The following is a 72,089-nucleotide window of genomic DNA, read 5'->3' on the forward strand; positions in this document are numbered from 1 at the left end:
CGAGATAATTTCGTTTGTACGAGGAAACAGCTTGCTATTACAAGAAAAGAGGAGACTGGACATTGAAAACGGGTTTCCGGTCAATAACTTTAGCACTTTTTGACCTAGAACCTTCAAACTCTATTTGCATATTGGTCTTGATCAGTAAATGGTCCCTTAGAGTTTTGACATTGGAACTAATACATCAAACGTCAAGGTCTCTAGGTTTCTGATCAAAACCTTAAGAGCCGTTTAATCTAGAACTTTTAAACTACACATGTATATTGGCCTTTGTCAATGGACAGTGTCGTTTGATACTTGGGTCAATCGATGACACTTCAATGTCATAGGGGCATGCTATTAGAAAATGATTTCAATAACTGAAGAACCATAACCTAAATCGTAACCACTTAATAAAACCATTTGTCTTGCTTTGTTGATAAGCCCTGCTGAGTTTGGGATCGGCAGGGGAAAGCTAGAACTTTAAAACTACATCGTTTGTATAATAGAATTTGGGATAGCTTGATTAAAGGTCAAGTTCACGCGTCTGAACTTGGAAAGTACATTCTAATTAATAACTTGAGAACTACTTGACCTACAACCTTCAAACATCAAACGGTTACCTTTGACCTTTTGATCCAAACATTAAAAGGAATCATCCGCCGACAAAGGCTAAATAGTCAGACGAGTGCAGTTTTAAGGTTTTTTGGCCAAATAGTTCTCAAGTTATTGATCTGAAACTGTTTTCTAAGGTCAGGCAGATGGCAGGTTATTTTCCATTGCACTAAAGATTCTAAAGATTCTTTGTTTACATTATCTACAAAGGTTCACATAGAAGAATGTAGAATACTAGTAAATCTCTTCAGTAAATGAGCCATAATATCATCATATGACAATTTCGGCCTATTAAGTCTGCCATAAAGAGACATACATGCAGTAAGTACATGTTTCGGCTCAGGTAACGTAAAGTGATCTTAATATTTAGGTAGGTAACTTACATAAAAAGGTTAATGTTTACGTGTTATCTCTATTATGGGAATAAAACTTTTCGGGATAAAATAAAATTATTGAGTTCATCTGCACCACAAACCCAACTGAAGACCACAATATTGGATCTACTATATTGGATATTGGATATTAGTCTGGAGCAAATTGGGTGACTTAATTCTGGCGAATATGTAATAGTATAAAATTGAATATAAATATGATAGCAATATTATACAATTATAAATAAGAACGAATTCGAAACAAATCTTACCTGCTACCATTTTATTAATAATACTTCAGTGTACAATGTAAATGGCAGAAATGTCAAAACTCGGGTTCCATGAGTCTAGCCTGAAATATAAATTATCAAACAGTAGACATATATAATACAAATCTTTATACGAATATACCAATATAAAAATTTATTGTCGAATATCAGTAGTGTTCATCTAAAAATCAAACGGAAAATAAACTAAATTATATCTTGCAAATATTATCATCAATTGCATGAATATAATATGAAAAAAATGCTCAAGAATTAAAACATCTGAAAACTCTTATATTAAGATAGTTTGTAATAAAATTGATGTATACTACAATTGAAGACTTAATTTAATTTTGTTAATTTGTATTTGTATGTGTGACGTTCAGTCAAATTACGGAACTACATTTTGACCAAAACGTAAAACTGCAACTGCTATATTCTCTTGTTATTTTATAAATTTAAGCTTGTTTATTCGGGGTGCCATTTTATCATTTTCACAGTGTGAAAACGTAGGGGCACAGTCTGTATTTTTAGCCATTATCAATTTTGGCAAAAACTGTATTCAGCCGCACCCTCAACCACAAACTCCAACGCAGTGATCTCCCTTGCCGCTTCGCTCATTGATCACTGCCAACACAATGTTTTTAGCTAAAACTCAGCTGAGTGGACTTCTTTTAGTTATATGATTATTTAGTTATTTTTTCCCCAATGTTTTCGAAGTTAACACTTCTTTTAGCACAGGCGAATGTTCCATAATGAAGAAAATAATGATTTTGATTGAAAATGGGTATTTATTTACACTACCGGTAAATATCCTGAAACGAAACTGAAAGTAAACAAACGAGTATATCAGCGTTAATCTTTGGCGCTGTTCACTATTATAATGCTGTCATTTGACCCAAGCCGAAACAGATGGAGGCTTTTGAATATTTTCCTGCTGGCCAAAATATGTTATTCTCAAAAGTTTGGTATATCATAATGACATATTAATATATAAGTTAATTTTTAACCGATCTAACATCACGTGATGAATCATGGTCACGTGAATGTTGTGGTGGCAGTGATCAATGAGCGAAGCGGCAAGGGAGATCACTGCGTTGGAGTTTGCCTCAACCAATATGAGGTAATTAAGAAATAAATTTAGCCTTTCGAAATGCTCCAGTTAAATGGCAAAGTAATGTTATAGTAATATATGTAATGTATCTGTATTATGTTGGAATAGAAACAAGTATCACAGTGACTATACACCATGTAGCCACGCAATTTTATGAACATTCTGCAACCCTTTCACTTATGTCGTGTTTGGCGACCTGTGGTTTTCCTTTTTTTATTTTGATGCAATAAGCGATAACTCCTACAGAAATACTGTTTTAAAAGCAAATGATAAGAATGTAATATCGATCAAAAACAAAAACAGCAAATTATTTTCTTAACAACTGAAAGAAAAAGTCATATTTGAAACACAAATTGACCTGTCAGAAATTTTGTCGTATAATATTACACATATGAATGACTGCAGTATGCAGGGTCGTCTGGTTTTTCTCATATAAGTCGTGTATATGAAATTAATATCACATATTTCTTCTTTTGAAAGGACGTAACTGTATTCATCTTCTTCAGTGATAAATTTTAAGTATGGGAATTTATAGAATGTTAAGTAAGGCTGTTGATCATAAGGTATGTATGACTTTTCTTTGCTTTTATTTTGAGTGGTCAAGACACCTGACCACCATCTAGCAAAATAATTCAGTTCCGTAACGTATGTTTGCTTGTTAATCATTGTATTGCCAGATTATCACTACTTAAAAAACTGAACATTTGTTTCCACTTTAGGAAACGGACAGACCAGAAATGTTTAATGCGGTATTACAATCATGTACATACCAACTAAAGCCGGACCAAGATCTACTGAAGTGCAGTTTAGATTGCAGAAGTCTGAGTGGCAACAGTGCGAACAGACAGGGACATTTCGATCAGTGCGATCACCGACAGAGCGCTTGGACGTACACACCTACAATACAGACAACTCTAATATATATAATACAACAAGAAAACATTCAAATAATCAATATGAATATTGAGTTCATGTCCAACAATTGCCTACTATTGGATGTCAGTACTTGCATGGATTTTTACCAGACTTAATTGCATTTGATATTCGCTCTTTTTAGTATAAAACTGTACTCGCAATGAACTAATGTTGTAGTGTTTCTTACTGTCTTTCATAGTAAGTTTACTATGCTTGGCGATTGCTGTCATGATTTCTGGCCGGAACCAACGCTTTGGATATAGGAATAGAACAGAAATGTATTGTACATATTAGATAATTATTCTTACCACGTTTGGCGTCCTTGAAGTATAAAAATTCATGTCATAATTTTGATAATACATACTACTATGATATAAAATTTTGTTACTGACGATCTTTCAAGTTGGTAGAATTGACTAGGTGTATAACTGATTACTAGTATTACACTATTTGAGCCGAAAGAATTGATATGTGTTTACAAGAAAAGGTGGTCAGTCACATTTATGTGTATGTTAAGGATACATTCATTGAATAAAATTCTCATTACATAGAGTAGATACCTATAATAAATGGGAGTCTTTTTATCCTTGATGAAATTTTATAATTACCACCCCACCCCTTTAATATAAAAGTATTAATACAATCAATCAATTGAATATTTGTTTTGATTTCAATATACTTTTTTCATAATTATGTTTATATTTTTATAGATGCAGGAACGTCTTCCTACTATGAATTAAAATAGTTTGTTTCTCCTAAGTTCATTTTTTCCAACCTATCTTGCTTGCGCAAGACAGATTAAGTAATGTAGTAATAGTACATAATTGTCAATATTAATCTTTGACAAACATGATGAAAACATTCTTATATTCATACATGTATCATTCGTTTGGCGATATATGGTTATTAAATATATACACATGCTAAAATAACTCAATCTTGGTTGGCAACTAGGATAGGAGGACAAAAAGAAAAAGGCTAGTGTAATTTGTTAAACTTTCGAACAGATCCATAACTTGATTAAAATATGATCTGCCAACTTTAAAATTGCATTTTATCATTTTATGCAACTCGGTTAATAAATTCAGTATGCAAATGCATTCACATTCGATCCATTTTTGAAAAATTATATACTCAAATACCATATATTATTCAGAATAGGTTGCAACATTTCCATGTTTGTTGGGGAAACTTAATGCCAAATGTATTTGTATAATAAAAGAGGTATAACCTGTGGTTGAGTACATCCCATGTAATACTGAAAGTCATTATCTCCCCATTCGTATTTCTCTATCACACATGCCTGAAAGGAAGATATTTCATTTTGAAAAATGGTTCTTAATAGAAGCGCAAAACAGTATAATATACAAGTTTTTGTTTGTTTTGGGTTTAACGCCGTTTTCAAGTATTCCATGCATTAACGATTACAATATTCTAACATATCCGTATCTGTGGTGCTTAATTACATGGATTTACGGAGCAACCCTTTAAACAATGGGAAAACTAATGAATATTTAAACACAATTTGATACATTTTGTAAGACGGAGCCTGAAGCATCTATACATCGCAATATACGTATTTATTCTATACCTACTTCTCTCTTCAAACAGGTGACCGTACAATTTATTTAATTATGATAACAGTATAATTAGACTTTTCAACTTTTAATCTAAGCGGAGTACAATGTCAATAAACCCTTAGCTCTATTTTCATAGTCGTCTTATGACACGCTGATCTGCTAAGCGGGCATTTATTCCAAGCAAAACAGTCATAGAATAAAGAAATTATTTTACTTTGTTCAGTAATTTACGTGACATATGTCTAAACAGCTATCTAGCTGACAAGTGATATTTAAATTTAGGTTCGTGTGTCAGCTTAATTAATGTTTTAGTTGGATGTTGGGTACCAATAAAATATATCTCCATATTGAACATACCATTGTTAAATAAACTAATAATATTGTCAATTAAATGGGTACAAAACATTCACATATTGTTTTCGCGGCTATCTTCAACAATGTTATTATTTTCTTGTGTAATAAATTTCCTTATTCCATGAAATTTGAAAAATATTTACAATAAGAAACTGTTAACTGTGGAGTTTAGAGGCATTTATTATTGTAACATACCACCAGTAAAGCTTTTTTAATAAATAAAGAATATTTTCATCTCAAGAAAACACAAAATAAAGTTGAGCTGTAGCACGCAGTCCTTAAGTGAGTTTGTAATACTTCTTATCTTGATGAGATTTGTTTTACAATATATATGAATGAGATAACATTGCATTGATAGAATGTGTTATTTCACTTATGAAAAAATTACCTGATCTGAGTGACAGAGTTGTACATTGTTACACAATTCATTTCCCCCGATATGTGAGCAGTCCAAACACAAAGGTCCTCTGTTTCCTAAGCCCTGAAACCCTATTAATGAATGTTTGAAAAATGAATTAATTATTAGTTCATACTAATTTATTTCAACTCGGTTGCTGATAGCTATAAACGTATCGGTAGGTTTCCATTGTCTGTCATAGCAAAAGAAAGATCAATAGAATTTTGGCTTAAGATAATGAAAAATGAGAACTCACAATTATATTATATGTATGCTGATAAATGCAATACTATAAACGATACTTGCCTTGCTAGGCGTATTAAGTCTGTTATTGTACATCTTGGTTTTTTTCAAATATATTATATCATTATGACAATAAAATAAAGTACTTCCATTTAATAAAACAACGGTTATTAAATCAATACGTTCAATATTGGTATAGCTCATTAAATGTCCTAAATTAGACTATTATAGAAACTTTAAAACCTCCTTTTGTTATGATAACTATTCAGATAAGATTAATTGATAACGATGCACTTAGAAAACATTGTACCTGTTTAAGATTATCTTCACATAGACCATTATGTAAAACTATCCTGTTACTTATGATATTTGATATGTTACAATACTGTTTGCGTTTTGCTTTTATACATGTATATATGTTTGTTGTCTTTGCCATTTCTATATGCATTTGTAAATGGGCAAAGGCAAATTATTTTGCTGAATTTGGCAATAACAATGAAATGAAATTGAAATCACTCTAGAGTATCTTTTCTAAAACAGAAAGCAGAATCGTTGTCATATAAGAAGATGTGATGGAAACCACGACATTCAGTTTCACTTGTCGATATTTAACTTCTAGACCAACGCTAAACTTAAATTTTTGACATTGTATTTACATCATTCGAATTATTTCTGAATATAACGTGCTTATATGAAATTGTTTCCCTAGCATCTTTAAAGTAAAACCGGCAATATTCCAATCATATCAGAAAATAGGAAAAATAAGAACACTTTTTAAACATCGCAAGATACTAGTATTACTTCAGTATAAAGTCATTATAGCACCATTTAATACATCTTAATCGTGCAGTATTATTTGCACAACGACGAATGATTGTGATAATAACATGCTCTGTGTCGGCATTTTGGTGCACAATTGAAGTATCTCGTTTTTTCTCTACCTTTGAACTTCGAAGGAAAGCACTAACAAGAGGGCCATGATGACCCTGTTTGACCTGAGTAATATAAGCTATACGCTTCAAATGTCAAACAGATGCTACAATATTAGGAAAGTAGGTCAGTAGGTCATATTTATGGTCACTGAAAGTCTGTTTTTAGATTGGTGTGCAAAACTGTACTTGTCACCCAAATTTCAAGACTGTATCTTAAAACTCAAGAAAGTAGGTCAAAATGTCACAGTCATGATCACTGAAATTCAGTTTTAAGATCAGTCTGCAAAACTTTTTGACCGGGCAGGACCGGATCCAGAATTTTTTTACTTGGGAGCACCAGTCTTGAACGAAGACGTCACCGCCGAAGTGCAAGGTATTGAAGGGGGTGATTTTGCACATGTAAGGGGAATCAGGGGATCTTATGAAATGGTTTCCTCAGGTGCATTTATTTGTGGGTGTACTCCCCTTATATTAAGGAGTCAGGGCTCTCCCTCTGGAAAGTTTTGAAATACAGGCATGAAATGGTGGCCTCTGGTGCATTTTAGGTCTTAATTATGAGGTATTGTAGGGGTACGTTACTCCTCTCTTGACTGGGTGGTCAGGGTGCTCTCCCCCCTAGAAAACATTTTAAATACAGGTATGAAAAAGTGGCCTCTGGTGCGTTTCTGGGTCTAAATTTGAGAAAAAAATATTCCTTTGCCAAACTAGTAGGGTGCATTTTTGATGAGTATTGATCTCTTCTCAGCCAACTGGGAGGGGGGGGGGGGTGGTACAGGGGTCTGCCGGGTGACCTAGTTTTTGATCCCATATGACCCATTCTTAGACTTGGCCAATAAATCATCAAGAGTAACAGTCTGGCTAAGTTTTACGAATATAGAGTCATAAATGTTGCCTCTTGGTTGTTAACAAGCCTTTCCTTTGATTTGACCTGATGACCTTGTTTTAACCCGACCAGACCCAGTTTCAATCAAGGCCTAGAGATCATCAAGCTCTTTCAATGGTCAGGTGCCGTAACTCAAGACCATATGATTGGATCTGACAGATTCATCATGGAATCCAAGATTCATTGATGTTGAAGATATTTTACAAGTCTGTATATGGCTGCAAAAGTCAAAATAGCAAATTTTGGTCCTTTTAGAGGACATAACTCTAGAACCAATGGTGGGATCTAGCCAGTTTTCTAAAGGAACAGAGATGTTATACCAATACAAATTTTGTGCATGTTTGATGAAAGTTGATTGTCAAATGAGGTCTCTATTGTGTTCACAAGCCAAGAGTAGCAATGTTTTACCCTTTAAGGGGGCATAACTCTGAAACCAATGATAGGATCTGGCCACTTTTCGGAAGACCAATACAAGTTGTGTGCAATTTTAACTAAAGTTGATTGCAAAATGCGGTCTTTATCGTGTTCACAAGCCCCAGACAGAAAATTTTAGCCCTTTTAGGGTCCGTAACTCTGGCACCCATGATGGAATCTGGCCAGTTTTCGAAAGGAACCGAGATATTATGCCATTATGCCAACAAAAGTTGTGTGCAAGTTTGATTAAAACTGATTGCAAAATGTGGCCTCTATCGTGTTCACAAGAAATTGTGAATGCACGGACGACGGACGGACAAAATGCGATCACAAAACTCTCCCAGTGAGCTAAAAAGGTCAAAAGGTTACCGTAACCTCCACATCCGGCACTGTTACAGAAGTTCTCATTGCAGCATTCCAAGCATCCGCCATTTGTATCGGTGTTGTGGCACTGCTGCAATTTAATAGGGGAATCATTTCATTGGAAAAGAAACATTTTCAACATGAAATCTATAATTAAAATTATAACAATGAATGCGACTACGGAAAATAATTTATAATGCGTATCGTTTCTATTATTTGATATTACATCTTTATTAAGAGTGTATTAACTCAATACGAATTTGCTTAAATCTAATCAAAATATCACAAAACAATACTATAAGCAGTCATTTCTTTAAGTTTAAATACAATAGTAGCAACTGTATCATAGCTCGGTGTTTTTTCTTAACAAATTTGGTGCAGGTAATTCGTATACTCTGAGTACAGAGTGCGGTAACTAAAAGTGTGCAGGTATTTAATACCCGCACGCTAGTTACCGCACTGTTGGAAAGAAAAGTATGCCTGCGTGTCTGAAACAGAAGACTGCGAAGTGCATTTTATTGATTTTCTGCTCTAGCATTGGTTTATTTTACCTGGGCTTTACACATTTCTAAAGCAAGGATTTTAAGTACTCACTGAACTGCTGTAAATGGTAATGTGGAACGCCTACAACTACCATATATGGATGGCTATGATACAAAACAGAAAGAACATTAAAACTCTCGGGTAAACGATTTATACTCGGGGCTACGCCCCCTCGTACAAATCGTTTACCCTCGTGTTTCAATGCTCTTTCTATTACATACTAACACACTGTACATTATTTCACACAAAAATCTCCAGAAGTGTTCTTGTTTCATAAATGTCATGGGTTTCTCACATTCTTTTATATCGTTTGAGATGACATGGTTATCAAATATATCGTGCTAACCGCCCTTGTTATACAAGCATATAATCAACAGACAGTTGTTGAAATGAACTCGTATAAGAACTGTAGACAACGAATGGGTTTGTTTGTCAGCAATGTGTTGTTCTCCTAAAGATTTATATTTTGACTGAAGTGTTTATTGCTTAGACTGACTCCCTTTCAAGACAAAGCAAGGCTAGGGATACATCACTACCTGGTACCAATTTAACTAAATTATTACATACCTCAATATTCATGCATCCAGATTTAAAAAGATTTACTCCAAGCTTTCTGGTATAACTTTGAACGTAACACACCTAATTATATACAAATAATGTAACAAATACGTCATTTTGATATATAGCTTAAATGCGAATTTTTCTATCTTAGTTCGGTTGCTATTATTTAAACTTTTAATTCTAATGCTACTATGCAATAGTAAACGAAACACAGTATCAGCTATTTTCTACTCTTTTTAAACACACATGAAAATTCATTTATTGATGTCATGAATTAAAGCACTTGTTGAATGGCTTGCCTGTGAGTGTCAATAGTCAAAACAATTGCCAGAGGTCAAAAGGGCAATTTTTTATTGTTCACCGGCAAGACATTCAGTACGCGCATAGCATTAAACAATAAGTAACGTATTCACAGGTTGGTGCAACATGTAAATGATATTGATGGCTTACCTCGTTCTCGTTCTGACATCTCTGAACTGTATCACAATATTTTAAATGGGTAATATCCTCACAGTGAAAGCACCATTTTCCATATCCTAAAGTAATAAAAAGAACATCCTTATTTTAATGTTACAAATGCTACGGAAAGTCATAGCAGGCTTTCAAGTTAAAATTAAGTATTATTTTAAATACATAAAACGTTGGATTAACGTAGACTCAATGTCTCAGGAGTCTGAAGCAGTTTGAACATTTCAACGTTAATTCATTTACAAAGGAGCAGGCAGCACTGGTAGACGAACGGAAAAATGTACATTCCAAGAAACTAATTCCATGTTCGGGGCAAAACGGTCAATATTAAACTACTAAAATTAAAAAAAAGAAATAACGTTGCCCCTATAAATACTGCAGTTCTAACTAAACTTTGCAACAGGTTTTGGAATGATATTACAATAGTACACGTATTGCAGCAATCAATCTTTTTAAAATTGTCTTTAATGTATATGAATATTACGATATCGCACGTTTAAACATCTATAACACCTGGGGCCGTATTCATAAAGCATGTTAAGTATAAGTATAAGAAATTGACTATTTACTTAAGTATTACTTAGGTAAGAAATTTATTTTACTTAAGTATATTTGTTATTCATAAAACAACTTATTATAATAATAAGTAATTCTTGGCTTTTATTGTGGACGAAAACATAAAAAAACACATTAATTTCAGACAGATACAACATGCGCAATTATGCACAAAATGCACAATTATGTTTGAAGTGCTTTTATCTGAAAAACAACACTTTAATCGTACTCACTACGCTATTTTGTTTTCTGACTTAAGTCATTTCTTACGTATCTTAAGTTTAAGCTGTTTTATTAATAGGAGTTTTTACTTAGACTTAAGCTGAAATCACCACAAACTTAAGTAAAATCATGAACTTAAGTCAAAACTTATACTTAAAATACTTTATGAATACGGACCCTGAACTACAGCGAAGGAATAATAGGTAACCGTGGCAATGTATCACGATTTTATTCATTATAGGCATGAATCAAAAATGCTTTAACGCTATTAAACATCGTATAGTACTGTTCAAAGTATTATCATTAACAAAAGGCTCGTTAAGAAGAAGAGTAAATTGTCTAATATAAATACATACAACAATCGAATACAGCATGCACGTCCGTACCTGTGACACATAAAAGTGGTATCGTAGCATAAAAATATCATACCTGTGCCATTAGTTGTCTGGAGCGGCTTTGCTGTATATCCGGTGTTTGTAGGTCCCGGTGTAGGGACAGTACTTTGTGAAGTATTTGACAATGTGCAGTTTTCTGAAAAGACATGTATGTGAATAAAGTATAAAATTCATTACATAGCCAATAGGGACGAGACGGGTATATCTAATTATAATTGCCTGCAAAATGTACATGGCAGATCTATGTTGTCTTTAATACTTAGTATATTAACTATGGTAGTACCAGCTGTTATAAAACATTAAAAACTCTTCATTTCAAATAATTGCAGAATAAGGGAAGTGGAATGAAAATTATCCAAACTACAACAGACAGTTTCATATCAAATAAGACGCAAGTAAATAAGTCATAACTACTCGCATTGTCTTCATATATACAGGTACTCAAGATGCATAACTATAAGAAACATCATGAACAATATATTTACGTTTTCTGTGAAACAGACAGTAATATTCCTTGTGTTCAATTATAGTTAGGATGGCATAGAATTAAACATTGTGTAAACTAACCTGAGTTAGACAGAGACAGTTGTAGAGGATACCCGTATGCAGAAACCCAGTCAGGTCTCCCATAAAGAACAGCTCCAAACTTCATTCCCTCACTGTGAGATAAATGGTAAGACATGTTGGATGACACATTCACAAACAATGTCAAATACTGCCCCATCGGATAGGCTACTGATACGTTCTTACTAACTGATACGTTCTTACTATTCCAGTAAGAAATAGAACGTCCATTTAACAGTATTTCACTAGCATTCTCTCTAACAATAGTAACAGCTAATGTATTACTTCCGGTACTGTAGTATGACTGAGTTACAAATCTGTACGAGTCCACAAACTGTGATACACCTTGTGCAGTCATCATGAACGGATCTCCATACACCTGACCGTTATTATTTCCATACACTTTATTACCATCATGACCATACTGCATCACACCTATCGGGTAGTTTGCCATTACTGTCACTGGTTCTGTACCAAACAGCGTCTCTACTACAGCTCCCTTGTCCATGTATACTGCGTAGTGATCAGTACTGTTGTAATAATGGACTTCCGTATTATCATGGTCTGCAAAGATCTTCAGGACAAAATGTTTTCGGGGATAAATAGGGGGGACTATGTATTTCGTAGTCCAGAATTTGGTTGGTATCATTTGCTCAACGATATACTGATAGTCTCCAAGTCCAATAGGGATTTTAGCACCAGCAGAGCCAGAAAAAACAGCTACGGGTTTGCTAGATGTTAAAATACTACCCGTTACATCATTGCTAGTCTTGAATTGAAATGTTTCAAACTTCTGTAATCTGATGGTCCTATTAATGCTCATTCGACCATTAATAGATATGTTCATTATGACATCAGTGTCGCTGTCTATACCGGCTATAAGAATTTCACTGTTGAAATTATTGTAAGGGACATATGACGCAGTTATATATCTTGTACCAAGTGCATTAGTTGGTAAGACCAAAAATCCTTCTAAGGTATCTACATGTGTTAAACCAGTAAGAGCAGTCACGGAAATATTGACATCAGAATTGATTTCTATACCTTTAAACTGTATTCCGTTTTCGTACTGAATTAAAGTGCCATTTAAAGTTATTACACTGAAGTTAGATATTGTGTATGTTCTGTCCACAACCAGGAATGGAGCCGTTACTCGGACATGTGCTGTTAGTTGCAATATCGGTGTGATATGAAGGTGAATGTCTTCTTGATTTAGTGGTTGTTTGTTTCCGATAAAACCAAATACGAAATTTGTTCCAAATGTATCTGAAAAATTTCAAGATATCACCCGAGGCAAGATGTGGTTTAATGTGTAGGAGACCTATCTTCTAACGCAATAACACTACAGAATAAAAGGAACACATTTTAATTAACAACTGCATCAAACAAAAAACTAAGATAGAAAAATCAAGAAGAGTTAGCATGGCATTGTGTATATTTTCATAATATTGATTTAATTATTGTGGATCGGTTCATTCTTTGAGAAATACTTACCTGTCTCACATTCCCGAACAACTGCTGAGCACTTCTTGACCGTGAAAAATACCTTAAATTAAAAAGCGAACAAATTAAAAGGATTAAACGGAGAGTAAAAAGGGACACCATCTAAAGTATTTTAAACCTATTACTGTCATAATACACAAGAATAGTTATATTTAAAAAGAAAAATGTGAACCAAAACTGCACAAACTAAAACTTATAAGCAAAAACTACTAATGCTCAGTTCTTAAAGATACAGCATGAATGGTAATTAATAAAAAAGTCTTCATACGATAAATAGCAAACCTGTATGTCAGTGTTGCTTTTACGCGAGTAATAAGATGAATGTTTCTCCAATGAGGTTAATACTAATCAGCCAACGCTGAAAACTCACTTCACGTTTTAACATCAAGAATATAATAAACTTACTAAGATTACCACATTATTCTGACTTCGAGTACTGACGGTATGTACTTTTAAAGTTTAAAATTGTTTGATGGAACTCCAAGTCGAATTATACAGGTGGCAATATAATATAAACTAGTATTATATTAACACTCCGTGCGTCTTTTAGTCAGCATTTAAGGGGACGCATATTGCTACTTTCACAGATCATGCAGAAATAAGGAAGGGGTGCATATTTAAAAAAATGATGGTGGGAAGATAAAAAAAACATATTCCTAATTGATATAATACATGTGGACATCTGTAATATTCAGTACTTTGTGGATAAGGATGTGGTACTATGAATCACTGGCACCAGATCAGAAAGACAATTCCTCCGTACGTGTTATACCCTACCCCTAGGTATTCTATAAGAACCATGGTCATGAACGGGAAAATATACTAACCCGTTTCAATCGCGCATTTCATATCTAAAACTCGCAGTGCGGTAAATGTTTACTATGGATATCAAGCAAGTGGTAATTTATCTTGCATTGTGTACCGGTCACATGTTTTCAATACATCTTATCTTAGAAAAACAACGCGTAGTTTATAGTTATTTCAACGTTACACAAAAAACTTGCTTGAACTTCCCTGGTGAAGTTCCGTTCTAGATTACAAAACCATTCTGATTGGCTGTTGTGAAAATGTATGTCAGTCGTCATTTTACTACATGTGTTCGCTAAAATGTGAAAATGCAGCATAAATGTGCAAAATGAATAAAACAAACAGAACAGATGCAGACCAATGTACGATTTCAAATTAAAGATCATATACAAGATGAATTTCATTTATCATTTCGAGTTTTAGTGTAAAATTGTGATTTTATTTAATTCTGTTTTTGTTTGTTTACGTTTCGCCAAACATGTGCACACTGCCGTGACCTCTAGACCGGATGTTCATTAGGGAAGGTCAAGCAAGTTTTTTCAGTAACGTTGACGAAAGCATAAAATATGTTGATAATCTCAGCAATATGGAATATTGAGACAATGTGACTGGTGCAAGATGGAAGATAAATTATCGCTTGTTCAATATACTAGGTACCCATTCACCGAACTGCGCGTTTAAGTTGAGAAATGTACGATTGAAACGGGTTAGTGCACTTTCCCGTTCATGACCATGGTTCTTATAGAATACCTAGGGGTAGGGTATAACACGTACGGAGGCATTTTCTTTCTGATCTGGTGCCAGTGCTATGAATGTAATAAGAAACAGAGGTCACTGTGAAAGTACATTCAACACAAAATATCAAGCTTTTTCAAGGCAAAAACAGGTTGTTTACAATACCAGTGTAACAAATAATGTTGTACTTGTTCTTTCTAACAAACCAGGTTAAAAAACTTTGCTTAAACAGGTAACAATTTAACGCCCCGTCATCTCAACTCGGGATCGACGACATCTTTCTCATTGTTAAAAAAGTAAACAAAAAAATCAGAGTGGAATTAGCATTGTAAGAGCGTAACATGACATTCTACAAAATAAATACCTTAGTACAGGTAACTAAGATGCTACACAGGTCTGGTGGGTTAAATGCATAACGTCGATCACATGAAATAGATCTTTAAAAAAGTGGATAATTTTTGTTTATTTACATGGTTTTTAATTTTTCCACGATTCACTGCAAAAAAGTATTACTGTGCTGGACGAACGGTAACTCTAATGATTAACGGGAGACAGGTGTCAGCACGTGTACGAATTAAAAAAAATCTGTCGATGTTTATAACTTCTTATAGTGGACGTAAGTTGACCCTGATGGTTGACCTTTGTATTATGATACATAATGAGGCACAACCTACTATTGAAAAGGAGTATACGTAAAAGGCTGTATACAAAGTAATTCCATATAAATATACACGGCTACGCTGAGCACCCTTATTTCTACAATGAAATAATCGATATGAATAATCAGCCTAAGGTCAACCTTCGCGGTCAAGTTGCGACTACTATATCCAATAACGAATCCTATTAGGAATATGCGTCTTCAATACCTGAAAATGATCAATTTCTATGGACCTTTATCAAAAAAATATTACTTAAAGTGGACTATTTTCCGAATCAAAGTCATTTTCGCTTTCATTTGTGAGGCATTTCCGTTATACTTTTTGATGACAATAACAAAGTACAAAATGAATTAATCAAATCACATATAAACCGATTGCTAATAATAAACTTTGATAATGTGGCAGCTGACCTCAATACAATCGACAATGTTTATTTTCGAATACATGTAATCCAGTATTTGCTTTACAATAGATCTATGACGGATTATCTTTTAACACCCCTAGACTTATTGGACTCAACTGCTACATTATCAAAGTTTATTAGTACTCAGATCAGTGTAAGTGTAGTTGTTATTACAATATTATACTTGTTAATTACGTTCTGAGCTAAAGATTTTCTTAAACTGCATTATAAATTAATTATGTTTAGATGGTATTGTCTGGACCCGATTTTTACGTGAATGACAGCAGTCTCGTGCAACTCGTGGAAATCGAGTTATGAAAAGTATAGTGGAGAATTCAAGGACATATTATAAATGGCATAAAAGTGAGGATAATTGTATTTTTATCGAGTTTTGATGATTGACATTCCTGCTGTGTATAAGTCAGTTTTGTGAATGAGATTTAAAAATTATTTTGCACGTATTAACATTGATTCGACCTCTCAACCAAATTTCATACCTTATTTTAAAGATTTGAAAGACAATACATTTTCAAAAACTTGTTGTAGGGGCCTCCGTGGCCGAGTGGTTAAGGTCGCTGACTTCAAATCACTTGCCCCTCATCGATATGGGTTCGAGCCTCACACGGGGCGTTGAATTCTTCATGTGCGGAAGCAATCCAGCTGGCTTACGGAAGGTCGGTGGTTCTACCTAGGTGCGCGCTTGTGATGAAATTATGCACGGAGGGGCACCTGAGGTCTTCATCCACCATTAAAGCTGGAAAGTCGCCATATGACCTATCATGAGCTGGTGCGACGTTAAATCTAACAAAAAAAAAAAAAAAAAAAAAAAAGCTTGTTGAATGTGTTAGATATATTATAACTGCATTGTATTTCATGAATTCCATAATGGAATCATTTCTAGGCCCTAATTGCACGCAACTCGACTTCTGTAACAATAAATATTTAATGTATTAAGAGAAATACAATCTTTTAGTTTTGAAATGTGGCCTTCCTTGACCACCATATTTTTTCATATGCACTGCTTTGTTAACAAACTAAATACTGTGTTTTAGCTTACATATGCAAAATGAAAATAAAGATAGTGAACTTATTTCACTTCTTTTCTTTAAACTAGAATCTGGAGGGTATTCATAAATGTTTGAACAGGTATAGTGCTATTATTTTCATACACTGACAAAAAGTTGACTTTGAATGTACACAATAAGTCGTATGTAATTCAACAATAACTGTCTTATTTGAGTTTTTTTTTCATCTTTTTTAGTGTGCATTCCTTTGTGTTCTAATAACAGTTGAAACAGTATCCAAGTCATGTACCAAAATTTTGTATTTTTGCAGAATTTTTTTTATCACACCCCGCACACTTTATTTCTAATTTCAAAGTCTGTGTCCCCTTAACAAGTAATCTGTCAATATGATTTCGAGCATCCCAACTTCGGCGCAATATTTCCTTAGCTGGGGGCAAATCATATACCCTTTATTTATTGTTTCAGTTCTGTTTTCTTTAAATTTATTTTCCGTTTAAAATTTGTTTGTAGTATATTCAAAAAGAGGTGTGATATTGAAAAAGTGGTCTTGCTATAAATTTTCATGGGCCATGACTTTGACTCTGGCCAACTTAAAATATTACACTGCATCATTTTCAAATTTATTTTTTAATGAAAATATGTGTTGTTGAGAAAGAAGGAAGTCATACATGAATTAATGCAAAGTGACCAAACTGTTCCTGTCCTGGTTACCTTTTTTATAGTTGGGGTAACATTTGATTTCAACTTTTGTAGGGTACTTGAATAAAGTACTGTAGTTACTTAACAGAACAAAGTGAATGGTATTTGATGCAAGAGATACATTACATAAAATAACATCACTGAAATTCATGGATAATAGCTGAATTTGTAGTCTAAAGTGATAGATTTGTTCCCTAGCTAAATAACGGTGAGATTTTGTATTATAAAATAATTTAAAGCTGTGACCAAAATGTATGAGTCCAATCAATACAACTTAATTTTACATGCAATGTGTACGTGTACATTTTAGCTTAACACCAGCATAAATGTTATTTAAACTGGAATTTTGGTTATCTCGAAATGAATAATCGTCACACTGAAATCGAGATATCAATTTTTGGCTATATTTGACATAGATTTACATTTACGATAATTTTAACAACGTTTACAAAGTATGGCAGAGTTATCAAGTAACACGATAGGCGATAACTCTGCTTGTATCATGTGCCTTTTAAAGAAAAGCAGATATACGACCTGAATACACTCACACCACGTGTCAGCCTAATGTGACTTGCCATTACAAATATAGCAAAAAAAATTCAATCTTATCTCATAATATTTCAAATCATACATTATGTCCAATGTTTAAAACAGATATAACAATTAAATAAATATTTTTTTTCTTCCAAGCGTAAACGATACAGAGTAAGAAATCATTTCTTAATAAATGAATTCTGGAAAATTCTGCATAACCTTAACGTTCCATATTTCAGTAAATTTTAAAGCCTAGTCTGCAGCCCGTTTATTATGCAACTATTCAACGTATCCGCATTAACATCAAACACAATTAAATTTACACAGCTGTGCTGCAGTAAAGAATTTCATTTGTAAACTACAGACCTAATGTAACAACCGTCTCCTTTGTGGAATTGTTGTTTTTAAGGAGAAGTTCATTTTTGGCACAAGAATGGCCTAAAACTGAAAATATCTACATTCATTAAATGTCGAGGATTTATTAATCATAAAGTATTGTTTTATCAAACGACATGCATTTTTTTTTTCAATTTATTCATAATCGAACCAAATATTTGACATTTACGAAAATGCTTTTAACATTATGGGAATAGGAAACCTTCAGTTTTTACCCATTTTGTGATAACAAATCTAAAATTTTCAATATGAGCACAGCTGTCGACTACAACCAAAATTACCATATATTCTGTGAGCTGCACTTATGGTCAAAATATTTTTCTTGATTGTGCTCACTACTGAATTTTGTTTTAATTTCGATAATTTTCTTCAATACGCATCTTTCAAATATTTCAAATTTTACAGATATTCAATTCTTACTTTAAATGACTTGTAACTGTACTCCGAGACACGTGGCAGTACACTTATTACGCTTTACCATTGATAGCAAATAACTTTCATTCTGAAAGAGAATCTGTGTTCTAACTGCGATAAGTTAGCTCTTACATTGCGATTTACTTATTATGTTATCCGGGCGCTATTCTCAAAAAGTTATTAATGGTACGGTGGTCTATTGGTACAAGTTTCAGCCACTCAACTCAGAAGTCGGGGTTCAAGCACTACTTGCGTCACAGTCGCATCATCACGTATGACACGAGTACCAGCTTTTCAAGGAAGCGAACCAAAGTGCGATGCAAAAAAAAAATTAAACCTTAAAGCTTTCATCATGATATAGCTTAGATATTCGTATAAAACAAACGAAGGTTAATAAGTTAAATTCTGAGTTTCCTCTTTACTGTAGCTACAATGTAGTTAGCTATCGCGCTTTGACAGACAAGACCCATTTCCCCTCTCGTTGGGAATCGCAATATAAAGCTGGTTATATTGTTCAGATAGATATTAACGATGTAAGGAATTTGCATTTCGCTCTGTTTTCGTTTATAGATGAAATTATAACTTGCGCTAATGTGTTATTAAACTAATTATCAGTATACATTAAATAAAGTATATTCTGTAATCTATATGAATTTTCTTAAACCTGCATTTGTACTGGCATCTATTTTAAACAAGTATGCTATGACGAGTCGAATTTAATATATTGACTTAACATTTGAAACCTGAGAACCAAGTTTCAAATCTGACAATGCGTTTATAAATACAGAGATTCTGACTAAGTTTCATAGACTGCAGATTAAAAAGAACATGCGGCACACAGACTGCTTACAATCCCTACGGTATGACGTTATTGCTTACTTTGTACTCAAGATATAGAGGCTAATTGTTTGTTTGCAGTGTGATATCGAAATATATCTTCAACGATAAGGGAGACAATTGAATATTTTCACGAAGGCTGATATCTCACTGAAAACAAACAAATTTTCTGCTAATTTGAGAAGATCAACGAATTTGCTTCCATGGTCAAATAAGACCGATACTTCATGACGAAAACTGTCTGGGAAAGTACTTCGACGAAAATGCTGACATATTACGTAAGGTTGAGTCGATGTCTTGTGATAAATAACTAAGACAACAACAAACTAAATGTGCTGTCGCCAGTAAAATCTACCATACGATAGTGAACCGATGAAAAGTGGAGGAAGCGCACGCATATCTATAGCTACATGAATGGCAAGGCTAAGAAACCAAGCCAAGGTAACATTTCTAGAGCATTACTATAATATTTTTTGCAAACTTTATTATAACTAGCAGATTATCTAGCTGTACATTACTCGTGTATGGCTTGAATATTAGTATAATCATAGGGTACCAGTAATTCTAAAGGCAACAAATGGATGTTATTAAAGAATATATTTCAGTGGAGATTATTTCATCTAGGGCAAAAAGAAGTTTGGCACTGTGAGTGATATAGAGAAATATCGCAGTGATATTTTTCAGTATTTCACAAGTTAGTATAAAATAAAACCTAGTTTTTAACATTACCATGAATTCATAATGAGGAATATATTTTCCACGAGTGGTACGTGGAGCGTTTATGATACAGATTTGTGGTTTAACCTAGTGACCTAGTTATTGACTGCAAGGAAACGAGTTTTATATTTGACATAGTTACTAGCGTTTGTGGCTTAAGGCTTATGCAGGTATCTGTTATTGTTAAAACAATACTTATAAAATACATTTATTGAAGCAGAAACAGACATTTGAAAAGTTTATCCGACTATATTTAAAGCAGTGAAAACTTGTAAAAAATAACCCAACAAAGAATCTGACCATCAAGCCCGTTTCTTTATTTGTCAGTGGTAAAGTTTTATACTAATTTCAGGTTAATTGCTATCCTCGCATACGTAGGTCAAATTGCCAAAATAATGTATATCTATGTCGTAAAAGTACGAAATAATCTATCTGGTAAGTTATATAACATCAACTATCCACAACTGGTTTTAACTTTAGACCTGTCATATGATTTCTGCACGGATGCTCAGTTAAAATCTTTGCTTTGAAAACATCTGACATTTAATTTAAAAACATTTATTGAACGTGCTAAACGTGCGTTTCAACGAATCTGACTCTAAAATCGGGTCCGAGGAATAAAATTTAATGGAAGTCGTACTTTGGTATTGGACTATTTTCTTCCATCAGAAGCTCGCCAGATTTCTCGACAAGAACCTCCGGTTATCTGGCATCCGCATAAGCCATTAGCACCAAAAATGGTCCCAGCCTATTCGTATGTTCGCATGTCGATGTGCCGACGTATATATTTCATTTGAACAGGTGTGATGTTACCAAATGATTGATGATACTTCAATTTTATTGCAAGTTTGTGAAGCGAATCCGTGGCAAAAGTAAAGCAAACATCTCTACTGTTTCGATTCGACGTTGCTAAAAAAAATACACATCATCATTTCAAATCAGGTAAGTCTTAAATAAAGTTTATTATTGTTTTTAATGACTAAACTATGAATCAGTTGGTGACGGATTTACACTACACGTATAACGTATTTTGGTAGTAACACGATCTTTGTTTTTCAAATTGCCCTCTGCAATTACTGTCATTTCAAATGTTATAGAGAAAGTGTCAATAACTGATATCGCTATAATTGTCGTTAGTAACCAAATATAAATAATTGTGATGTGAAATGTAAATAATGAATAGTAACTTACCACAGTCAAATTGATAAACAGAAGAATATTCATTTTGAATCCTTCTGTTTGTCTGAATTCCTTGTAAAATATGACACCACACCAGGCTATTTTGCCTTATCTTTGACCGATCCTACTGCAATGTCAGTAAGTTCTTTGCTATCGGCACATGCTTTTATATCACAAGTTTTAAGGTCAAAATGTGCCCCTTTTGCACCGATTAAAGTTATAATTCTATAAACTTCTTAAGGAAGTAGTAAAGCATAAAATTTGGATGTGCGCATGTCCAGCCGGAAGCAGAAGTGTGGGAACTAACGACAACATTTACAACAAACTAATTGTGATGTTTTTTTATAAATTTTTCTGGACAATAACAGTCTCTAATTGATTCCATATGGTTGAATGATGCTTAAATAAATAAATAACCACAGAAACGCTACGAACCATTGTTGCATTAAAATGACGTAACAGACATCATGCTGTTGCGTGTCAGTTATCGTGCAAAATTAATAGTTTTTTATCATGAAAGTACGTGGTTTTGAGCATTTTGTTTTAAATTTAATTTAAGCCATAATTTGCTGAAAACAAATGGACGACTATTCCGTTTTAATTATGGATCAGTATTTTGCGGCGGTTATGTACTTGTACCAAATGGTTTGGCGGAATGTAAGAAACTAGATGTTAGTGACGGGTTTTATTTTGAAAAAAAGGCGGATGCAAGCTTGCTTCTCACAACTGTTTTTAATTAAAGTTTGGGCATTTTCATTTGTAAAACATATTTTCCGTGTTTTCAATTATTTGGTATTTATATTCTGAACAAGCAGCTAACGCCTGATGGCGTTTTGGCATTGTTTTCTGAATTAGGTGATAATGAGTTAAAGTTCTAATAAAGACATACAATAAATAAACTCCAAATAATTAAGCACTATTGGAGGAAAAGGACAAAAAAGAATGGACAGGTAGAAATGAAATTAAAGGAATAAATTGGTGTAAAAAATGAAAGTAAGAAAAACACCATTGTCAATGTTTATAGCTTCATGACCTTGGCCTTTGACCCCGAAATCAATGAGGTCATGTACATATCAAGACCAACATAGGTATGAAGTTTCAATGTCCTGGGTGAAATACTTGTCCAAATATTGAGCGGAAACAATTTTCAATGTTCAGGTCCCTGTGGCCTTGACCTTTAACTCAGTTACCCTGAAATCAATAAGAGTCATGTACATATCAAGACAAACATGCATATGAAGTTTTAAGGACCTGGGTGAATAACTTGTCCAGATATTGAGCGGAAACCATTTTCAATGTTCAGGTCCGTGTGACCTTGACCTTTGACTCAGAGACTCCGACATCAATAGGGGCCATGTACACATCAAGACCAACATACCTATGAAGTTTCAAGATCCTGTTGAAATACTTGTCCAGATACTGAGCGGAAACCATTTTCAATGTTCAGATTTCTGTGAGCTTGACATTTAACCCAGTGACCGCGAAATCAATAAGGGTCATGTACACATCAAGGTCAACATACCTATGACGTTTCAAGGTCCTATGTGAAATGCTTGTCCAAATATTGAGTAAACAATAAATGTTAACATGAGACTCATTATTTCCATCCTTCCGCCTGCCCGGACAGACCTAATCTACAAGCCGGATTTTTCTTCGAGAACCCGACCAAAAATATGCTAAAATTGTTCAGATTTTAGTTGAAAATAGCGATATCGTAAACTAAATAGATATTACAAAGGAAACAAACCACGTGACCTATACATATAACTTTAAAATTAAAAATAACTTTCACAATGGCCTATGTAAGGAACACAATTTCAGATTTTTAAGTGTATTTCAAAATGGTCCATAAGGATAATAATTGCAAGCACACAAAATCTATTTCGACAGAAATCACTTTAATAATAAAATGTGAAAACGGATTTTCTTTTTTTAAATATTTTTTTAAGGAAGTGTGGTAAAAGTAAGATATTTTAAACATCACTGTTGCTACTTACAATTTTAAGATACGATATGGTACCATGTTAAAGGTGTGATATTCTGCTCATACATTAACACTAACAATTCATTTAGATCGAAGAGGAAAAAGTACTGTTATCAAACATAATTGCTTCAAAATGATAGAAAATGTGTCTCCATGGAAACACGGTGAATATCCATATGTTTCCTCTTCTTTCAATACAAATTACCTTTTGAGGTTCATGCAATTCAAACCTGTACATCATTTACTTCAATTGATAAAGACAAATAAACATGCGATTTTAGCAGCTAAAATATTTAATTACACGAAGGATAACGAATTGCTACAGTTAAATAAGCAGACAAGGTGCATCACTAAAAGTCTTAAAATTTTCAGCTTTTCGTCAAACGACCGCTTATTATATAACATATACGTTTTAGAAATTAATCCGCCAGACAGCTTTAAACGTCAAATACAGTGTTTTCATTCAAAGAAACATGAATCTTCATGAATATCTATTTCTGCGAGTCAAGATAACTTACTGCGAAACAAGTTACATTATATTTTAACACTTAACGCAACTTCAAAAATCGAAGAAAACCATGAGATGGCTTCCTGAATTTTGAAAATTTATTTAAAATATGTCATTTTGGTTAGTTTTTACGAGAACGTAGAACATAGGGAAGGAAAAAAGCTGATTTGACCAAAATAGTGACAGTTTGTTACAAGTCACATTCAACTGTACATAATAATAATGTGTATTGCATAAATAACGTTCGTGTTTAAGAAAGCAAAGATTTTCTTTACATTTTCGACATTTTTAATTTGTTCTATAAACTGAAATTTTCGGATGTTAACAATCCCAGTAAACTTGTAATTCTGTTTTAATTTATTATTTTCTGATAATGTTTTCAGAGCTATCAATATGCTAAACTGAAGCCCATTTTTCAACAGTTCTAGGTTTATTGTTTCTTACCAGTACAAGAAAAAAACAAAAATACCGAAGCTGCAGTGCAACAAGTTTATCTCATTCAATAGACAGGTTTCTCTGTTTTCGTTTGACTTAACGTTTTTTTTCCAACATAGATGCGCAAAAAGATCTGGCCTTTTGAAACGGTTCAATCGATATGAACTTCATTATTGAATCCAATTAGCTTATTACTTAGCAAATACATGCAACAGGGCTTTATGCGAATAACATTTGTTTGCTATGTCCTCGTTGTCTATGTTTGGCTTTGTCTGTGGGCTATATGTGTGTGTCTTGTTAGTGATGTGTTCTACTGTAACCCTGTATGCACTGCTATGAGTTGCAGCTGCATTCTTGAAACATGGCTTTCCCTGTTGGATATTTACCCTAGTTGTTGCTTGAGAGGTAATTTGCCATGGACAACTTTATAATTTATGTTTATAAACTGTTGAAGGAGAACAAATAATGACATGTATTGAGCTACACTGTATATCAATTTGTATCTGGAAATTTGACAAAAACTATGTACATATATGTTGATGCAAATCGTCTTTTGATATCTACCATTAACATCAAAGATAAACCTACCGAAGGCTTTTAAAGATTACATGTCATCACAAATGTACTAGTTATTACATGAACCAGCATGTAGAATCCGTATGCAGTACGCTAATGTAAGTAGGATAAAGTTTTTTTTCGTGTTATAACATCTACAGTACCCCGAGGTAAAAGTTGGTACCCGAGCCCAGTAGGACGAATTTATCAACGTTACCTAAGGGATTCCGTAGTTGTTATAACATGAAATGATCATGTACTAACCCAATGCTAGCATAAAACATTTTAAAAGCTAAAAACTGAGTATGTTGTCTATTAACGTTATTAAATGTTTATGGAATGCGCGGAAATCTCGTGATTGGCAGTTTGATAAGGACGTTGACTACAAGCTGTAAATCTAAATAATCTGGCTTTCAATGAGTATGGAATAAAACGAATTTTCTGAACACATGAACACAAGAATAGATATTCCAAGAAAGATTTGGACGCTCTGGATACTTAAGACACATGATGAAATAAAACTTTAGTATCTCTTGACGATACGAAAGATGCTGAAATTGACGAAAATATTCTGATAGTAGACCATCAGTTGTATAAAATTTACGAGAATGAATAGAGCTAGATTTCCTTTAGAATGTACAAGGACACATACGATGGAATACAAAGAGACCATTGACAGCACGAATCGAATTTTCAAGAGAGGAAGCGGTTGTCAATGTTATTACTGAAGGCAACGTTTCGATGAGGCACGGCAGTGTGGCTCAAAGTGTGGAAGCAACAGTCTTATTGTGATTATGAAAGCACCATAACAGATATATACCGTGGGTCTGAGAAATTTGTATAGTTGAAAAGAGATCAGATAATTACAGTTGATCCAACAAATTGATATATGACTTAAGGTTATCGACACGCAGCATTTATAGCACACGAGTAATGCTTAAGCATGTTAGGCAAAAAGGATGCGAAAAAGATATTGTTTCCTGTTTTCATAGAATATTATCACAGAATGCACCTAAGGTCACAAATAACGTGAACAAGAATAAAGAATATTAGACAGGAAATTTAACTAGACTTATTCCCATATTAAATTAATTTTCTTCTCGGATTTGATACTAATATGATGTCATTGAGTCAGTAACTGTTTTCAAGAGGCAAAGGCCGACATGATTTTAAAATGATTTCATCATTTCGAACAGGGTACAAATGTATAAGGAAGATCCGCCGGAAGTACAGAAAAAATACAAGATAATTTTTAATCGAATCTATCTGTAAGAGGTGTAAAGCCGTCAAGGGTTTGTCACAATGACATATATGATGTGATCATAATACAATATGATTGTAGAATTAGAGGACTTTAATCACAAAATGTCTAATAGACGCAGGAAGCAGACAGTTAAATGCCATTTTGTGTAAAATACATGATAGTTATTCAATTAATACTATGAAATTTATTTCGATCAATAACAAATAAACGGTTGACTGCTGACTGCAGTGAGAGTGAGCGACATTTCTGGGAACTGCGATCAGTTAGTCAATATAACAACCGGCTAAATAGTGGTTATTTAAACATTTAAAATAAACAAAAAGGAATACAAAAGTATCCTGGTACCATTTTATTTTTAATAATACAATTAAAAAATTTCAGGGATGTTCATCGTGAAGTAACAGCAATTTAGCCTGAAAAAGTAAATCTTGAAACATTAGAATTAATAACCTTTAGCCTGCTGGCGGCAAGTGATTTTACCTTTGCGACCAGTGCAGATAAAGATAAGCCTGCACGTCCGCTATAAAGTCAGTAAATTTTCAGTGTACACCCCTTCGAATAATAAATGGTATTGCTCAAGCTGAATGATGAACCAGTCTATTATACAAATTAAGCAGGCTAAATGTTAAAATGATTTTATAACTTCTCGTTGTTTGAGTCTCGAGTGGATTTTACCAGTTTAGAAGAAACTGAGAGTGATCGATTAAGAAAATTCTAATATATTTGTAAAATGTATGTATTCTTTGTAATTATCGTATTGCATTTTTATACATGAGAATATAGTTATATTTGTACTACTTAAGCACACCACATTGTATAGGTTAGACAATATATTTGATACAATATTCCAGTTATGTACGTACCAATGATACCTGTACCCGGATCTACTGTTGAAGTACAGTTGAGGTTGCAGAAATCTGGGCGACAACAGTGTGAACAAATGGGAACACTACCACTAGCTCGGCCGTCGACTGAGCGCTTTGATGTGCATGTCTAGAATGCAGACAATCATTACATGACTCCGGCTCATATACTGTGCGGTTTGTTCAATATTCTACATTCTATATTCAACACAAGTCTACTGGGATAGAAAGTCAAACTTTTATAAATATAAATCTGAAAATAATTTCTACCCTCATGCAGTATATATTGACTCTTGACCGGCAAGTCATTCTATTAGTGTATAATATTTAACGTGTATATCATAACATAACTAGGTTTAACATGATGCTCTATACGTACGATCTGTTCAATATTATTCGATAATGCATATTTGTTCTTTATTTATGCCTGCAATACAGGGATGACAGTAATTAAATTTTGAAATTGCTGAAGAGATATTAACCTTTAACGGTTGCAAATCAAATTATTGTAGACTATCAAAAACCGATTGTTTGTTGTTTTTTTCTCACAGCGCTTTTCAATGTTCCTGGTCTAAAAACCGAACATGCTTTAAAACAATTTTACTAGTTTGAAGACTTATAATGGTAACAAATCCATCTTGATGGGCTTATCAATGTCCCGTTACTCCTGTCTACAATTAATTTTGCATCGTTATCTCTTATCTTACAGTATTTTAATTATTGGTGTCCATTTTATTTCTTCACTTCGGTCTAAGTCTTAAATCAACAAGAGCCATGTCAGACATGGCTAATCCCCCCACCGGGCAGCTGTATTTGCAAATGGAATGTTAATTTTGTGGTTGTTTAGTAATCATTGTAAGTCTTTTGTTTTTTAAAGTCCACAAAAAAACTCCTTACTAGGTAGAGATACCTTATATATAATAAAATTAATAAAATACACCTAAAATGGAGAGTAACATCTATGCTGTACCACAGAAAGTGGTCTTGTTTTTTTCCCTAGGGTCAATTATAAAAATGTTACAATATAAGTTATTTATAGTAACAACAAAGGGGAAGTTAATCTTTAAAAAAAAAAAAAAAAAAAATTGCAAGTCCACAACAAAAATCTTTATCAGGAAGGGACTGGTCAAAATACACCTCAAAATTGGATTTAGCATGTTTGTTGTACTACAGAAAAGTGGTCTCGATTTTTCCCTCGACTAGTAATGAAAAAGTTACAATAAAAGGTATTTAAAGTAACAACAAAGGGAAGTAATTCTAAAGAAGGGAACTGCGCATGACACTTCGTCTCATGATGGTGTATATTGTCCCAAGTTACATCAAAATCCCTCTATGCATGAAGAAGAAATGCTTCGGACAAATTTCATTCTTGTATCTGACCTTTGGCCTCTAAGTGTGACCTTGACCTTAGGCCTAGTGACCTGGATCTTGCGCATGACACTCCGTCTCGTGGTGGTGAACATTTGTGCCAAGTTATATCAAAATCCCTCAAAGCATGAAGAAGAAATGCTCCGGACAAGGTTTTTATTCTTGTATCCTTTGACCTCTAAGTGTGACCTTGACCTTAGACCTAGGGACCTGGTTCCTGCGTATGACACTCCGCCTCGTGGTGGTAAAAATTTGTGCCAAGACATATCAAAATCCCTCCATGCATGAAGAAGATATGCTCCGGACAATTTTTTTAAAGAAAATATGATAAAGGGGAATAACTCAAAAAATAGGCAAGGTAGAGTTATTGTTCTTGCACACTGCACTTCCTCCCAATGTGTTCTATCAGTGTATGAAGTTTGAAGAAAATCCCTCCAGTACTTTTGGGGTTATGCTCCGGACAAAATGTTTTAAGAAAATATGATAAAGGGGAATAACTCAAAAAATAGGCAAGGCAGAGTTATTGTTCTTGCACACTGCACTTCCTCCCAATGTGTTCTATCAGTGTATGAAGTTTGAAGAAAATCCCTCCAGTACTTTTGGAGTTATGCTCCGGACAAAATTTTTTAAGAAAATAAGATAAAGGGGAATAACTCAAAAAATAGGCAAGGTAGAGTTATTGTTCTTGCACACTGCACTTCCTCCCAATGTGTTCTATCAGTGTATGAAGTTTGAAGAAAATCCCTCAAGTACTTTTGGAGTTATGGTCCGGACAAAGATCGTTGCGGACGCACGGACGGACGGACGGACGGACGGACAGACGGACGCACGGACGGAGAGCATTTCTAATATCCCCTTCACCTTTGGTGGGGGGATAAATAAATAGCCAATACATTGTTGACAAAATATTGTAGTTTTATGTCAATGATGTGTAAACCTAAACACGTACAAATAATTGTTATATATTGTGGATAAATTGTGGCACAATTAACGAAACCTGTCCTATACTGTCGGAATTGTGCTAATGGTGAGATGTGTGCAGTTTTATGTAGTTCTCGTGTGTATTTGCGGTGAGAAATACTTGTTGTCAATAGCAAACAGTACAAGATTGGCACAAGTTAACAAACTTAAAGCAAGCATTCTAAAAGCCTATTGCATTCTATTGGCATTTTGAAGGGAAACGAAGTTTGAAGTGACATTCAGGTGTAATATGTCATTAAAATGGTACTGACTTGCGCATAATCGAGACCATAATGGTATCGACAAAATATGTTTAAATACAAAAAAGGCAAATAGTTTCATCCAAATGAGGGAGAGGGAAATGAAACATATGTCATACTACTAGATCTGTAAGGAAAAGGGGAAGGCATGTACGAAGTTTCACAGTTTTGAGGTGTAGTTACTGAGATATGACTTACTGACAATGAGGAATGGAATTACTTTAATTTGTTGATACAAATGTTAATGTATATTTAAGGTAATATCATGATTTCGTCAAAATGAAAGCAAGAGTTACGTCAATCTGTTGATATTATCACAGGCGTGTATGAAGTTTCTTTATGGTAACACGAATATATCGTTTCCAACATATGATGAACTATTTTTCTTCTCATCCATTTAGGTGTACTGTTGAAGAAGTGTATTATTTTTTTCTTTTAATTTCTATTTTATTTTTTCGTGCATCGTTTCATTAAAGAAACACGCCGCTGTTACGCAATGAATAATAGTTAATCTTTTTGTTGTTAATTGCCTGTTTAAGACTGTTACATCTAAATTTGATTGAAAATAAAAATGTATAATTATTGTCTCTAGTGTGCAGTTGTTAAGGTTTGCTCTGTTACGAAAAATGTGAAACATTCAGCTCTAATGAACAAGCGAAAAATGTGATTTATGTTGAGTAGACGCAAACTTGCTTTTTTAGACTGGCTTTGCCTTTTTCATATTATCACAGGTATAACCTTGCAGAGAATTATTTAAAACTTTTCAGACCGTTGTATATATGTGCTACACATGCGATTGATTACAATCCATATAGAGCTAAAATTAGCAAAGCATTTAGATCATCTCGCCTCAAAATACAAAATGTTCATGAAATAGATTTGTATTACCTGTACTTGGGAACAGCCCATGTTGTACTGGAACCCATTACCTAAATCAAACTTCTCTACTTTACACACCTACAAGAAACATAATTATTTAGCTGCAAATCTCAATGGTCTTCTAGTCATTAAACAGTTGATTTACTTAAATATTTAAAATTGTACCCAATGAGAAATACATAATTCTTACACTAAAATTTGGCATTCATATGTAAGTGTTTCTCTTTTTTATATTTGAATGTTATTCATTTTCATGTTTTGAATCTTAAAATGTGTGTCGGCTGAAATCAAAGCCACAAAATATTTTACAATTAAAATTTCCGCGCATGTGAAGTATGACGTCTTTACCTGGTCAGATGGACAGAGTTGTACATGGTCACACATTCCTTTATCACTTATGTTTGAGCAGTTCATACATAAAGGTCCTCTGGATCCCGGGTCTGGGTAACCTTTAAACACAAAAAGTATTTGATAAATGACTTGTTACACTTCACGAAAATGTTTTCGTAATATACACAGTATAGCATTGGAAAGTGTTCAATTACATCTGAACTGATAGCACTTGTAACTGCGACTGGTAGTCATTTGTTTGTTTGTACTCTGTTCCCCTTCTGCAAAAAAAAAATTGCATGTATATTGTTTGGATCTTCTGTTACTAATAAAGATGTTTTTAACGATTCCATGTTATTTATACATAACTCCCTTTAAGGGTCCAAAATGGTCAGTTGACGAGTATCTATGTGATCAGTGATAGATGGTCTAAGTTCAACACAATCATTATGAGAACGAGGAAGTCGGTTTCTCCATCTTAAGTATCATCAAGTGTAAGATATAGAGTATATCATTTTAAGTGTAAGATTTATATGTTTTTCACGAGCGAACACCAGAAGCAATACTGAAAATCTAAGATATGGTGCTCATGAATTAAAATATTTTTATGATCTTATTTGCAATTTCATTTATGACTCAATTTACTTATTTTATAGCTTCTTACCAGTGAAAAGTATATGTGATATTTTTGTCACTGTGAAAATACCAGATATTTTTTCAATCTGATATTTTGATAATTCGCAGAAAGAAGAGGGCCAAGATGGCCCTAGGTCGCTCACCTGAGAAACACACCAAAACAGTGTAAACATGTTTGACCTCGTGATTTCATGGAAACAAATATTCTGACCAATTATCATTAATATTGGAGCAAAAACCTTGTGTATAAACAAGTATTTTCTTTGATTTGACCTAGTGACCTAGTTTTTGATCTCAGATGACCCATATTCGAACTTGACCTAGACTTCATCAAAGCTATCATTCTGACCAAATTTTATGAAGATCAATTAAAAAATACAGCCTCTATCACATACATGAGATTTTTCTTTGATTTAACCTAGTGACCTACTTTTTGACCCTAGATGACCCATATTCAAATTCTACCTAGGTTTCATCAAGACAATCAATCTGACTTATTTTCAGAAGATCAATTGAAAAATACACCCTCTATCGCATACACAATGTTTTCCTTTGATTTGACCTAGTGACCTAGTTTCTTAACCCAGCTAACCCATATTCGAACAAGATATAGGTTTCATCAAGGCTATGATTCTGACAAAATTTCATGAAGATCAATCGAAAAATACAGCCTCTATCACATACATGATATTTTTCTTTGATTTAAACTAGTGACCTACTTTTTGATTCTAGATGACCCATACTCAAATTCTATCTAGATTTCATCAAGACAATCAATCTGACTTACTTTCAGGAAGATCAATTGAAAAATACACCCTCTATCGCATACACAACGTTTTCTTTCGATTTGACCTAGTGACCTACCTTTTGGCCTCATATAACCCATATTCGAACTTGATCTAGAGTTCATCAAGGAAATCATTCTGACTAAAATTCATGAAATTCAATTGAGAAATACAGCCTCTATCGCATACACAACGTTTTTCTTTGATTTAACCTAGTAACGTAGTGTTTAACCTCAGATGATCCATATTCGAAGTTGTCCTAGATTTCATCAAGGTTATTATTCTGACTAAAATTCATGAAGATCAGTTGTAAAATACAGCCTCTATCGCATACACAACGTTTATCCTTGATTTGTCCTTGTGACCTAGTTTTTGCCCCCAGATAACCCATTTTCAGTTCCCCTTTTAGATTTTATAAAAGGAAATCATTCTACTAAATTCAAAATTCATTGAAAAATACAGCCTCTATGGCATCACAAGATTTTTCCCTTATTGCCTAGAAACCTAGTTTTTGTCCCCAGATGCCCAAAATTTTTCAAACCGGGCCTAGAATTTGTCATGGTAATCTTCTGACAAAATTTTCATAAGATCAACCGAAAAATACGCCTCTATGCAACACAAGAAAAATTTTTGAGGGATGACAGACAACGACAGACGACAGACACAGACACGGACACGAGCGTTTAAAAAAACAAAATACGTGCATTCAATTCGATTTTTAAATAAAAAAATTTTTTGAGCATTGATTTTTTCCATACCGCTCCGCAACCCACTATTCAAAAGTTACCCTTTTGCAACAGTGTAAACATCCGCCTTTGGGTCTGACTGCTCTACAGTCTGTTAGAAAAAAGAAAGCGACTTTGAAAAAAAAGATTACTGTAATTTTAAAACATTTTATTTGGGAGAAAAACCCAAAATCGTAAGAACTTGTGTACATTATCTTAAAAACTTTTGTCGTGTTTTTTTTTATTTTTACCCCAAATTGGCGTACACTGGTTTTATCAAAGTATGTATTGAAAAGGGAAAGTATGTAAACATACGTTTAAAATATCGCAATTACATTTTTCCACTGAGTCAATTTTTCTTTTAAAAAAAAACTTAAATGACAAAACCTGTTAAGCAAAACATTATTAGAAACAAACGAACATTTAACCAAAGGAAGCAAGACATCTAAACATCGTAAACATACCGTATTGTTCCGTTTTAGCTAATTTACATTTTTCTGAACGAGAGTATTACTCACCTCGGAACGTTTGCAGCCAGATGTATAGAGATTTACTCCAGCTGTGCTGGTAAAACGTTGGACATAGCACACCTAGTACCGTTTAAAGCATTGTAATGGTATAGAAAAATACAAATTAATTAATGACCTATTAACTACAAATTTTTAATACAGAATACAAAAATAAAGTTTACATTGCACATTTTGTTGAATGGCATATAAAATGACACAATTAAATTTTAATCGATCGTGTAAAAAAAGCTTAAAACAACAAACTGTTTAACCCTTTCAGTTGGACACGGTTTATCTGTCTTTGCGACGGATGCGCTGATCAGACTACATGTTCCATTTGTCATATATTTTATGTATGCACAAAGTTAAAAAAATGGACGTTCATTATGACATTTGCAAGAAAGGGGTTTAAAGTGGATCAAAAAGTTTTCCTTTACATTTTAATTCAAAAAAATTTTTTTGCGCATCTTACAGAATTTAAAAAAGGGCCTTTTAAGAGATTTGCTTAATGATAAAAAGGCATGTCAGAAAAATTTTTGTAAAATTACAAGGGGAATTTTTCGATACAAAGCATACTCCCTTTTTTTAAATTACTTCACGTTTAAAAACTATACGATCACCTCATTTTTATCTTGACATCGTCGAACTTTATCGCAGCTTTTCAAGTTTGTAATGTTGTCACACTGGAAACACCATATCACATTCACTGAAAGAACGTAAATGTATATCATATTCACTGAAACAACCTAAACACCATATCGCATTCACTGAAACAACGAAAGCGCCATATCACATTCACAGAAACAACGTAAACATCATATCGCATTCACTGAAATAACGTTAGAGCCATATCACATTCACTGAAACAACGTACACACCATATCGCATTCACTGAAATAACGTAAGAGTCATATCACATTCACTGAAACAACGTAAACACCATATCCAATTCACTGAAACAACGTAAACACCATATCACATTCACTGAAACAACGTAAACACCATATCACATTCACTGAAACAACGTAAACACATATCACATTCACAAAACAACTAAAACCCATACGCTTCACGAAGTAATGAAAAACACCATAAAAACATTCACTAAAACAACTAAACACCATACCTTTCACTGAAACAACGTAAACCCATATCCATCACTAAACAATGTAACCCCAAATTAATTCACTGAACAACGTAAACCCATATCGCATTCCGGAAAAACGTAAACCATATCACATTCCTAAAAAAACGAAAAACACATATCACATTCACAAAACAAGTAAACTCCATAACTTTCACTGAAACAAGTAAACCCTATCGTTTCACAAAAAACGAAAACCCATATAACATTCACTAAACCCGTAACAGCATATCTATTCTTTAAAAACAACGTGAACACCATGCACTTTCACGAAACATTGAAATTCACATAAATTCCTAACTACGTAACAATATACCAATTAAATGAAACATCTTAACGAAAGAGCCATATACATTCACTGAAACAAGTAACACCAAAAAAATCACTGAAACAAAGAACACCATATCACACACTGAAACTTTGTAAACCCCACCACTTTCACAAACAACGTAACACCATCCCATTACGAAACATCAAAAAACCATATCACATTCCTGAAACATTTACACCCCATATCACATTCACTGAAACAACGAAAACACCGTATATTCCGAAACAACTAACACCTACCACATTCACTGAAACTGTACACACCATATCACATTACTGAAAAACGACAACCAAACCACATTCACTGAAACATCGTACCCCACCAATAAAATTCACTGAACATCAAACACACCATATCAATTCACAAAAACAAGTTAACAATCATTCACGAAAAATTTTTAAACACCAATAACATTTCCTTGAACCAAATTTAATATTACTGAAACAACGCAAAAAAAAACTGTTTGCATTATAACTAAGTTTGTGTGATTGCATCTTTTTCGAGTTACTAGTGTAAAATTGACATTCATGTAGCAGCTGGCAGCTGACTTTTTACGATGACATCAACCCGGAAGTACCACTTTTGTTGTATACAGAAACTAATCATGTTTTTTCCAAAAGTTTACAAGCTTGGTAATAAGGAAAGATTTAAAGAGTGACAGTTCCTGTGATACGCAGGCCCAAAACCTCGTCCCCTTCCAAAATTTCCCAGTTTGTTTGTTCTGCCCATTGTTTTCTCTTTGGGGGGAAACCCTTTATTTTATTGGGGACCAAACGCGGCTCTTCATGGAATTACACGCCTCACACGTGTATATTTAAGGTTCCATGTTCAACGCTGTTTGAATACATTCGCGGATGTCTCTAAATTGCTTTTTGTACTTTAAGCATGTGTAAATGTTGAGGTCTGCTCTACCCGGGGATAGAGCGCGTGGGCGGTAGCATGCATTTCCACTACCGTCCATGAACAGGCTCGATCAAACCGAGCCTGCAATATTTTCGTTTTTGTCGTGTTGAGCGACCTGTGAAGTTTCCACTTTTCTCTGTTTTTTGAAGTAGGTCTTGTGGTTTCAGACAAGAAGATTTTTTATATATTATAAGAAATGGAACATCTTAATTCTTTTAAATTAAATAAAATTTCGTACCCCCCCTATTTTAAAAAGGGTTTTCCCCGCCAGGGGAAATTTTTTTACGCATTTTGCGTATGCAGGTAGTAGCTAAGTGTCGCAATTGGGGGAAATTTAATTTTAAAAAAGATGTCAAATTTGTGTAATTTATTTTAATTTCCTTAACATACTTGAATAGTACAGACAATATTTGGTACGGGGAAACTGTTTTTAAATATTTGAATATTATTGTAAGAAATTTATTCTTTAAGTTCAAATTTGTTTTACAGCCATAAACCCTTCAGTCTTGTATAGTTAAGAATTTACGGGGCTTTTTAAAAAATTGCAATAAAAAAACAAAAAATTTTAAACTTTGCGGAAAAATTTTACAAGTTTAAACGAAACCCTAAATGTAAGCCATAATGTATAAAAAAAAACCCGTACCTGTTGCACTTGTAGAAAAAAGGGTGTGTATAAACGGTATAGTAAAAAACTTGTGTAGAGGGGGTACTCGGTGTAGGACGGGTGTATCTTACAGGAACGTGCATTCCAAATAAACATTATAAAAGAAAAGATCCTATTTTACTTTTTTTTTTAAGAATACCAAATTTATTGAAACCCAAATTCGAACGTCTGACTCATAAAAGAAAAACACAAACGCTTTAAAAACTATTTATAGCGACACTACAAAAAACTACGCTGCAAAAATTTCTTCAACAGATACGATTTGGTCAGTTACTTTCATTGCAAAATAGGATTTTCTATCCGTGGGAATATAAACCCCTTTTTTTCGAAGAATGAACGATTTGCCGATAAAATGTCGATCTAGGTATCACTTTTTTTTTAAAAATAAAAAAATAAGAAAGGGTTTGCATGTACGGACAAAGGGAACTATGTACTAAGAGTGTCACCGTAGAGGAAACCGTAGCGCAGAAATACCAGGCGCCATAAAGAAGAGCACCCAAAATAACTCCACCCCTAAGATACTGGTAGGAACTATTAATGACACTTCACAAAACATTGTAACATATGCCTAATGGGTTTGCTACAGATATGTTCGTTGCATTATAGTTTTAACCCAACGTCCATTAATCACAATTTTATTGGCATGTGTTTTCTATGTTTAGCAAAATTTCTGCTACCAACGTTAAGAATGACTGATTTCAAATCTTATGAAAATTTCCCAAAATGTATTAAACCTTTGGGCGGGCACATGAAAGGATCCCCCGCCAAAAATTTTTACCCTCTGTCCCTACCTATAACACTGATCGTTGTTGGCTATGACGTTTTTTGGGTCGACCAAAACTTTTTTTTTACCTTCCATTTTTAGTCGAATTTGGTGGCCCAAGGCTTAATACGTACCGTAGTGCCGTCATGGGCTGCAAAAAACTTAACGACAAAATGCTTTCGAGGATAAATCGGAGGCACAATGTATTTTGTAGTCCAGTATTCGATTGGTATCATCCCGTTCGCGAGAGACTGATGCGCCTACTCTGGGGAATGTTACCCAAAGGCGCCAGCAAATGACAGCAACTGGTTTTTTAACTTACAAACTCCGTTACATCACTCCAACTTAATTTATACGTTTTAAAAATTTGTAAGCGGAAAAACTTGCTATCGCGCTGTGGCCTTCAAAGAATATTAAAAAACAACATCCGGGCGTCTACTGCAGCCCGAAAACCACTGTCAAATGGATAAACAGGGCCGATATGAAGTTATATACTTCGACCGAGTGCTTTGTAGGCAAGACCAAAATATCCTTCAAAATCAGCACTATACCATTACAACGCCAAAGAAAATCAACACAGAAATTTCTTCTATTCCTTTTGTTTTTTTCCCTTTATAATGAATCAACTGCCTTTTTCGTAATATTGTAAAGTTTGATACGGTATTGTTTTGTTTAGCTTAAAAAGGTGCTTTTACCCGACTTTCTTCAATTGCGACATTGGAGCTATGTAAGGTGGACATTTTTCGCGATAGGTATATATTCGCCACATACCAAAAATAAAATCTTTCCCAAAAGTATCTGAAATTTTTTAAAATAATTTTAATTTACATCAAGCTTTCAAATAATAATATTAAATCATGTTTTGTAAATGGGCCTTTCGAAATTAAATTTAAATTTCGAACTCTTTCAGTAAAACACGAACTGGGCGGTTTGGGGTAGGCTTAGCATTAACAAAAAGATAATGCTTTTAAAACACGACGGGAAGTAAAAAAACCTGCAGCTTTGTTCAGTGAAGCACGAAAGAAAAATTACATTAAATTCTTATTCATGTTTAAATTTATCATTTAAATTCCAACGGAAACGTGTGGAAAGAAAATTTTTGAATAAAATACCCCAAATGAAAAAAAAAAAAAAAAAAAAGCAAGGGGAATATTAATTTATCGCCCTGTCAAAATAAACCAAAACCCTGTCAAATTTTGCGGGGGAAACAGGATACAAAGAGTTCTGTTTTCGATTTTTATGGTTTTTAAAACTTAACAGTGACAAAAAAAAAAGAAAAAAATTTTCAAGTAGAAAAAATGTGTAAAATTGGGAAATTTTTTTACATTTGTAGGGGGTCCGGAAAAGTATCAGAAATAAAATTCATAGAAAACATTCCGTTTTTCATGAAAAATTTGGTATTTATAGTAAATTGTTACAATTTGCGCCGATTATGTAATACTCTATGCAGTGAAGTTAAAAATCAAGAATTAGACCAATTTTTTATGAAATTTTTAATTTTAAATTTATAGTTTTCTTCGTTCATGGTTTTGCATTTGAGCGACAATTTTTTAAAGGTTATGAACTTTTTTTCATATTTTTCATATTTTGCAAAAGACATTGGACCCTACTTTCGAGAAATGGATAATTTTATATGTAGATATATTTGAAAGTTTAAAAACTGCCACTGTAAAGACATTCTTAGATTTGTCATGAAGTTTAAAAAATTGATCATACATTGATACGAATGTTTACTCATTATCAAATTATTTTCTGCCTATAACACTCGCGAGAGGGGTTGGCAGTATACAGAGATAGATAAATATTTACCTCTGTCACATGATGAGCAAATATCCACTCTGAAGAAAACCTTAAATGACAAAAAGTGAAAAATTAAGGAAGTTTTTTTTCAAGTTAAACGTAGTAGAGATACAGTACTTTTATGCGTACAATAGAGTAATTTTAAGAAGTTCGTTCGATAATATTTTCAGCGAGATACTTTTTTACTTTTTAAAACATGGGGAAAAAGCTTTACTCTTTATGCGAGATGATCAAATTATTAATGAAAAATTTTCAATGAGACTGCACCAGAGTTTGAAAAATTGGCATATTTCTTTTTCTCTTACAGTATTCAAGAACAATTTCATGTTTGAAATGTGTTGCCGGGAAACAGATTCGTATTAAGAGTATATTACTTAGGACTGACGATAATTTATCCGTTTTTGTATTTAAAGAGTATGTCGCACAGTTTTCATTCAGTATTTTGTGGGAGCCCGCCTTTCTGTACTTTCAGTACTTTGATTTTGTATTTAATGAGAGTATGAGCGAAGTGGTATATGAGCAAGGTATTATCCAAAAGGCCGTTAACTGACGGAAGGGGAGATCAATGATAGATTCATCAGCTCAGCACTGCATAAAAAAATTGAGAAAAGAGCAATTTTAATAGGGCAAACTTCTAAAAAGGGAAGTGATTTTTCAAGGAGAAAATTTCGAAATCGCTAGAAACGTAAAATGGGGAAGCTTGTTTTGTGCTTCAGGAGATATTACTTTTGCAGATATGTAAATAGGCTTTTCAGAGACAGAATTGAAGGGAAAAGAAAAAACGTGAACCTAAACGCTATAAGAAAGGGTTTTTTTAACAAAAAGAAATTTATAAAACTGACAAATATGTGGTTTCTTTTAAACCATCAAAAAATTCGAACTAAAAAAAAAAAATAATAAAGGGAGATTTTCGGAACACAGGCACAAAAAACTTCCCCCAAGCTACGCATTTTCAAAGTAAGCCTACAACAAAAAAAAGCTGTAACGGAAAAAAAATTACAGACTGGTTCTTAAAAATCCAACAAGTACATTAAAATTTATCAAAATAAGATAGAGGGGAGGAAATGGTAAAGGTAGAAAGGGGTTGGGAGGAGGTTTAAGGGGAAAATAGAAAAAGCCTTTGGGGAATAAAAAGGGGGAAAGCTAGTCCTTAAATTTCATTTTATTGCAACGAAAAACCCAAAACGCAGACATTCAAAGTACAACAACCCCACCCATGTACCAAAGATAACACCCCAACCACACCCCAAGCTAACAGAATAAACAGACAAGTAGATACAACAACACTTTGGGCGCGCTTTAAACACATACATCACCTTAACAGGGAAAAAACAATCTTTTACCGCCTCTTTGTATTCCGGCAGCCAAAATAAAAAGGGGTGGGGCAAGAAAACTTACCACAGAAAAGGGGTAGGGATGCCATAAAAGGGGGAGCGCAAATGCAAGGGGAAAAAGGGTGGGGGGAAAAGGGGGTGAGGGGAAGGAGGAAAGAAACCTTGCAACAAAAAGACAACATACGCAACAGAAAATACAGGGCGACGAAAACCATTGAAAACATTGGGCCCCCCTTTTTAACGGCCGAAACCCATTAAAGAAAAAGGGGGTTTAAACGTGTTTGGGGCCCCAAACCCCGCACTACCATTTTTAACAAATAAAACAACACAATGAAATAAAAACCCCCCAGAGAAAAAGGGTTTAACATTAGCGAAAAAATCCAGATTAATTAAATAAAAAAAAATAAAGCTAACCAAAACGCGTTTTCCCGATCAGTTGACAAATCAAACTGTTCTTTACCCCGGGGGATAGTCAAAACCCTTACAAATATTCGTAACAAAATTTTTGATGAATTTTTTCCGGGGACATTTAAAAATTTTAATATTAAAAACTGTGAAATTTAAATTGTTTTAAAACGTTTTAAAAAACTTAAAAATGACAAGAAAAAGAAAATGTTGCATTTCCCTTGGAACATACTTTTAACCAATTTGGAATAGAGATCGACATTTAAAAAATTCTAACATACCCCACATTGAATCAAAACATTTTTTTAAAGCATGCGTGGATAAAGTCTCCTGTTGTTTTTATTTTCTAAATGAATAATTTTATTAAAATAAAAAAGTCAAAGCTAAATGTGACCTGTACATAATTGATCATTATATTCAGTGCTCATAAGTTACTTGTAATTAAAGCAACTTACCAAAAAAATACAACAAACCCCGGGGAAAAAAACCATCTTGTTTATCTATTCCCTGTACAAACAAAAAGCAATGGGAGTTTATTCTTTTCTTGACCGACTAGTAATATCAGTTTAGCTCTTCGTTTTACCTGTCTGAATACTTTGGTAGGTCAGTGAGTAAAATTTGAATTATATTTAACAACCTCATTGACAGTTCGTGAGTGAGTTTGTTAAACGCAGAGTGTTCTTTTCTCTAACATTTTGTAATCATTTCTCCTTTTTTAAATTTTTCATCAAAAAAAATTTTTTTAAAAAATCTTAGTACTATTTAATTTAATGGTTTTGTTTATTTTAAATTTAAATATTGCGTTAGAAATTTTCCCGTGTATTATCGGTACCTGCTTATCGATTCATAAACATGTTGACTGTACAGACAGTAACAGAGTAGTAAATAAACAGAATCCGAAATTTTCATATTATCACAGTATAATATTAACAATGCATAAAGTGTTTTTGTTTTTGTACTCAACTGTTAGCAAAATATGTTTGCTGTGTGTATTGACATTTGAAGAGCAGAAACATTTAGATGTCACACCAAACCAGTCGTATATTTCAATTATAATCTATATGATACCACACCCGTTCAGTCAAAAAAAATCTTTTTTTAGCTTTTCACAATGTTTGAAACAGTAACGATATGATAAAATCAAGAAAGATAGCAAAGGTACAACCTAAAACGCGGTATCTCTGAAAAGATACCCTGCATTAGTATGTGTATGAAGGTGTCACCAACTGATATTTACTGTTCAGCCGGCACTCAACCGATGTCATAAGTAACTCATGGTAAAACCTGCTGTAGGTAAAAAATATTCATAAGTTCTATATGCATTTAGAAGCTACATTTATTCATATATTGTCTACACAGGATAATTTAGAATTAGGGAGTTAATCATTAATAATTCTTCAATTCAGTTGCAGTTTAGTACTGAACAGATCATTGGTAATTTTTCAGCTCGTTGAAACCTAAAATTAAGACTCAGAAGGCAATTGTCCAGACCATTTCATTCACTGACATTAAAAGTCATTAGACAGAAACTTTTAACATAATATAAATATATTACTGGTAAGATCATTTAAATAGAAGATAAAACTCAAAGGAGGAAAACTGTTCAGAATATTAACACAAAATATTAAACATTCGAATGTTAACTGTTCCGGTCATGAACACAGGTAAAGTGGAAGATACTCCAATGTTGTATTACTTGTTATTTGTCGCTCTTATGCGAGCGCCCTCCGTCTCTCCGCTAAAAAACGAAAACATATCAACAGTTACATACATTAAAATAGTCCCTAGATCAGAAATGATACTTTAATTAGATACAGACAAAATCAAGATATTATCGGAATAAAATAAAATTCTATGACCCTGCACAAGACAGAGGGAGGAATGCAAAAAAGTACAAGGACGCAAAAAGATATAATGACTGAGCTATAAGTCTTCATTATTGGCACGGTTTGGTTTTTTGCATACGTATTACGCTAGGACATAAAAGAAACGAATGACTTTCTTAACAAGGCCATTTTCAAACAGAAGTGTGCTTACAACTAAGCACGTGAAGCGTACGTTCGTAAAAATGACGTCAAGGAGTTCTAATTTAATCCATTGACATTTTAACATGCATGAAAAAGATGTAAATGAATATATAAATTAAGATATCAGTATTTACTTGCGCGTTTATTTAGAAGTCGACTATTTTTTTCCATCTGTACCTGCGTTTAACAGAACACCTAAAAAAATAAGCCGGTATGTTAACACTCAAGGTATTTCAGACTAATTTAAAATAGTTCAGCATGAGTTTGCTCCTGGTAAGAATATTCAAACATGGCAAGAAAGATTGCAATATTACTATTTAAAATAGAAAAAAGTGGAAACTTCACAGGTCGCTCAACACGACAAAAACGAAAAATGTTGCAGGCTCGGTTTGATTGAGCCTGTTCATGGACGGTAGTGGAAATGCATGCTACCGTCCACGCCCTCTAGCCCCGGGTTGAGCAGAACTCAACATTTACACATGCTAAAAGTACAAAAAGCAATTTAGAGACATCCGCAGATGTATTCAAAGGGCGGTGAATATGGAACCTTCAATGATACACGTGTTGATGCGTGTAATTCCATGAAGAGCGGCGTTCGGTCCCCAGATAAAATAATTGGTTTGTCCTAAACGAGAAAACAATGGGCAGAACTCAACAAACTGGAATTTAGGAAGGGGATCTGAGGTTATGGAGCTTGCGTATCACAGGAACTGTCAAAAGACAAAATTAAAAAGCAGGCACCATATCCAAGGGGTGATTATACAATACCCAAGGCTATGAAAGCGGGAGTATTGGAACCACCCAGGCCGAAATGGTCATGTTGAGAAACTAAACAGTACCAATAACACGACATAAAAGTCGTGCTGAACGATCTGAGAAGATCGAAATATAACAGCCCTGATTGAATGTACGGGGAGACCTTTTACGGCCGCCACACGGCACAAACAACGCTGCTGTGAAAATAAAATAGAAAAAAGTAGAAACTTCACAGGTCGCTCAACAAAGCATCTTTTTCTATAGAGTTTCTTGGTTTAAATGAATACTTAAAAACGTAACAACTATCGGGTGCTTAAGTAGTCTTCATCTTTGTTCATCAAGTGGTAAAATAGTGAAAATCACACTCTAGGGAAAAGGAGACCAGGAGGTAAGTATGTCACTCATGTGATAGAAAGACGGAAATAATGTATGCATCCCTTTCGCCATTGCCTCCAAGGTAAAGCCCTCTCTTGTTTGCAGCAAATAGGGCGAAAATAAAAATAAATATTAACACTTTCTTTTCCATTGCTAAATGGTAAAAACTGTCCTTGGAAAACTGCAGATCCAGTCTGTTTTAACAATATGCGGACGTTGTAAAAAGGTAGGGAGTGTTTTTATCTTACATTGTAAATTCAATTACATTGATGCGACAGATGTTTCTTTAGCTTTCTTTCATTTCACTCTAATTGAATTTCTTATCACTTTTGAATGATATTTTATTTGATATGTGGTAGTTATAACGTCGCATTCCTTTGAAATACTTGTTAAGGTATTGGTTTTGGCGTATCCGTTGTCTATTGTAGAGTGTTAAGCCACAGCGAAGTTGTATGAGGATATATGGCGGATGATATTAGGTGGCCCTCCGAGTATCATTTCTGGCATGGGTGAGTTTCTGAGTAAAATGATCAATGATCCTGGCTTCTCCGCATAAAAAGATCATTATAGCTGCGCTTAATTTCTTAAATTATAATATCGCTCTCAATTGAACATAACTATACGTGAAACATTTTAAATTGCGCTATATATAATTTTATCTTGCCTCCTACAAGTTTCTTGCATTTCTATTGGTCAATAAACGTCACGTGGAGACAGGATATAGTCAATATCCTGCTAGTATATTTCAGATATGAATTTTGATTGAAACAAAATGGCTGCCACACTGCTGGCGTAATTGAATCAAGTCAGATTATTTATTAGCTCCAGCGATGGTATCGTTTCCGAGAGTAAATTTAGTGCTTTCTTGCCGATTTCAATCGACTTAAGTGGAGGCTCATGAAGTGGAATAACTCTGAATGGGATACAAGGACGTTGAAATCTTGTTTTAAGTTAAATCATCGTAAAATAAAGGAACTGACATATTTGTTACTCAGCAGTTTGCACTATGTTGTTAACCCACTACATGTTGACACAATACATGTTCAAATGTACTGACAGCGAGAAAAGGGATAAAAACCTTACTTCGAGTTGATAAAAACCGTACTCAGTTTACATGAGGAATGGATAAAAACCTAACTTACACGAAATTGTGGGAAGGATAAACACCTCACTGACTAGTATTCTATAGAAATGAATGAGTTGACATGTACATGGTCTGATTATTGTAAACATTACTTTATAAGCGGTATTGTCTTCAAACTTTGTCATTAATTTTACAAGATGTAATATATATGTCCACTAAAGTCAAATATTTTTTTTCATAATTTTAATATTATGCAAATAGCAATGTTTGCAAAAATCTGGATAAACCCTCGAAAATAATTCAGTATAAAAGTCAAAATTTTTATATAATTATATAAGAAATTATTCAATACCACCAATGTGAAAAGTTCTGTAACCCCCAATCCTCTCTCTCTCTCTCTCTCTCACACACACACACACACACACGCACACGCACACACACACACACACACGCACACACACACTATTTCGGAAGAATTGTGTTTGTTTCAAATCTTGTATATCGTATAGTGTAAGAGATTTTATTGAGGTGCTAACGGAATATTTTTGATATTGTTTAAATGGAATTAGATTTATGATTAATTATCAAATATGATATTTTTCAGACGGTAAGTAGGGAAGAAAAGTGTGTGTGTGGTGGGGGGGGGGGGAGAGAGGAGGAATGCATGGACTGACAGGGCAGTGGTGTGGGTATCCTTACATTTTTCACTTGTCCACGAACACTTAAAATCCACTTATCCATAGTCAAATTTCACTTGCTCTGATTTGTAATATCAAAGAGTTCTTTATTTATGACAATGAAAAGAAAAGCATATCACAGTAACTGTGGTAAAAAATAAGCTGTTAAAATATTTGCCTTTTAACGTTTATAAAAGTCTGAAATCGCGTAAGCAGGGTTCAGGATCTTTTGATGTCATGCCCGAAACACTGCCCACGCAATGGTGCAAAGCCAGATGAATTCAGAGAAAGACTCTTAAAACGTTCCGACTTGTTTTTAGTCATACATGCGATCTATGTGTGCTTTTGATTTTAATTTGGCTGACTACTGGCTCCCATATTTCTTTTGACAGTGACTTATTGTCTCAGCAGTTTGAATTCTACTTACAAACTTGTCATGATAACAGTTTTTAAGCTGTTTACGTTTCTGATATTTTATCACAGTCACCGAGTTACAGTGTGCGCGAGACCTAGCCAAAGAACCAGTTAGATCATGGAAAGTGATGCTTAAAGACACAGATGAATGTTGTTGTTTTTTTTTTCTTAAACTGCAGCAATCGAGAGGCTTTCAGCAAGTACATCACGGATTTCATACATTAAATTATCTTTATCACCGCTATACATTTGAAGCAACACACAATCTAAATTATATTTTTTGTTTTCTCATTTTATACCTGAAAAAGTCTCTTGTCCGCGGACACACAGAATGAAAAATGCACTTGTCCGCCGGCAAAAAATCACGAGTTGGACAAGTTGGACATAGGAATCTCACATCCCTGCAGGAGTGGGTAGGTTAAAGAACTTCGAGCATCTATTGTCCATAAATAAAGCACAGACGAACAGCTATGTTATCGTTTGGTTAGGTGTTTATCCATTCGAAGTTCGTATTTATCCAGCACTGTTTCCTATACCAGTTAGGAATTATCTGCAAATTTAAACCCACCTCATAGTCAATACAAATTTTAAGCTATAAAAATGAATTTCAAACTTTGATACTGTTAAACATTGTTAAAGAGATGTTTATTGAACTAATACAGTTGATAAGTAAGGTCTTACTGCAATTTCTGGTACTTTAAAACAGTTAGAAACATAAAACATGTTCATTTTGAAGACTTCTTTGAGTAAATTTTAATGAATTCCAGCCACATAATGTGACTTTTCGATTTAAATATTTAGTACACAAAACATGCTATCAATACAGGATATTATTGCTATCAAAAGTTTTACGCTAACATTGCTTACTAACATAAAAACATGAAAAAGACAAGGAAATTAACTACATACATCATCTTTCTGTCAGCCATGTTGGCACAGAGTTAGTGTCGCTGAACAGAGTTAGGATTATCTGGGTACATAGTGTGATCTTGATTTGTCTGTATCTAATTAAAGTATCATAACAGATCTAGTGACTAATTTTATATATGTTAATGTTGATATGTTTTCGTTTCAAAGTCGACGAGAAATCTAAGTATTGTATATGTTTTTTTTTTCGAATAATTTTAAGTAAATAATGCATAATGTAAATCAATATGAATTACAACACGAGCACAGTCACGGATGCTAAGGAAGCGGTTGTAATAGAAACTGTTACTGTAAATATAGATATTTAACCATCCAGGTAACTATTGCCTTACCTATGTACTTGTCACTACAATAAATATGCTTTAAAAATATGGAATTTAAAACGAAAAAAGTGGAAACTCCACCAGTTACCAAACACGACAAAAAAGAAAATATTGTTGGATCGGTTGGATTGCACCTGCAACACTAGGATTTAAAACTATGAATACATTTACACTGTTTGCATGTAAACTAGTAATTTGTGAAAATATAAATAAATTAAATATAATTAGATAATTTATTTATATTTATAATATAATTGAGTTTTATTATAGCAAAAACAATTAAAAGAATGCACCAGATGCAATCCATTATGCTCTAACTGATTTATATTATTTCTGAACAGTTATACATAGAAATATTAAAGTTACTACGATTTGCTTTATATTAAACATAAACGCTTTTCACGAGAAGCACTGCAAATATTAAGTTGAAAAAGTGTGTTAGTGCCCACTTCTGCATAAGAAAACCAGATATGTTTCGCGAAAATGGTCCATACTTTTATGAAAATCGGTAAAGTTTTCGTGAAATCAAAATATTATTTTCGCGAAAACATTTTATTTTCACGAAAACATTACCGTTTTTTTTCATGAAATTAAGCCACGTCGAACGTATAACTCCAACATGTGGGAAAGTTGGCGCACTTCATTAAAATTCATCTTGGGACAGGAGTAAATCCTACCTACATATCTTCAACAATATGTAATATAAAGAGTAAAGACAAAAAAAGAGAACTTTTACCGCAGTACTTTTAAAGATGTATATCTCTGCCCTCTTCTGTTTTAGAGGTAAATTCACTTTGAACATCAAGAAACTGTTTTATCAAATGAAAAATTTCCACTTTTGTACAATAAATCCATAATAAGTCTTGAAATCAGTAAAAACGTACTAGGAAAAAAGGATAATAAGGAAAACAATATTTGGTCCTAGTGGGGATTGAACCTACGCCCTCCTGGAAAATTTCAGTCAAAGTAGGTTTATTGTAAGAATTGAATACCCTTCAAAAAGGAGGTACTCTAAAACGGGTCTAATAAACAAACAGTACCTAAACCTCCTGCCACTGTCTCCGCCGTAACATCTGCTCACACTAGCAACAAAAATGCCATTAATAATGATGGAAATCAAAACTTTCTTTTCCGTTGTTAAATGGTTATTCTACTTGGAAAATTGAAGAACTTGGAAAACTGAAGATCTGATTTATTATAACAATATGTTGACATTTCCAGAAGGTACGTAGTTTTGTCTAGGTACAAATGCAATTATCTATTGGCGCCAGATGTATTTCAGCTGTCTTTTTCGCTATAATTGGATTTCTTATCACACTGATTAAAAGGAGACAACACATTCTTTACTAGTTTCCACTTTTATGTCTTCGTCAGAAATAACAACGTACAATACAAACGACGTCAGGACGCGGACGTCAACGTGACAAAAAGCGCAAATTGTATTAATGTACATATTGATACGGATCATAATGATACGGCGGGTATTTATCGAAAACATATTTCTTCAAGAGAATTAACAATACATATAATAATAATAGTAAATTACCATTGATTGAAGCTAATCACACATAAATAATTACAGAAAGAGACAAAAAATTAAAAACTTAAATAAGAAATACGATTTAAAGAAAAAATGCAGTCAAGCGGTGGAAAAGAGGATCTTGAAGAAACAATAAGGGGAGGTAATAAAACGACGATAAAATATCAAAATGATGGAAATTAGAGCTTATATATTCTTAACTTTTATATAAAATATTAGTATTATTTTGAAATCAGAAAATAAATCAAAAATAATACTATACAGTTAAAATATCTTAGCTGTAGGAAATATTGTGAAAGTGTTAGAATATAAACCATTACCACTTTACTCAGTTATTGTATTCACACAGTAAACAATACGCCGGTGTTCATGCCAGACGGGTGCACGGTATTAACCGGTGAATCCAGATCGTTACTCGTAATTTAATCTATCCACATCATTATCAACAATGTCAATTTGTAAAAAAATGAAAACATCAAAATTGTGACCGGTATTGTTGAAATGTGTAGCCACACCACTAGCATATGCAGGATCGCTGAAATTGTTAATATCAAATTTATGACTGTTCATACGTTTAGAAACCTGTTGTCGTGTTTGACCCACCATTGCATGTTACACTTTTTACAAGTTATGACATAAATTACATTTAATGATGTGCAGTCAGTATTAAATCTAAGTTTTTACATAGAAGAATTTGAAGAACTAATGAATTTATCAGTTTCTACTATCCTGTTACAATGTGTACATCTAGGTCGGTAGCATTTGCTGGAACGGGCATTGACGGGGGTAGAATATCTAGACTTTAAAAGAAAATCTTTAAGATTTTTACCACGTTTGTATGCTAATATTGGTCTAAAAGAATGCAACTGTTGGACTGAGACATTTGGCGATAGTTTAGATAAATCCAAGCATTTATGTATGATACTGCCAATGTTAGTGACGGAAGGATTATATTCAGTAACAAAAGGCACAATATCAACTTGAGTAGAGTTGTTATTGTATTTCAGGGCTTCATCTTGTGTAACATTACGCAACTTGTTAAACGCAGCATCAATTACACTATCTGGGTAATTTCTGGATTTGAAAAATTCACACAAAGTGTCCAGAGATTTAGCAAATTGATTATCGTCAGATATAATACGGCGATATCGCTTAGCCTGACTGTAGGGAATGTCGTCTTTACAAGTCTTTGGATGACTAGAGGAATAGAGAAGGTATTGGTGGATGATAGTATTTTAACATGCACAATGGTGCATATGTTATTGCTAGTATCCTTCGTAAGATCAACACCCAGGAATGACACTTGTTTCATTGAAATTTCATACGTGAATTTAATAGAGCTATGTAATTCATTAAGGGCTTTAACAAAGTTGCTCAATTCGTCCAGTGAATGATCCCAGGTCATAAAATCATCATCCAGAAACCGAAGCCACAATGTACAGTGCGGGGTATCACATGATCAAAATATTCTCTAAATCAAAGTTACGTTTTGAAGAACATGGCTTAATGTCCTAACAAAATAAAACATGGAATTTAGACATATCATATGACAAATGAAAAGTGTTAAATAATTATGTAGTTAACAATGATGGTATCCAGTAATTACAAACACTAAGGAAAATAAGAAGTCTCAGTTTCATGAAGTGTTCCAGATAATCTGAAGGGGATTGTGATTGAAATCTATGTAGTTTTAGGATACATCTATGCTGCCATATGATAGGCTATATTTTAGATTTACAGCTAAACTTGCTTCAAATTAATCCCGTTTTATTCATAAATTTATTTTGGTTTAGAGATTATTTTGATCATGTGATTCCCCACAGTGATGTAGGTTTCAGCTGCTGGCTTTGTAAAAAGTCATGCTCTAACTTACCCATGAACAATGACGCATATGTCGGGGCGAAAGGACTGCCTATGGCCGTCCCCATTGTTTGAATGTAATTATCACCATCGAACTGAAAATGGTTATTCTTAAGTGTAAGTTCAGTAAGTGCACATACGCTGTCTACGGAGAAACTAGTATCAGACATACTCTGAATATCCTACGTAGAAATGTGAAAGACAATGATTTTTTGGGTAACAATACTGATATCTGCAGATATTTCCTTTCGTTGAGTGTTACGCTACAATGACATAATTTAATTACATAAGACGATTTTCTAGCTAAGAGAGTAAGTGATCCTTCTTATGACTTCAGGCACTGAAGGGTTCCTGAGTACAACGATCAACGTTCATGGCATCCTCATACGCGCTGACGCATGGAGCAAGATTCTAAAGATAATCATGATTTTCACCGGCTGGCTCAGTGATGCAAAGAAAATTAAATTGGATTTCTTGGTGCGGCGAGGTATTGTTGACAACCATGAAATAACTTTTCGATAATTTCAGAACCATTATCCAATTTGCTAACGAAACGGAACAAATTCATTAAGACTGGCATATGACCAAAAAAAAAAACGTTAGACAAACATTGAAAGTATTCGATTCTATAATAGGAAAAGGGTGCCTTGTTCCTATTATATATGTATCACATCCTTTTGAAGTTCATTTTGCTTTACAAACATTCATCCCCAGTTGTCTTCACATCCCATAGCAATTTACACAACTGTTGAGTTTGAGTTTGTTGTTAAAATGATATAAATTTGGCATAAAATACGTAGAAGGGAAAGATATTTTGATTTCTTAAACACTTCATGTGTTTGTATTTGACTGTGTTTGATTGTAATATTACTATTGTGTAATGTAAATGTCATTTTCAATTAATTTCATCCTGTCTCATTTGAACTTATACCGGTACCTAGCACTATTAAATAAATATTTCTTCCAGAAATAGTTCTTTTGCTTAAAGAGGGGAAGTACATGTATTATATATACGATTTCACTTATGATCTCGTGTCTCGTACTACATTTCCTTCCACATCCGTTTCTTTTATATTCTATGATGCAGTTGCTTTCATCTACTACGATTTTCAGCATTATACTTCAATAATAATTCTATTCACTATGTAAAGAAATATCTAGATTTTTCTGAATTTCTAAACAAATTCACTATTGGAACCTTAAGGGTATATTCAAATGATTTATATTCAACATAAGCTGCGTTACAAATGGAAATAGATTCATAAAAGAACTTGACATCAATGAAAATCACTGGATAGTACAGATATGGTACCTAAATATCAAATCCGTTTTCGGATTGCTAAGTCCACCAATTTACTAAATACATTTACTAAATACATTCACGCTTTCTTCCTCTCCATGTAAAAATACAAATATCTGATATATAGAAAATGACCTTCTTAAAATATCTGAAGCAAAAAAGACAATTCTTGTATTGCCATTTTGCATTCATTTTGTGATTCCCCCATTTATTATCTATATCAAAAGTCTCAACAACTCAAAAAATTCAATAGAGTATAGTGTAAGTTTAGTCTACTTTCAACACTTTAAAGGAGCCTATACTGAACTTTTTTCTTTTAATAAATTCAAAATCCTAGAATAGCCACGTGTCTAAAACTCTTGATCAAATTTTGATTGAAAGAGAATAGTACATGTTCTTTATTACAAGCTTACAAAGTCCATACCAAAACTGACTTGAAAAGAAAATATTAAAAAATTTATAAAATGTAAACAAACCCCTACAACATTTTGCCATCAATATTTTCCACACATGAATGCACTCAATTCAGATGATAATTATTGATATAATTGTAAATGATAGGCCAACACATTTTTTTTCAAGTTGCGCAAACAGTTTAAAATGTAAATTAATGTGAATATCTTATTATAACAATAAGTTACCTGCTTACCTTGTTTACATCAATAACAACAGCTCACAGTTTGTTTAAGAAGGTAGAACTGTAACGAATATTGTCAAATTACATTTTTTCCATATGTTTTTCATCATTTAAGCTATAGTTACGTCCAGAGAACGTATCAGCATATTTAGATTCTGTGACACGGTGTCCACTAACTGTACATCTGTATTTCCAGAAACGCTTTCATGTCATACTTTTGAGCTGCATTTTACAGTTTTTCCTAGAATAGAAGTGTGGATAGAATTAACTTTAACACGTGTAAGGGTCTCTGACGATCTTATTTTGTTTATTCGTTAACATAATGACTTACATCTAGCATTTTGCTGATATATAGTCTGCATGTTAAATCCTGTCTAATTCTAAAGATTTTTGTCAGTTTTTCATTACATGCCCTAAACTAGATATCTTTTCTTTTTTTAAAAAGCTTTGATGTACCAAAAGGTTAGGTTTGCACTGGAATGTGAGCGTTTATATTTTACCTCGTAAAAATTGAGATGACGCCTTTATAAACACAAAAAATAGTTTTTAAAATGTTTCGAAATATTCGTTTAACCTAAACTGTTGTTAAATACTTAAATTGGTTTTGTCCTATATGAATTTAATACATGGAAGAAAAGGTCCTGAAATATTCTGATTTTGTCAGTCAAATGTTTTGAAAGTGACTTAATCTCTACTATTTTTTTGGTGTTATCTCTATTTTACCAAACCATCTTTAACATGATGAATGCAAGTGATTTTGCCATTGCGGCCAGTGCAGACCAAGATCAGCATGCAGATCCATGCATGCAGTCTGATCATGGTCTGCACTGTTCCCTGTTGAGTCAGTAATCTTCTCAGTGAAACACCCTTTCAATAATAAGTGGTACTTCCAAAATTGAATGATGGACCAGTCCATTTTAGAAATAGAGCAGGGTAAAGGTTTAGAACCATTTGAACCATTTAAACGTGTCAAAATGTTCCTTTTGAAGCATGGAATTCGATCTAGCAGTAAAACAGAAGATTTGATTTTAATGAGTATGAATTAGAAAGGTAATCTCTAACAACTCCTTGAACAGGCTTCATCAAAATTGTAAGTTTCTCTAACTATTAATGACCTCAGTTTAGGAGTATTGTTTGTACCAGATTTTATATTTATAAAACACAGGATGGTTATATTTAGAAAATTGTAGTTGCGCTTTGTTTCGTTTAGTTTAATATTAATTCGCCTAAAAGTTTGAAAAACAATTTTACTAGGATTGCTTACAGTTGATTTGATAACCTAAATTCAGACTTCAGAATATAATTACGTACATTTTCTGCAGTTTGTTTAACGTACCCTTCTATAAGTAAAAAAGTCTTGTCTTTCCTGTTTGATATCTATCTTTTTTTTCTTTTTTTGATTGTTAGATTGTTACACTTCTTACAAGCTTCTTTTTGTTGTGGGTCTACTTTGCGATGCCTGGCTTTATGGCTGTGTTAAGGTTGTTCTATGCTTCCTGGAAATCTACCCTTACTTTTTATTTTAAGAATGTGGTTCGGCGACACTGCTCTCATTAGAGCGATGAAAAACGGTTCTATAGAAACGTTAATTTCAGACACATTTTAGTTTATATATATATATATATATATATATGATAAACCTAAAACGTCTAGACGTTCATTCCACATTCATCTGTATAACGAATTTTATATATGCTCCATACATTCCAACAACAATTCAGTCTGTGTTCCATTTTCACTTTTGTGCATAGCAACACCCCTTCTCCAAGGAAATATATATGTCCATGTAGCCGCCATCCCGAAGATTGTTTGCGCAAATAACACCGATAAACTGATCCAAGGACATTGATACCTTAAATCGTTAACATTCTCATGTTATTAACGAAATAATGTATCTCATTTAGTGATTTGTTTGGAGTTCAGATGCGAAGGAATTATATCACGAATACGTATTTGAACATAAACAATGATTTTATTCAAGAGAAAATCACTACATGAGATGTATTATTACGATTCTAACACGTTACCGACGACTTTAAAGTACATCATTGATGGCATTTATTAAATATGTGCCCAGTTTCAATCGGTTTCTTTTTCAGTTATGCCGTAATAATTGTAACGTCAGAACAGTGAATTGTTGTCTAATAATTCACTGTTTTCAGTTTCTTTGTTTAATAGGAAAATGAATCGGATCGTGTTAGAATTACCTGACAGTGTTTTTCCTTTAGTTAAATATGAAATGTAGACGATGCTTGTTAAATTTTGTATTTATCTTTTAGCTAGTGGATTTACGAGTGCTTTAGAAAGACAAAGGAGAGGTGTTGGTAACCCCAGGCCACCAGCGGGAAAAAGATTCAGATATTAGAACAATATATCATCAAAGGAGTTTATCCACAACCACTGACATTTTGGAACACCATCTTGACAACTAACAACACATATTATATTTACAATATGAATCAGAATGAAACACTCATTCTTGTTGTTTCTTACTACATTTAGGCGAATAAATATTCAAAATGTAGCATACTAAAACCTTTTTTATTACGTTAAGACCCTTACTATTTGAATGTTCAGAAACTTGGTATAACAGAACTCAGAACATCGTATATATAAAGCATGTATGTACCAAATAAAATGTATGAAGTGTTTAGCAATCAACGCAACCACGGCAACACACCGTGAATGAAGGAATACGAAAACATATGCAACAGAATCTGATTCTTTCATTGGGTGTAGGGTTCGTCCGCTTAGCTCAATAGGGAGAGCGCAGATCTATAGAACGCAGGGTAGTAACTTCGATCTCCAAAAGAGGTATGTATTCTCCAGCATTTTGATTAAAGACGTTATGTTAGAAATCATTCGTTCTCCGTCTCTTATAAATTTGGACAAGTTGACATGCACGTGAGGAGAACAGGTTTGTTGTGGCATTTATGAAAAAATTGCCTTAATTTCCGACGGTTAATGTTTCATGGTTGCATATTATTTAAGTTTCGACGGGTCTTCTCAATTCATTTGAAAAATATAAGGCTATGTTAAAATAAGCGCCGCCTATACTGACTGAATTTTATTAATTGGAACTTTACTCCTCCGAATTTGTAAAGAAGAAACAGACATAAATCCTATTAAATGTGAGTCGCTTGTTTACTTACGGCTACGCCAATGGTTTTCATGCACGTACTTGTCAATGAGTATTATAAATATACTGTTTCTTATTGGTAATGTTTGTTTATTGTGCACCTTTCTTCTGTTTACAAGTTTTTGAGTTTTCGATAGTAACTGGTTCGTGTAATACTAGAAAATACTTTGTAGAATGTGATGTCATCATTTATTCGTGAGTTTTAACTTTCCAAATTATAACTCTAAAGTACTGTAGCAGTATGAACTTGGGAATTCAGTGTTCGCTTCGGATTCTAAGTCTTTGTTGTATTACATGGAAAACAAGTGGCAAAATCTAACTGAGGACAGAATGGCCTGATTTTAGAAAGGTAGGAGACTTTCGCGTCATGTTTTCAACAGTAAGATTACCAGAACAATGTAAATGAGCCGCACAATGAGGAAACAAACATAGTGTATTTACGACTAGCATAGATCCAGACCAGCCTGCGCATCTGCACAGTCTGATCAGAATCCATGCTGTTCGCTGACGGTTTCTCTAATTGCAATAGGCTTTGAATGCGAACAGCAAGGATCCTTACCAGAGTGAGCGGATGTGCAGGCTGGTCTGAATCCATGATGGTCGCAAATGCACTATGTTGGTTTTCTAGTGGTGTGACTCAGATGACATTCATACTCCAGCAGATATTACTGCCTTATTACATACTTGTTTCTATTCCCCGTTAAGTTACACTGGTACCGGAAACGTCAATATTTTCCATACACTGACGCCTGAATTTCATATAATATGGGTACATGACGTAATTCAGTGTGTTTTTTTTTCTATTTAGTTCAGTATTGTTAATCCTATTCAGGCTATATGATATTTACATAACATTTATACGTGTAGATGCGTATGTAATAAAAATGTTATTATCTTTGCATCGAGAAATGTGCACTCGTTCTTCTGTGGAAGAATATTGCCCTCCTAAAGTAGCGCAATATTTTCGCTGAAGAACTCGTGCATATTTCCCGATACAAAGCTAATACCCTATAAATATTACGTAGCGACACACTAACAGAAAAACTTCAACTGTGAACAAGAAATATCGTCTAAAAGGTGAACTGAATAGTCTGTTTAATTGTTTATTAAAACAGAGGCTGTAGGAATGATTTTTGATTTTATCTTTTTAGAGAGTGGGGCCCAAGCTTTCGGGTGTATATCACAGAGTTTTTAGATATTACTGGGTAATCCGCTCATCAAGCAGTTGAACTTATCCTGGTGTGCATAACATCCTTAATAGTTTATAACTAAGCTAAACAAATAAAGCGAGAAACAATTAGACCAATATTTGTCGTTCTAACCAGCTGGAAAGTTTTACAGGCATTGTCGATAGCAGATAGTTCCGAGCTGTGTGCTGGACGTAAATGAACGATGATTGCTCTTGTTAGTGTTTGCAAACGTACATATGGATCCTGTGTGCTAATGATTATAAATGTAACCAGGTGCATGTTATTATCATATCTGCTCAACAAAACAAAAGTTTGGATCACTGGCATGAGTTTATGGCTAAAGAAGTGGAAGAACACGTATAAAATTTATTACCTATACCGACTAAATACATTCCCTGCCACTTTGACTGATACTCGTTTACACAAATTGTATGTCTTTATCAGACTAATTAAATGAAGTCAATTAGATTTTGGACATCTTCGTCAAGTCATGCGTTTCAAAAATATATTTGAAATGAATATAAACCAAAATGAAACACTCTGGGCATCTGAGCAATAATAAAAGTCTGAAAGTCTGACACAACAATCTGATTAATAACTTTAAAGCCATTCATATAATCCAGTCCAAACATGCTCTGCATACGGAAGATCTCAAGTTAGCCTGAAACGGAAAAGGAATATTCGTAAAGATATTTCGAAAAGAACACAAGACGTGTTAACACAAGACGTAATAAAATCAATCATTGATAAGCTTCTTTACATTGTATTTGGTAAACAATAGTTTAAATCAATTAAATCAATAAATTTACATTATTCGTAAAGTACTATGAAACCAACACAACAACAATTTGTAACTGAATGTAACACGCACGCGTACCGACGATAACGGACCCAGTTTGACCTTGAGAAGAGGTCGTGTAGTTTCTGTTACAGTAGTCTTCGGTGCAGCACGACTGACACACAGGAGTCGCCCTTTTGAACAACTGACTACCCATTCTACTGATAGGATCATACTGCGAAATGGTCACAAAATGGTTAAGTTAGTCTACATACGGCATCAACACACACAGGGCTTACGTAGACGTGTGCCTAAAGTCAGGTCATTTTCCTTTCGCCGCGGTTGGTTCGAATTGAATTGTGTGTATTGGTGACGCCGGATGTGATATGAATAAAACCAACTTCTACTAACTGGGATGACCTTGAAGTTTGCATAAACGGAGGAATCATAGGTTGTCTATGTAACCTGGTGGAACCAGACTGTGTTATAAAGTGAACTGGAATCGGCTCAGATTACCTCAGAATAAACTATGGTATACACTCAAAACATGAAATAAATAGTAACAGCAATTGTGTTCAGCAAAAGTTTCAATTGTCGACGCATATGCACCAGCATTAATGAAGTTTGAGAATGTTAGTATGAATGCTTAATTTTTGTGATATATGTACCAAACGTATATGCTTTCAGTATTAAAAATAGATAAAAAATAAGTAGAAACGGGTTGAAAGGGCAACAAATAAAGCTAACGAATTTTGGTATTCTGTATTTATCAATTTACCAGTCCGTGTCCACATCCAAGTTTGAAGTGTGAATGATCGAACCATTTGTATTCTTCTATACGGCACACCTGTGAAAGACGGCCAAGTAATTAGAACAGATCAGATATGTTACAATACGCTTGATATTACACATTTCAAGAATTTATTGAACTTCTCTTTGCTTCATTTAGTTCCTTCCGAGAGAAAAATTCTGTATTAACTACATTTACATTGCTTTCAACATTCTAAGCAAAATATGAAGTCAGACTAAAAGTGATATGCATGTGTTTTTAAAAAAATGCAACGATTATGACTAAGGGTTCGAATCCAGCCGTAGTTTGAACTTCAGTGCGACTGTTTATTAGAAAGTAAGAACTCGCTCACACATTTACCTTAATTAATCTATTACGGTAATTATTAGTTTTGTCACCTGAGTTAAAATGAATATTTTTTAAATAAAGGGACAGAGATCTACTAGGAATACTTTTACTCCTCAAACACAGCATTATATAAATATACTTCTGATGCGCTGAAATAAACATTTACCAGAAAAATAGTCAACAAGGACAAAAGAAACAAAGGAAGAAATCTAGAAGGACAACCCCATGCGAACGGTCAATATTAAAAACACATGTTTCTTGCTAAGAAAGACCAACCTGATGTGAATCGCAGGGAGATATCTTTACGCACTCCTCAGGAGAGGACACATGTTGACAGTCAAAACAGATAGGACCTCGTCCTTCTCTGTCTGGAATCCCTGATAAAATGTTCCAGTTTTTAAATAATAAATGCAAGTGGTGTTCCTTATATTTTCAGCAATATGGAAACATTTTTTTCGACATAACTTTTACAAGTTATCAGATAGTTTTTGAATGGCATAAAGTTCTTATTTATTACTTTAACCACATGACTTGATTTTATGTAATACAGCCGATTTGTTAACAAAGTGTGCGTTAGGGGAACAGAAAGTACATAATGTAAATCGGATATTACGATTTTAAAACGGTTAAAATATCATTAACTGCTGTATCACATAGTTAATAAAGACTCTTGTAAGTCCGTTCGTCTGTCTGTAGAATGTTTTATCATTGTTTGTCTGATTCATCCCTAAATTAAAACACGTTTCGTAGACTAAAATATGTTCAGTATATGACATAAGTCATTGTGTCTTCAAGCTTGATGAGGCAATATTCTCAGTGAATTTCAAGGACGCATTTATTGATCATGCTTCATATCTGTCAGAAACTTTGTAATTGCTTCAAGAAACCTTAAGAAGGAATAGATTAGTACGACTAAATACTGCATATTCTAATAATTGTATTGTCCAATTTATTTGACCTGTCAAAAAATGGACCCGGCTTTCATTATATTCTGTTCGAGCCTATATAAGATTAACATGAAGGCCGGGAACATATTTTGACAGGTCAATTAAATAGTACAATAATCTTAATACATGTACTATTCTATTTTGAATTTTATCCGCTTCTATGATTGGATCATTAAATAGTGGCATAGCTTGCAATTTTCGTTCTATACAGAAATAACCGCTTTATATTAAAATCTATCGTATTAGGAAATGGTAAATCAAAATATCTGCTGTATAACAAAATGTCATACCACTTTCACCACATCCTTTGTTGTTACAGTAATCACCATGGCAACATTCAAAACAAAGAGCGTCCGAATATCTCGAGTCATCGTCTTTAATTTCACACGTCTAATCAAAACAAGATAAAACACGATAAACTTTAGCAAATGTGGACTGATTTATGACGACGTACTACGTAATAAGAAATTATAAACTGTAAATTCGTTTATTTGGCTGTCTTTGTTTTTAACAATTTCCCATAAATTCTGGTATAAAAGTATTAAAGGATCTCATGCAAGTGTCCCATGTTGGGCGCCAAATGTCACAGGGTGAGAAAAATGTGCAGCCAGACCGGGACTCGAACCCGGGGCCTCGGAATACCGTTTATGATGCTCTACCGACTGAGCTACCCGGCCGCCTACATAATTTCTCCCCGTTCAATATACAAGTTCTATACCGTGATACAAGAGCCGAAGATGAGGTCAGAAATTTTACGTGCGTTAAGGATTTATAACTTCACATGATGAAGTAAGCTGATACTATGGTGGCTGATTTCTGCCATTTCGCGTTTTCGTCCCGCGACCCCGCCGAGCGAAAACACGAGAATCAACAAGTTAAAATGGCGGGGGCGCGGGGCGAAAACTCGCTATTTAGCGGGGGCGCGGAGCGAAAACACGATAATTAGCGGGGTCGCGGGGCGAGAGTTAGTAACCGGTATGTCGGGGGCACGTGGCGAAAACACGATAATTAGCGCTGCTTAAACGTCGAGTTTTCGCACCGCGCCCCCGACATTCCAGTTACTAAATCTCGCCCCTCGACCCCGCTTATTATCGTGTTTTCGCTTCATGCCCCTGCTAAACAGCGAGTTTTCGCCCCGCGACCCCGCCGAGCGAAAACACGAAAATTAACAAGATAAAATGGCGGGGCGCCAGGCGAAAACTCGCTATTTAGCGGGGGCGCGAAGGGAAAACACTATAATGAGCGGGGCGCGGGGCGAGATTTAGTAACTGGAATGTCGGGGCGCGGTGCGAAAACTCGACGTTTTAAGCAGCGCTAATTATCGTGTTTTCGTCTTGCGCCCCCGACATACCAGTTACTAAATCTCGCCCCGCGACCCCGCTAAACAGCGAGTTTTCGCTCCGCGCCCACGCTAAATTGCGAGTTTTCGCCCCGCGCCCCCGCCATTTTAACTTGTTGATTCTCGTGTTTTCGCTCGGCGGGGTCGCGGGGCGAAAACGCGAAATGGCAGATATCAGCCACCATATGATACGTACATTTTGTAGCAGACATCCTGTTTTGAATTTCGTTTGGCTACTGTCTTCGTATCTTTCAGTAAAACAAATCTGCAACATATGGTTTAAAATAAATAATGTCTATATTAATTCAAATACTTAAAACTTTCTGTACAGAAGATAAAACAAACCAGATACATGCGGGGACAATTAAATGATAGTAAAAGTGTTCTGAAAATGCATTATTACATTTTGCTGTCCTGTTTTTTTGATTTTCTTCTATTAATGCGACACCGAAAGAAATAATTTTTTCTGTTATTATTTTATCGTATACTTGCGTGGGCAGTCATACAACGATTGATATGCTGTCCCTGTGTGAGAAAGGTATTGAGTTCGAGTACTGACTGACTTTGCGGTAAACATTGGACCGTGGCATACTTGCTTGGTTAGTCTTTAAGTGCCGTGTGACTGTCATGTTACCAACATGGTGACATTAAGGAAGAACATGTGTAAGGCAGACATTTAGATGGGTCGGGTATGATCTTGCTCTATAAGCGAGAAGTCCTGGCTTCGAGTTTTGATTACAGGCCAGACTGAACATTTTTGTCACCCTGTAACATTTCTATCAGTATAGATGTTTATAACGACGTTTGTTTTCGTGTCGTAGTTTTACCTCCTGTTTGCTGCATTGCTTCACTGTATCACAAAGATCGACATGGCTTAGATCTTCGCAGTTGTAACAAATTTGTCGTCTTGCTAAAATTGAAAGGCACGAAAAATGTATGTAAAAAAGAAATGTCAAGGAAAGGGTACTTACAAAGTGTATTTACAACAGGTGTTTTGTGATGATTTATTTCCTTATTCTATTTGCAATAAATAATAATATATCCCGAACAGTGATTTTCTACTTTAATCTAACGATTCATTGACTTTCAGATGCGCCAAAATTTAATCATAGGAGCGCAGCAACAGTGATGTATTTTTTATGCATCTGAATGACTAACAATGATTTTATTCAACGACTGTTAAATTAAGAACATGTTTCATTTCATTCTGACACGACGTTAGCAAGGATAGTGGTCCATTTGGATCGCTTTTATTTTGACTGTGCCGTCGCTGTAATGTTTGAATCTATGACTTACAACAATGTTTTTTTCGCATAAACACGTCCCACTTTGTTTTATAATAATAGAAAAACTGATCGGATCCTGTTAGGATTTTGACTTGAAAACGTTTGTAAGCAAATGAAAATTACGCTGTAACGAGGAAGTAGATGACGTCGTAGATGACGTTGTAGTCCACGTTGTGGATGACGTTGTAGTCGACGTTGTGGTTGACGTTGTAGTCGACGTTGTGGTTGACGTTGATGTTTGAATAAGACAATCGCCTGCAATTGAGAAGTAATAAGATAGCTATTGATGTTGCTTTTAAAATATTATTTTAACACGAGGAATTGCGATACTGAATAATTTAAAAAAAAAAAAAAGCTTAAGATAACACTATAACAAACAATTTTGGATCTTGCGCATGACACTCCGTCTCGTGGTGGTAAACATTTGTGCCAAGTTATATCAAAATCCCTCAATGCATGAAGAAGAAATGCTCCAGACAAGGTTTTTATTCTTGTATCCTTTGACCTCTAAGTGTGACCTTGACCTTAGACCTAGGGACATAGTTCTTGCGTATGACACTCCGCATCGTGGTGGTAAACATTTGTGCCAAGATATATCAAAATCCCTCCATGCATGAAGAAGATATGCTCCGGACAAATTTCTTTAAGAAAATATGATAAAGGGGAATAACTCAAAAAATAGGCAAGGTAGAGTTATTGTTCTTGCACACTGCACTTCCTCCCAATGTGTTCTATCAGTGTATGAAGTTTGAAGAAAATCCCTCCAGTACTTTTGGAGTTATGCTCCGGACAAATTTTTTTAAGAAAATAAGATAAAGGGGAATAACTCAAAAAATAGGCAAGGTAGAGTTATTGTTCTTGCACACTGCACTTCCTCCCAATGTGTTCTATCAGTGTATGAAGTTTGAAGAAAATCCCTCAAGTACTTTTGGAGTTATGCTCCGGACAAATATCGTTGCGGACGCACGGACGGACGGACGGACGGACAGACGGACGCACGGACGGAGAGCATTTCTAATATCCCCTTCACCTTTGGTGGGGGGATAAATAATTTCTTACCAGTAGAAAGAGAATAAAACGATCCATATTGTAAGAATAACCAATGCACAGCGTTTTTCAGCTGGTATACCTTAGCACAAAAACAACGTGTCATCGATCCATACAATTACATGTCATAATACTGTGCACATAAATCTCTCACCTTTGTTTCATTTATTGTATGGCATATTGTTTGAAAGATTGGACTCAACGGGGCTTTTGGGCAAACATGTTGTCATCACGTATCATTATGTATGAACATCCATCCTTTTAAAGTAAGGTTAGAGATGCGATCGTATTGGTTGGAGCGGACGCTGTTGTCAAATGGTAAGAATCCTTGCTAAGAAACCATGAGTCACAAGTTCGATCACCTGCTCCTCTAACATTAAATCGATTGAAATCTCGTGCGTGAGTGATCTGCCCATTAGAAACTGAAACAAAAACGAGAGAACATGCTTGACTTTAAGCATTTTCTACATCTTGCACTCCATCTGAAAGAACAACTTGCACAACTACTTACTTCTACTTATTACTACACAGTTATAGGGTTGACACAGTCTTGGACAGGTTTCAAAGTCGCACAGTACTGGCATTACTCTCTTTATCTGAAAAAAAATGTTTAAATCAAGAATAGTGAATTATTCACGCAAGCTTTAACTTAGAAGTACTGATTTTTCAAATCGCTTTTGGATGCCATTAGAACAGGATTTCGAGAAGATAAATATTACACAATATCGTAGTTAACTTTTAGTAGATTAGTATAAATTATCTTGAGAAGATAAATATTGCTTTCTTTGTTTTTCGTAAAGTGTACGTTTATCAGAGTTGTGGTATCGAGATAGTGCACAAATCATAGTGCAGTATTTGCTATTTTGTTTTTACGCATACTATTTCGTCTAGGTGATAAGAAATTCAGGACATGTCGTTATCTGTGTATACTTAAGGACTGTGCAAATTGTGAATTTAAGGACAGTTTTTATTTATCACGTGAGATTTTTATGAGTCACATTTCATCCATTCTTTAAACAGAGCTATTACGTTCTTACCACAAATAATAAGGTATTAACTGTATACAAGAAATAAAGTTAAATATCTCCATTGGTGTATTTGCCACTTACCCTTTTATTTCTTTATTTTGTCCCCATTATTTCATTTTGTTTTCGAAATGTAAAATTTGCATTCATTAGGTTTGCTGTTTTGGAGCAATATTTTCTTCTTGTAAAATATCTAGTAAATACAAAAAAAAAAACAAAAAACATAATAAAGTTTATTTATCACTTTATCTGTTGTGTACGTGTTTCTGTCATTACCAGAAGATCGTCTAAGTACTGTCCAAAGGTTACACCTTAGAAAAATTGATTCTTTCTACTTCATAGACTTCATGAATCTCTACCACACAAACGAAAAGCAAGGCAACATGATTGCAGGTGTTCATTTTGATCATTTCGATCGATGGTCAATAAGCAGTCGACGGTCATGGACCATGCAGTCACATAAGTGGCAAGAGATAAATTTTCACGTAATTATACTACTGCAGTTATCTCATTTATAATTCGAGTACTCACCTCACCTCACCCTCTGTAAAGCATACTGACCCTACATACGAGGGATGTTCGAAATGAATTGCTTATTTCTATCTGGAGACTTTAAATTTCAAGTTAGCCCAAAAGGGCCCGTGGCTAGAAATGCAAAGTTTCAGCCGATGTATCCACTTCTTGAAGGCGTCACGGTACGCTGATTTGGGCACAGTAATAAGGTACTGATGAATGGCAGATCCAAGTGCCTGTCGGGACTGGTATTTCCGCCCAGCAAGGAATGATTTCAATTTCGGAAACAAAAAGAAATCACATGGGGCACGGTCTGGGGAATACGGGGGTTGAGGCAAAACAGTTACTTTTTCTTTCTTCAAAAACGCCGTAACAATTGCGGAGGTATGAGCGGGGGCATTGTCATGTAGAAGACGGACATGTTTAAAACCAGTGGCAGGGCGTCGTTTCTGATAATACTTTTTCAGTTTCTTCAGTACTACGTCTTTGTAGTACTTTCCGGTGATGCTTTTGCCCTTTTTCACCGGCATTTTTACTGCGACTCCTTCACCAGAGAAGAAGATTGCATACAAAACCTTCTTTGCACTCAAAGAACGTTTGGCAATTATTGGGCGTTTGCTGTGTTTAGTGGCCCAGATCTTATTGCTAACCGTTCTGACGGGCTCAAAATAATGGACCCAGGTTTCATCACCTGTGACGACATTGGCAAACTGCTTTTTGTCATATTTTGGAAACATTTGAAGCAGCTTTTTTGGCCACTTTAACCCGTTGCCTCTTTTGCTCATCAGTCAACAGATGTGGCACCCATCTAGCAGAAATCTTTCTGACTTTCAAATGCTTCTTCAAAATAAGGTGAACCGTTGACAGTGATATGCCTACCTTTCGTGCAATATCACGAACTGTAAATCTGGCATCTCCTTCAATGATTTCCTTTATTTTGGAAACGATTTCTTTACGAGATGCAGATTTTGGCCTACCTGATTTCGGTGCATTTTTGATGGACTCTACACCAGACTCAAATTTCTTTTTCCACCGCCGAACTGTGTCATAAGACAAACTAGAAGGTCCATAAGCAGTAGAAAGTTCAGTCATCAGCTGCTTCAAAGAACAACCAGGTTTGAGCGAGTTTTGATGTAAGCCCGTATTTCATCTTTCTTGTCGACGCTTCTACCAACCATTTTTACTACAGTGGTCAATGATTGCGTGTATTCAAATGGCAAACTTTATGTCGTACACTTAGTCTAACATGTACATTTATACACCGTTGTGTAGTATTGAATAACCCTATACAGGTAGGTATTGGTTTTTATCGTGCCCCACGTGGATATCGAGCTAGATGACAATAAGCAATTCATATCGAACACTCCTCGTATTTCCGTAGAGGGTCAGTAACAAACTCGGTAATTAATAATATCAGGTTGTTCCGGATATTGTGGTGGGCAAACTTGAGAAAGCTGGCTTTATGGTTGTTATCGTACCCTATTATGTGCAGCCAAATGAAAAAATAAATTAACGCATAGTGAAGTATACAGTTTTACAAAGTTTTAACGTCCTTTTAATCCACAAAACTGATTGTAATCCTGCGACAACAAAACTATACAGGCTATAAAGTGCATAAAATATTATTCACATCTTAAACTTAAAACAATATAAAGCTTCTTTAGTTTTAAATAAGGCCAGCCTTGCTTATGGCTGCTGTCATACTTTATTATGTACGGTCTATTCCCGTCAACATAAATAAGCGCCGTTCCATGAGAAACAAGATGGTCCTGAATCGCTCACCTGTCCCAACATGACCCAGTTTTGAACTGAGTATAACTTCGTTTTTTTCTATTATTTGACATAGTGACCTAGTTTTTGAGCTCATGTGACCCAGTTTTGAACCTGACCTAGATATCATCAAGATAAAAATTCTGACCAATTTTCATGAAGATCCATTGAAAAATATGGCCTTTAGAGAGGTCACCAGGTTTTTCTATTATTTGACCTAATGACCTAGTTTTGGATCGGATGTAACCCGAAAAATATGGCCTCTAGATAGTTCACAAGTTTTTTCTATTTTTAGACCTACTGACCTAGTTTTGACCTAGATATCATCAAGATAAAAATTCTGACCAATTTTCATGAAGATCCATTGAAAAATATGGCCTCTAGGGAGGTCAAAAGGTTTTTCTATTTTTAGACCTACTGACCTAGTTTTTGATTGCAGTTAACCCAGTTTCAAACTTGACCTAGATATCATCAAGATGAATATTCAGACCAACTTTCATACAGATCTCATGAAAAATATTACCTCTAGAGAGGTCACAAGGTTTTTCTTATTATTTGACCTACTGACCAAGTTTTTGAGGCACGTGACCCAGTTTCAAACTTGACCTAGATATCATCAAGATAAATATTCTTACCAATTTTCATGAAGATCCATTGAAAAGTATGGCCTCTAGGGAGGACACAAGGTTTTTCTATTTTTATACCTACTGACCTAGTTTTTGACCGCAGTTGACCCGATTTCAAAACTGACCTAGATATCATCAAGATAAACATTAAGACCAACTTCCATATAGATCCCATGAAAAATATAGCCTCTAGAGAGGTCACAAGGTTTTTATATTATTTGACCTACTGACCTAGATTTTGGTGGCATGTGACCGTGTTTCAAGCTTATTTTAGATATTATCAAGGTAAACATTCTGACCAATTTTCATGAAGATCCGCTGAAAATTATGGCCTCTAGAGAGGTCACAAGGTTTTTCTATTTTTAGACCTACTGACCTAGTTTTGGACTGCACGTGACCCAGTTTCGAACTTGACCTAGATATCATCAAGTTGAACATTCTAACTAACTTTCATAAAGATCCCATGGAAAATATGACCTCTAGAGTGGTCACAAGCAAAAGTTTACGGACGGACTCACGCACGGACGCACAGACGACGGACGCCACGCGAACACAAAAGCTCACCTTGTCACTTTTTGACATGTGAGCTAAAAAAACATGTATGTAGTGACATAGTATGATTATTGCATAATAAGTAGTTTAAAATACTGGAAAATTATTGTTTTTCTTATGCCATGTAACGTCTGAAAATGCCTTCGGTGACTTACTCTTGAACTAGTGAAGATTATTACTTCAAATTTCAGGTTTAAAAGGTATAAAAAAATGTCTCTTTATGAATTTCTTTTTAATATCTCACCTGTTTTTTTTTTCACTTACACAGTTACATGGTGTTGTGCTGACTGATCCACAAGGGTCATTAACAGCTATGCATTGTTGTTTTTTTGACACACTAAAGATACATGTAATGGCACGCATATTACGAAAGGAAGCTTTCCTTGAAAAAGGAGTTAAATTCAATTACTAATATTCATTTCTGTCTATTTAGATACTGTTTTCTGTTTTACTTTTAAAACAATGGAACTAAACGACAAGATAAATATTGCATTACGAAAGCGGTTTCTCATTTCCTGGTTTTGAAAATAAATGTTTAAAGATTTAAAGTAATCAAGCACAAACTTTACGTTATCATAATAATAAAACGATTTTATGCTGGTCTTATTATTTGCCATCAGGTAGTACGATTGCCAGACAACAAATTATAATGTCATTATGATATTTACTTGGTTACTAATAATAGTTATTTTTCAACTACGTATTGGCCCTTTCAATTTTATTAATATTGAACCCTCTTATTGACCCTGGTCGTTTTCATTTTTCATATTAGACCTGAATCTTTCATACTGGTTCAGCCGAATTTGGTATTAGCTCAATCTGTTTTATTGATATTCACAATTTATCTAATATTATCTAATAACGTCTTCTCTGTTTATTACTATATTAAAGCTCATGAAGCCATAACATGAAACCTTTGTTAAATATGAAGGTAAAATAATATTGTTGGTGGTATTTATTTATGTACATGTGTCTCATACATTAATGGGTATCACCGTCAGACATTAAGTTTTGAACTTCTTAGTTTGCTGTAAGAGATGAGTGGTAAACACATGACCTGAGCCAATCTGATACACAAAAAGCACAAGGTAAATCCTGCATTTTTGTTACATTTTCACAACAGTAAGTTTTCTATTGAACAAGAGTTTGGTTTAACCGTTAAGTAATGGATAAAATATTGTGATTCTTATTTTATTTTGCGCACTGTTTGTTGCAAGTGAGAGCGGCGAAGAATGCTCGTAAAGCTGTTTAATTATCCTCACATGTTGCAGTTTTTAACGCAGGGCAATGTAGAATATACTGCTTCTTTTTATCATTCCTCTAACATTTTGTGTAAGCAGTGCTATATATTATATTTTACTGTACAATCTGCTAGCATTTATGCCATTACTATGTCGAACTGTTTTATACCCTTCCTAAATGATTATCGTTTGTTTCAAAACACAGGATCCTTTTAATGTATACGATTTGATGAACGTACTCTTTTATAATTTTAGGGTGTGTTACACAATCGCCTCAACATTCCCGAATCTAAGATATTAGTAACGTCTTGGCATGTTATTCACTCTTAAGATTCTCTGTTGTAAGTAAACTACAACAATAATTAGGCAATATTTATATATATTGACATTACCCCTATTCTCATTTCCTTTCCATTGAAAATTGTGACGTTCATTTCGTATAAACAGCAAAAGGAAAGGAGCTGCGTAGTGATAAAAGACCGTTGTTTTGACGACGATGGCGTATAGTCAGGAAGAATGTTCCCGAGATGACGTCGCGGTTGCTCCGTCTGGTGAGCGGGTGCAATTTATAATATTATCTTGTTTACTAAAGGAAAGGAAGTATAACGTAAATATAAGAAATTAAATATGTTTTTGGTGTTCATGCGAAATGAACGACAGAATAGGACCGGCAACTTAAATATTCAGTAAAATGTGCAGAAAAGCTAAGTAAGTGGTAATATAATCACAGTCTTCTCAAAAATACCAATTTAGATCATTTAGCTGGGGTATTTAATGATCTATATTGTTTCCAGAGTGACGCTTATCGGATTTATGTATCCATCATACATCAGTAGAAGAGTTTTGAATTATTTGGTTATAATGCTTATGTCTATTAACTGTACTTTCAGCCTAGCGTAAGTGGTAAGGATACTGGTTGCAAACGATATTTTTTGACAAAATAGATATATTATATATATAAATAGAGAAAAAATGACATTGTAATTACTACTGGGACCGAAATAGAAATATTTTACGAGCAACTTCATTCCTGGGACGCCATTTTCAATCCAATCATTTCCTCAAATGCTACATTTTATTCAAATAAATGTAATATCAATGACTGTATTACACGTATTTGATTAGTAGCGTAACCTTCTAGAAAATGTAGGAACACTAGTAAGGAAATTTTCATTTGCATCTGTCATTCCATACTTTTTGACTGTTCGTGATAACAGAGCTGATTCTTTAATTACATTCAGATACTAGTATTCTACACATATGATCTTTATACATGTTGTTTTACTAAAATTTATGTTAAATTCAACCTTTTAATTCGTGTTGACTTTGCTTATAACGTATGTCATACACATTTCACAACACTTTTAACGTATATCAAACATATCTCAAGACACTCCACTCCTGACGTATGTCATATACATCTCACAACACGTCTGTGCTACACATAATAGGAAAATGGTCAACATGTCACTCCAAACGTACGTTTAACGCATCTAACAATATTTCACTTAAATGTATGCTAATCCCATAACAGGAAAGCTGTCGACACTTTACACCTAACTTGCGTCATATAAAACTAAATGCTTACACTCGGACTTGTTCGTTTTGCCTTAAATTTTATATCGACAGATAGGTTATCTGGCGGCTTTTCAGCTTTGATTATGGATGAGAACATCTGGCCCCAATTTCACGAAAAAAACTTAAGTAATTGGTTAGCTAAGTCTGTTATTTCAAATGCTTGTTTTTGCCCTAAATGCGTCGTCAATGTTGACTTTTTCATCTATATCAGACCCGTACATGACTCTTTGATAGATCAAAACACAACGACTCTTAATTTTACAGAAAATGAAGTACAAAATAAGAAATATAGTAAAGCAAATACTTTAGTTCGTTATATCGTGCTTAAATAGAAATAACATATTAGCGTGACTGAAACAAGTACTGCAGACAAATACTACTAACCATAGTTTAATTTGGCTATTTATACATTGGTATAGAAAAAATCAACATCAAATAACAATAGCTTAAGTAGTAGCATGATTTTAAAATAACAGACTTAACTAAGTAATTGCTTCAGTTTTTTTTTCATGAAATTGGGGCCAGATTCCTAATGATTATTTTAGGCATGGACGATTACTCTGGTTTTCCATATGCCAGTTAGAAGGGTTCATTAGATGCCGACCTTGCGGTGTTAGAATCCGGAACCGAGATGCAAGATATTCGGTATTAGCTACTCGGATATTCAACATTGTAAGAACATTAACATGTGCAGATCTAATACATGTATTTCTAAATATATTTCTGTAACCGATTACATTGTAATACACACCATCCAACTTTACGGAAACCTTTCTTCATACGGGATCTCTCAAAAACAAACAGTGGACAATAAGTGACATCTACTTAAAGCATAAACATCGAGTGGTCGTCTATTCAAAATGTACCCGAACGCTGCAAGAAACATTTTTTTTCTTCAACTCATAAATGTGTGCACTCCTGCGTCAAGTACTCACAGTAAATGTGAGATATCG

At 34.2% G+C, this 72,089-nt stretch overlaps 1 protein-coding gene and 1 long non-coding RNA gene across 3 annotated transcripts; both read right to left on the reverse strand.

Moving 5' to 3' along the window:
* Window positions 1-1,232: 1,232 nt before the first annotated feature.
* Window positions 1,233-4,567, reverse strand: LOC123557648 (uncharacterized). The gene is made up of 3 exons (XR_008367258.1): window positions 4,492-4,567; window positions 3,116-3,242; window positions 1,233-1,317 (listed from the first exon to the last, which is right to left on the reverse strand). It is a non-coding gene; the product is annotated as an uncharacterized LOC123557648 (long non-coding RNA).
* Window positions 4,568-26,097: 21,530 nt separating this feature from the next.
* Window positions 26,098-31,162, reverse strand: LOC128548857 (uncharacterized). 2 transcript variants are annotated; one of them, XM_053524378.1, is made up of 4 exons: window positions 31,067-31,162; window positions 30,728-30,796; window positions 27,252-27,381; window positions 26,098-26,801 (listed from the first exon to the last, which is right to left on the reverse strand). In XM_053524378.1, the coding sequence occupies exons 1-4, from the start codon at window positions 31,130-31,132 to the stop codon at window positions 26,797-26,799; spliced, it is 270 nt and encodes an 89-aa protein (XP_053380353.1). In that variant the 5' UTR covers window positions 31,133-31,162; the 3' UTR covers window positions 26,098-26,796. The 2 variants fall into 2 exon arrangements, with proteins under 2 accessions (XP_053380353.1, XP_053380352.1); XM_053524377.1 differs by lacking the exon at window positions 26,098-26,801 and having other exon boundaries at window positions 27,053-27,381.
* Window positions 31,163-72,089: the final 40,927 nt, after the last annotated feature.

This window comes from Mercenaria mercenaria, chromosome 15 (genome assembly GCF_021730395.1).
Source record: "Mercenaria mercenaria strain notata chromosome 15, MADL_Memer_1, whole genome shotgun sequence".
In the NCBI taxonomy this organism is placed as follows: Eukaryota; Metazoa; Mollusca; class Bivalvia; order Venerida; family Veneridae; genus Mercenaria; species Mercenaria mercenaria.

Coding starts and splice junctions, on each gene's coding strand:
- LOC128548857 (XM_053524377.1), bottom strand. CDS start 31,132: ATGAACTGCTCAAACATAAGTGATAAAGGAATGTGTGACCATGTACAA. Junction 30,797..31,066: donor AACTCTGTCCATCTGACCAG/GTAAAGACGTCA, acceptor TGTTTCTTGTAG/GTGTGTAAAGTAGAGAAGTT. Junction 27,382..30,727: donor TGGGCTGTTCCCAAGTACAG/GTAATACAAATC, acceptor TCTGCATTCTAG/ACATGCACATCAAAGCGCTC.